Below are 72,089 nucleotides of genomic sequence, written 5' to 3' on the forward strand. Positions count from 1 at the left end.
GGTGGCTCAGTCAGTTGAGTGTCCAACTTCGGCTCAGGTCATGATCTGGTGTTCGTGGGTTCGAGCCCGGTGACGGGCTCTGTGCTGACAGCTCAGAGCCTGGAGCCTGCTTTGGATTCTGTCTCCCTCTCTTTCTCTGCCCCTCCCCTGCTCACACTCTTCTCTATCTCTCAAAAATGAAAAAATGTTTAAAAAACAATTTTTTTAAGAAAAAGAGAAATGTTAAAAAATTCTGAATAAAACCTAGATATTCTAGCTTTCCAGCACCTGTCTCATACATAGCAGCTGCCAAGATGTTGATGCCGGAGAAGAACTGAATTGCCATTTATGAACTCCCTTTCAAGGAGGGAGTGATGGTGGCCAAGAAGGATGTCCACATGCCAGAACACCCCGAGCTGGCAGACAAGAACATGTCAAACTTCACATCATGAAGGCCATGCAGTCTCTCAAATCATGAGGCTACATAAAGGAACAGTTTGCTTGCAGACATTTCTACTGCTATCTTACCAATGAGGGTATCCAGGATCTCCACGCTTACCTCCACCTGCCCCCTGAGATTATGCCTGCCACGCTGCCCCACAGAGGTCCTGAGACAGGGAGGCCATGGCCCAAAGGCCTGGAGGGAAAGTGACCTGCAAGTCTCACACAAGGGGAAGCTGACAGAGATACCAACAGATGAAACGCTGTGCCCCCTGGTGCCAACCAGGAAGTTGGCGCCTGGGCTGGGTCAGCAACTGAATTCCAGTTTACAGGCAGATTTGGTTGTGGATGTGGTCAGCCACCTCATTAAAGCTGGAGATTGTTTTGTGTCGAATAAATCTACAGCCAGAAAAAAAATTTTTTAAAAACAACACATAGATACTCTATTATAAAAGGATCCTTCTATATAACTCTCATTTTAAACTGAGACTGTGCACTCAAGAAAAGCAGCATTTGAAGAAGTAGCATGTGTTATATGACATAAATTGTTCAGAAAATCCATTATAGTCGATCATAAAATGCTCTAGTAAAAATCTTATGAAAGGGGCCAGCTGGCTGATTCAGTTGGTTAAGCATGTGGCTCTTGATTTTGGTTCAAGTGATGATCTCACCATTCCTGGGATGGAGCCCCATGCTGAGCTCTGTGCTGACAGCATGGAGTCTGCTTGGGATTCTCTCCCGCTCGCTCTCTCTCTCTCTCTCTCTCTCTCTGCCTCTTCTGCTTTCTCTGTCTCAAAATAAATACTTAAAAATTTTGTATGATAAATATTTAAATGACATCAGAGAATGTGTTATTAAGAGCTACTCCTATTTTTACACAGAATGGCAAGGCTGTTTATTCATTCCTTAGAAGCAACAACAATAACAAACATTTCTGAATAAAGAAACACGATTATTGCAAAATATGCTGAGAATCACAGCTATATAAAATAAACATTTAGGTATTAATCATACCACAATTCAGATACATTTTAAGGAAAGTGGATGAAAATCCTGATGATTTTTGTCTCAAGGGAAATTTATATATATGAACAAAACATTTTAATAAATATGGGGACTTTCACTAATGATCAAACTCACTACTTTTAAAACACATGTACATTCAAGCATGTTCTGTCAGAACTTGAGAAATTAAAATCACAGCTGAATTTCACAGAAAACTAACCACAAAGTGAAAACATCTAGAACACAGTCATGCGAACTTAATATATGCAAGACAAAATTAGAAAATCATCATTGTTAAGAAATACAGTAACAATTGACATCTGTTATGCAGCAAAAATGAACTTAAAAAAAATGGCTTAGCATAGAGTTCCTCAGAAATATGCACAGATTTCCCCAGACCACCCCCCCCCCCAAAGCCATAGAAAAGCAGGCAGATCATGCAGGCCCCCACAGACTATGGAAAGCACTTTGGCCCTCACTGTCAATATGATGGAAGACCAGGGGAGCAGAAGGAGAATCCTTAGAAGACATAGGAAGATAGTGAGTGTTGGATAGGACTGTCCTTCTGTGACAGCAGGAGATATGAACTGAAGCTTCTGGAAAATTATTTCAAGTAGTGCTTCTCAATCCACATTTTAAGATTTGGTCTCCTGCGTGACCTTTGGACCTCACCTTGGTCATCTGCTTCATTCATTCCAACCTACCTGGATGTAAGGCTCCATTCTATTCACATCCCAGGATTCCTTCTCTGCTCCATGAGGTGATCAGATAGGGCTTAGACTCATCCTATATTGCAAGACTCATTTATTTTAAAAATAGTAGTATGAGTTTTGTTGGATTCTTTAATTTTCAATCCAGTATTGTCCTCATTAGAGAAGAGAGGATGTTGTAGAATTCTAGGAAATAGTTTCCCAAAATATTATTTGATGAATGAATGGAATAATTTTTATGACAGTTATAGGTTGTATAGGTTATATGAAGAATGGCAACAATAATCCTCTTCAAAAATTTACTAGTCACTGGATAACATCACAACAATTTTTGTAAGTTAATGCAAAAAATAAAAGAAAATTTTCTAAAACTAAACATATTGGGGCACCTAGGTGGTTCAATCAGTGAAACGTCTAACTCCTAATTTCAGCCCAGGTCATGATCCCCCAGTTTGTGAGTTCGAGCCCAGAGTCTGGCTCTACAGTGACAGCACTTCGAATTCTCTCTCTCTTCCACTCTCTCTGCTCCTCCCCCACTCACATGCTCTGTTTCTCTCTCAAAATAAATGAACTTAAAAAAAAACCCAATTATATTATTTTTCCTCTTTTATGACAGTATTTTGCCAACCAACCAATAAAGGCAAACTAGGTTTCAACCAAGGTTACCTGAACTAGAGTTTATCTAACATGACACACAGCTCTATGTACAGAGACTACCTTAAAGCAATGTTCTTTAGTGGCCCAGGGGAGGCTTCTCCAAGATGGGACACTTTGGTATGAAGAGTTTTTTGAGCAAAGGCATTTGACACCCTGTAGGCCCAAGAGAAGCTTTTGCCCCTCCTTAACTGCAGAGAAGAATCAAAATTGGTTGTTGTTTTTTTTTTTTTTTTCTACACAGAATAAGTATTACCAGAGGCAATCTTATCTGAGTCGCCCACCTGTGTGAAAGGGCAAACATCTAATTACCAAACATCTGCTCTTATCACCCTGTGAAGGGCATTTCTCCACTGTGAAGTCCCAGACCTGCCTCCTTAGTTCAGGATGACATGTATACCTCCTTTTGCCTGATTATCTTTGGGATTTCCATGCCTGTGAGGGTATCTTCTACTTATGAAATTTAATTTGATCTTCTCCTGTTAATTTGTCTTATTCTAATTGGATTCTTAGTCCAGCTAGAAGGACCTTTAAGGGGAAAGAAATTCATATGCTCCCTGACACTATCTACACAAAATTGATCTAATGAAGCCAGCATCGATCTTGATGGTTCAGAAGAAACAGTGCACAGGTCATACTGCCTCTAGGCACAGATGTACCAGCCAAGGCACATGTAGCCTAGACTCAAGAGATTGGAATGCAACCCCACTAGCTTACATGTTATCAGCACTACCCTACTGACAGAACTACCAGATGCCCCTAATGAAACCTCTAACATAAAGAAGAAAGATATTTTTCTGATTGAAAGACTTTTGAGATGGAATACACCTCTGGGGTACCAGGTGAAGTATGACCAAAAGTTATTAAGTAACATCTGCTAACATGGCCTCACAGGTCTCCAATCAAGGGCATTCACTTTCTCGGTGATACTAAAACTGACCCAGTCCTTGAGCTCTCTGATCAATAGAAATCAACAATGAAACAAATTGGGAGTTTCATGCAAGGCTTCACTGGGCTGCATGCTTGAGAATGAAGAACACAACACCAAGGAAAGGAAAGTGTCCTCTGGCATACCCCCTAAATTAGAGATCAGGGAATTCATCATGGCATACCCTAGTTTGGTCATCTTTACCAGTGTTCACAGTAAGCATCCTCCCTCTGAATTCCTGCAACACAAACTACTAAAGAGGCATAGAGTTTAAGTTGGTTCCCCCCCCTCCCCCTTATCCAGGGAGTCAAAAAATGCTGGATTTCATGGTTGAGGAGAGCTGAATCTAGTCTCTGCTCTATCTCATCAGAATACTGTTGAACCCAATTTTCTCCTTAAAAACCGTAATTTGCAAGCCATTGAGGAGTTCAAGTCTTTGGAGCATTAGCTCCTCCTTCTCCTGGGTGGGTCCATACAAATAGCTTAAATTGGTTTACTGAAAAAGCTCAATGTATGATTTTATGGTTTGCTGCACATGGTAGACAAACTCTCATTTGCTTTGGTTACTATTTTGGTGAGCACAGCGGGAACCTAGTCCCATGTAGATGTTCTATACATGATTCATTGGCCCCTGGCCAGTGGGGGCATCTCAAAGATTTCAGCCAGCAGCTGCCAAGAGTGCTTATTTTGGGGAGAGTATTGACACACTGACCGCTGACCAGACCTTGTTAGTCAATGGCACTATCATTTTTTTTTCTGAGATCTATATTTTCTCTTTTCTGTTTATTGCAGATTCACCTTACCCCACAAAATTACACCATTTCTATTATTTCTGATGAGCTAAGGACAATAGAAGTGCTCAATTTCACCTTATTGTAACAAGGCAATGAAAGGCTGAATTCTAACTAGATGTTTTTTATTTTAACGTAACATGGGACTCATGGCATGATTTTAACGCTCACATGGCTTCAATGAAGACCCCTAGACATACTCAATTTGTATACGTATACATCCTCCTCCAGACAGCCATCTATTCACCTAAACAAATTAAATGGGGTATATATTTTGACTGCAACTTAGAAGCTTTTAAAGAAAACAGTGACAAGATAGTTACCGTGCAAAAAATAAAAAAGGAGCCTTCTGAAATAGTGACAAAAACTGAGCTTAAATGTACCAACCCCAGGGTGTCTGGGTGGCTCAGTCAGTTAAGTGTCTGACTTCAGTGCAGGTTATATAATTTGGCAGTTCGTATGTTCAAGCCCCATAGAGCCGTCGGACTCTATGCTGACAGCTCAGTACCTGGAGCCTGCTTCGGATTCTGTGTCTTCCTCTCTCCCTTCCCCTCCCCTGATCATGGTGTCTCTCTCTCAAAAATAAACATTAAAAAAAATTTTTTTTAATCAACGCTTGTAGAAGTATTTCCTACTTCTCAACCATCTTTTTATACTTGAAATGGGATGCCAGAAAATGAGGTATTAAAATCAAATCCTCTGTCAGAAAACAAGAATTCTTGTCCCCTCAAAGGTCATTCTGGATGGACTAAGAATCAAATTGACATGACAGAGATTAACAGGAGAAAATAAAATTTAATAGGTAGACATACAAGGAATTCACATAGATGGGGACATTCCAAAGACTGTCAGGCAAGATGAGGTACAAATATCATCCTGAACTAAGGAAAATGGTGTAGGTGCCTAGAACTCCTAAGGAAATGAATGGACTTCACAGGACAGTAAGAGCAGCTATTAGGTAATTAGATGTTTGCCCTGACTTACAGATGGGTCACTGAGATAAACTTTGCCTCTGTTAATAATTGTTCTTCTGGGAAAGACTTCCAATTTCAGATTCTTCCGTGTGGTTAAAGGAGGGAGAAGTTTTCCTCTTGAGGCTGCAGTTTCAGGTATTTTCAGCTGAAATTATCCACAGGCCAAACTGGCACATTATGGGGGTGGGGTGGGAACGTCTGTCCAAATCCCCTTCCATTCTGTCATCTGAAACTTCCTTGGGAGTTTCACGTATTAAAAGTTGACCAGGTTTCATGTCACTGATCCAGCATTTTAGTCCAGTTTATGATGAATAGCATTTAAGTCTAATATCCACAAAGATGTTTCACTGAAACATTTTTTACTATAATCACCCTCATTTTTACCAAACATAGCCAAATTTCATTGCAAAAAAAGTCTAGTTTAGGAGAAAAACACTTGGCCTGGTTATTTACATAAGTGCAGCAAGAATAGAGGTTTGACTTAAAGACTCTTTTTTTCCCCCTATTTAACAGAACTTAATATATTTCTACATTTGCAAAATAGGAGAAAATTGGAATATCACTAGACTTTTAACAGTGAAACTTTTTGCCAAAAGAAAGTGGAACAACATATTTAGGTCACATCCTCACCAACATCTGTTGTTGCCTGAGTTGTTAATGTCAGCCATTCTGACAGGTGTAAAGTGGTATCTCATTGTGGTTTTGATTTGTATTTCCTGAGGATAAGTGATGTTGAGCATTTTTTCATGTGTTGGTTGCCCATCTGGTTGTCTTCTTTGGAGGAGTGTCTGTTCATGTCTTTTGCCCATTTCTTCACTGGATTACTTGTTTTTTGGGTGTTTAGTTTGATAAGTTCTTTATAGATTTTGCGTACTAACCCTTTATCTGATGTCATTGGCAAATATCTTCTCCCATTTCATTGGTTGCCTTTTAATTCTGCTGATGGTTTCCTTTGCTGTGCCAAAGCTGTTTATTTTGATGAAGTCTCATTTTTGCTTTTGTTTCCCTTGCTTCTGGAGACATACTGAATAAGAAGTTGCTGCAGTGACTTAAAGACTCTTTAAAACCAGTTGTGCCAGGGCTTTTCACAATGAATCTCTAGATTTAATTTTAATAGCATTTCAAGCCCAGAAGCCAAGCCAAATACTTACCATCAGACTTTGGCTACAATACCTATAGTTGAAGTCCCCAAATGTCCTGAGTTTCCTGCACCTGTTAAGAAATGATCTTCTTGGGGCACCTGGGTGGCTCAGTTGGTTGAGCATCCGACTTCAGCTCAAGTCACAATCTCACAGTTCGTGAGTTCGAGCCCCTGCATTGGGCTCTGTGCTGACAACTCAGAGCCTGGAGCCTGCTTCAGATTCTGTGTCTCTCTCTCTCTCTCTCTCTGCCCCATCCCCACTCATGCTCTCTTTGTCTTAAAAATAAATAAAACATTTTAAAAAATTAAAAAAAAAAGAAATTATCTTCTTGGGGAGCCTCGGTGGCTCAGTCAGTTAAGCATCTGACTTCAGCTCAGGTCATAATCTCATGGTTCGTGAGTTTGAGCCTCGCATCAGGCTCTGTGCTGACAGCTCGGAACCTGGACCTTGCTTTGGATTCTGTGTGTCCCTCTCTCTCTGACCCACCCTACTGTGCTCTATCTCTCTGTCTCTCAAAAATGAATAAACGTTTAAAAAAGTATATTAAAAACAAAAGAAATGATCTTCTTTACTCAACTCACAAGGCTGCTGAAAACTCTGTCAGCAAGGTACTAAGCTGATAATTCCAAGGGGGCTTTATTGGCTCCATAAAGTCAATCTCAATTCCTTATAGCTGTCTCTTCATATCTGAGTCTATGGAGCTCTTTCTCAGTGCTGACATTCTACACTGATTCTTGATTTCAGCTCAGGTTAGTATCCCAGTGTCATGGGAACTAGCCCTGAATCAGGCTGTTTGCTGAGCAGACTTGAGAGTCTCTCTCTCTCTACCTCTGTTCCTTTCTCATGCTCACGCTCTCCTTCTCTCTCTCTATCAAAAGGAAAAGAAAATTAAAAAAAAAAAAAAAAAAGAAGTTCACTCACATTCTTTAAAATTGTAAGGTTTGCCCCAGTATGAATTCTGTGATTAGGAGTAAACATTGAACAGTGATTAAGGGTTTTCCCACATTCTTCACATTGATAAAGATTCTTTCAAGTATGAAATTTGTGATGTTGAGTGTGACTGCCTGTTAAAGGCCTTGCCACATTTTTTAGATTTCTAAAATTTCTGTCTAGCATGAATTCTGTGATGTCGAGTAAGCATTGACTGCTGGTTGAAGGCTTTACCACATTCTTTACATTCATAAGGTTTTTCTCCAGAATGAATTCTATGATGTCTAATGAGGCTTGTGAGCTGGTTAAAGGCCTTGCTACATTCTTTACATTTGTGAAGTTTTTCTTCAGTATGAATTCTGTGATGATGGTGAAGCCTTGAGGCCCAGTTAAAGGCTTTCCCACATTCTTTGCATATGTGAAGTTTCTCTCCAGTATGGATTCTCCTATGTCCATATAGTGATGAGCCGTACTTAAAGGTTTTACCACATTCTTCACATTTATAAGGTTTCACTCTAGTATGCATTCGCTGATGTTGAGATAGTCTTGAGTGCCAGTCAAAGGTTTTGCCACATTTCTTACAAATGTACCTTTTCTCTCTAGTACCTATTATCTTATGTATATTTAGTCCTGATGATTAAACATGCTCCCAGGTTTATCGCTTCTGTATGATTTTTTTCCCATGTGAATTCTCTGATGATCATCAATATTGGAGAACTGGTTAAAAGCTCTCCCACATATATTATATTTATAAGGATTCTCTCCCATATGTGTACTCTTATGTATAATAAGTTTTGAACTTTGATAAAAGACTTCCCCACATTTGTTACGTTCATAATGGTCCTTTGGAAAATGAGTCCTCAGATGTTTATTAACATCTGAGCCTTGGTTAAATTTTTTCTCAGATTCACTGCATTCAGTAATTCTGCCTCCATTAAAAATGCTGTGGTTATGTTGTAAGGTCAACTGCTCAGCGGAGGCCCTCTCAAGTTGATGCCACTTGGCACTTTTTTCTTCATTTTTAAATCTCTGATTTTCAGGAATATTTGACTGAAAGGTCAATCCAATCCTCTTTTTAGAAGGGTTCAAATAATTATTTTCAGCATGGACTAGATAACTTCCCAGAGTTTTCAAATTTTCTTTCCGTGAATATGTATCCTTAAGTATTTTATTTGAGTCTTTGCTTACAGGAACGCACTGCTTTGCAGAAGTAGCAGACTTAAACACGGATGTTTTCCAAACTGCTTTATGTTCTTCACCATTTTGGGCAGTGAGATTCTTATTATGGGCAGTTGTCTCCATTTGGATATGTACTTCAGGAAATCTTTGTTGCCCTTCACTCTCCCCATCACTGTCCCAGTCTGTAATTAAGGGTAAATTCTCAAGGGTACTAAGTTGACATCTACCCATTGACACATTTTGGAAAGAAGCTTCTATGTGTGGCTTTGGCAGGAATCTCTGGGCACCATATGAAGATACAGCTGAAAGATATCAAATAAGAGAAAAGTAAAATCATTCCACTTACTACTCTCAGATGAATATTCTGAAAACTTCTAATATACAATCAGAGGATGTAATCAGATGGCTGAGAAGGAAATGTCACTACATCATTCCTCTATGAACACATAAACTTGCCTAAGAGATAACTCTGTAATATTGTCATGCTGTAGCACAAATCACTTTCCTATACCTCAAAAAATTAGAAGTACCATGTGAGCCCAAAATTAGCAGAAGGAAGAAAATTTAAACATAAAACCAAACTCAACAAAATAGGATACAGCAAAAATAGGAAAGTATCAACAATAGGAAGAATTGGTTTCAGAAAAGGTCAACAATGGAGTGCCTGGGTGGCTCAGCCAGTTAAGCATTCGACTTCGGCTCAGGTCATGATCTCGTGGTCTGTGGGTTCAAGCCCTGTGTCAGGCTCTGTGCTGCCTGCTTCAGATTCTGTGTGTCTCTCTCTCTTTATCTCTGATCCTCCCTTGCTCACACTATGTCTCTCTCTGTCCTCAACAATAAATAAACATTAAAAAAAATAAAAACAAAACAAAACAGTATCTGTTAAACAAGCATCACCCGGTTATCAAAGTCACAGAAAGAGACTACAAGTAAACAAGAAGACAAACTACTACCTGTGAGGAATATTCATGCAATATCCACAATAAAACAAAGCAAACTGAATCAAAAGCACATTTTATCATTTTACAGCATAATCAACTGGGAATTCTTCCTGGAATTCAAGGGTGTTTCAACCTATGGCAAGCTATCAGTTTAAGACTGCACATTAACAGATTAAAGATAAAAAATAACACGATTATATTAATTGATGCATAACAGGAATGAGAGCTTTTGGACACCATTTCATGATTGCAAACACTCATTAAAATACAAAGAAACCACCACAAATCTAAAAGACGGTACATGAGCATGAAAAGCTGAAATCTAACATATTCAATAGTAAAAGAATGAAAACTTCTCCTGTATGATCAGAAACAAGGTATGGAAGCACCTTCACCAACTTCCATTCAACACAGTACTGGATAGTCTAGCCAGAACAATTAAAGTATACCTGGCATACAAAGTTACATTGGTTCAGGTGTACAACATAGTGATTTGACAACTCTATAGGTTCTACTGTGCTCACCACAAGTGTAGCTACCACCTGTCACCATATAATGCTATTATAATAGCACTGAATGCATTCCCAAAGCTGTATCTTTTACCCTAAGATGTATTCATTCCACAACTGGAAGCCTGTCCTTCCCATTCCCCTTTACCCATTTTACCCATGCTCCCTTCCCAGTTCACTCCAATAACCAGCACTTTGTTCTTTGTATTTATGGGTCTGTTTCTGCTTTTGTCGTGTTTTTTTTCTTCCACTTACAACAATGTGGATAGATGTAGAAGGTATTATGGTAAGTGAAATAAGACAAAGAAAGACATATAACCATATGCTCTCATTTATAGGTGCGATCTAGAAAACAAAACAAATGAACAAATAAAACCAGAAACGTACTCATAAATATCTATTTTGTTTTGAAAAAAGTCCATGGATAATCTCAAGAATTATAAAAATTCCAAAATTCCACACATTTACAATGTAACAATTTGGCCTGTAACAATTTTCCAATGTTGGCAGAAAACAAGAGACTCCTAAATCAAACTCAAAAAATTTATGCCTTATGACACAGCTAACACCATAAACTTCTTCACACTAATTTCACTTGTCAGCCCCAACTCCCAGACCCAACTCCCAATTCATACAGGTAAATCCTGCCCACGTAGATGGTTTGTGTAACATCTGTGAGACCTTGACCATAGGAAACCTCAATATCTTTAAAAAAATGTTTTTAATGTTTACTTATAATATTTACTTATTTTTCAGAGAGACTGAGAGACAGAGCACAAGTAGGGGAGGGGCAGAGAGAGAGGGTGACACAGAATCTGAAGCAGGCTCCAGGCTCTGAGCTGTCAAGACAGAGCCTGACGTGGGGGCCCGTACTCCCAAACCATGAGATCATGACTTGAGCCCAAGTCAGATGCCCAATGACTAAGCCACCTAGGCATCCCAGGAAACCCCAATATCCTAAAGCAACACCTAGCACATCTGCCCAAACTTTTGCCATAGAAGACAACATCTGTTTTCATGTGCAATAAATAAATATGTCCTCTACCCCATGGACAAGATAATATCACTACATTCCAATGCTTTCTATACACAAACATTAGTGGAAAGACGTTTAAGAAAAAAAAAAAAAACTTACAATGCTCTATCTATAACACATGGAGAAACTGAAATAATTAAAAAATTGTCTCCCAACAATATCCACCACTCTGACCGTGGTTTGACTCCTGCCTAATTTTCTCATGTGTACACCACCTCATCAAACACTCATTAATCTGATATAGGATCTGGGATAAAATCTATTCAACTTATGTCATGAAACATTTTCCAATGCTATGATTGGCAGGATACAATGCAGAAGAATCCAGTGACTTGTAACGCTCACTTCTCCAATGTCTCTGTGAGTCATTGCATTCAACCAGGTAAAGAAATCCCAATACTCATGAGAGTCTACCTTAAGTTTCAGTAGCGGGCTTTCTAAGGGAGATGGGTGAAGAAACAACTAAACTATGCAAAATCATATGATTTACATGAATCTGATAAGGTGAGGGGATTTTGTACTCCTTACCCAGGCAAGGCAGGTCCTGGATACCATGAAATCATGGTTTATTATAAGAAAAGGGCTGAGAGTTGAGAAACACATAGGAATTAGGGAAGAGGTGTTTACCAACCATCAACAGGGAATATTTAAAGGAGCAACATAGATATAAAAGATGAAGGAGATTGTGTAAAATGAAACAGAGGTGGTCACAAGGACAAAAATACTTTGGGCTGCCCTGAACTCAGTTGAAGAGCTGGAACAAACATTGATGGAAGAAACACTGATGGAAGAAAGCACTGTTTGTGCCTCTACTGGATGAAAATCAAGGAAATGTTGGTCTAGATCATAAGCTGACAGCATAATTTCAAGGAATAATAACAATGCTGTATGTAGGAATATATCATTTTGTTCTGATATCCACAACAGTGGGTTGTTTTCCACAACAGTGGGGAAACTCAAAATGGGTTTCCCTTCATGATGTTTTTGCTGCTCATTTGGCAATGACATATAGAGGAAAAATTTTAAAAACTCAGTGTACCTGGAAGCTTTTACTTTAAGCTCCAATCAATGTCCATAGGGCTAATCTTAACAGTCTAGAAGACACCCAATACAAACATTATAACACAACGGACACACCGCTGGCAGGAAAAGATGGAGAGAAATCACAGTACAAATGTGCTCCAAGATGGTGGTGATGTTAATCCATGTCAAGAAATGACTTGTGCGGGGCGCCTATGTGTGGCTCAGTCAGTTAAGTGTCCGATTTCAGCTCAGGTCATGATCTCAACACTCATGAGTTCGAGCCCCCCATCAGGCTCTATATTGACAGTTCAGATCCTGGAGCCTGTTTCAGATTCTATGTCTCCCTCTCTCGCTCTGCCCCTCCCCTGCTTGCACTTTTTCTCTCTCTCTCTCAAAAATAAATAAACTTAAAATAATTTAAAAACATAAAAAAGAAATAAAAGAAATGACTTGTGCAAGCAGAAGGAAAAAAGCACAATACAGCATTTTCAGAATATGTTTCAATTTGTTAGCCATGTTGTGAAAAAAAGAAAAAGAATAAAAAACATCATTCACTACACAAACCACATAACTCATTGATTTTTAATACATTTCTCACCAAAATTGTAAAGATAATTAATGATGCTTTTAGAAAAACACAAAGGATTCTATCTATGTGGTCTTGGTATAAGAGAAGATTTCTAAAAACAATAAAAAACACTAACCATAATGGGTAAAGTGACAAATTAGATACATTAAAATTAAGAACTTCTTTGTACTACAAGCTCAAGAGCTAGAAATAGGCATGAGAGAGGAGACAATGGAGTCATTCTTAGCATATATACGGAACTACAAAGCCTGAAGAAAAAGATATCACAACAGAACAAAATGGTCATAATAACTAACTAGACATTTTGAAAAGGCGATTACCCAAATTAATGCCTAACTCCATAGTAACACGAAGTAACAACAACAGCAAAGCAAATAAAACCATGACTTGGTCATTATCACATACCAACCAGAAGCCTAATGTGAAGATGACCTAAACTACCAAGTTTTGCAAAGTATGTAGATAAGCCAGAAATCCCATATACTGCTGGTGGGTGTGAAAATTAGTACAAAGATTTTGGCAAAGTATTGGGTACTATCTATAAAAGCTGAACACATCTGTATTTACCAGCAATATGCTCCCACATATATAGCCAGCAGATATGTGTGCATGTTCCACTAGAAGGCAAATTAAAGATTTTATATGCCAGTACTATTCATGACAGTTCTACACGGAGAATTCTTCACCTGCCCAGTAATAGTAGAATGATGAGATCAATGGATATTCACACAATGGAATTGGATCCATCCAGTCTAATGAATGATGCACAACAACGTGCAGTAAATACAGATAAATTCACAAGCAATAGATGGAAAGAAAAAAAGCCAAACAGAAGAGTTCTTCATGCCTGATTACATTTACAAAAAAGTGCAAAAACGAGGACAGCAATCTATTATCTACATGTTAAAAGAGTGCTGGGCTTTGGGCAAAGCTACTGGGGACATCAAGGGGGAATTTTGGAGGACAAATGATATTCTGTTTCTTGATCTCAGGGGCTTATAGAGATGCGATCAGTTTGTGAAATTCCATTGAGCTGTGTGTTCACTTATGATCTGCACTGTGACTTTAAAAAACTGATCAAAAAAATAGATATAAGTAAACAGATAAGTATCATAATGTACACATATTGACAAGTTGAAATTAAAAGTAGGAAGTAACTTCAAACTGTGACTAGACTTTGAAAGCATGCTTTAATTTCTAGCTAAACCATATGGTACTGAGTACACAGTGTTCACAGAAAAAGAATGAAATTTAGAATTATTTTCTTTTTTTTTTCTTTTTTTTTTAACGTTTATTTATTTTTGAGACAGAGAGAGACAGAGCATGAATGGGGGAGGGTCACAGAGAGAGGGAGACACAGAATCTGAAACAGGCTCCAGGCTCTGAGCTGTCAGCACAGAGCCCAACGTGGGGCTCGAACCCATGGACCGTGAGATCATGACCTGAGCCGAAGTCAGACACTTAACCGACCAAGCCACCCAGGTGCCCCTAGAATGATTTTCTTAAAATGCACACAGGAAAGCACATAAAACATAATAAAAAAAAAAATAGAGTGTAAGGGAAAATATAAAAAACTTGGTAAACCCAAACCCCAACATCTCCCTTAGAATATTAACATAAATAAACCAAATGTTCCTCCTAACATTTGCTTGACTATATTCAATTGGATTATTCCTAGAGCTGTAACTAAAACATGAGGATGAAAAGTTAAAAATAAATAAATAAAACCCATATTCATACACATATATAAGCATATGCAGATGTACATACATGTATATAGAATTATAAGATATTAGATTAAAAAATAAAATATTACAAATAAGTCTGGAAAATCATCCACCATCTTGCTTTTTCTGAAGCTGGACAACTGAGATCTTATTGATCAGATGCTGAGTTGTTCCTTTTTCAGAAATAGATACCATCCCAAAATTTTGTGATATCCTTGTTTTTAACAGTTGTGGCTTGCTGAATCAAAGCAGCTGGGTTTGGTACAAGTTCAATGACATTTCCTTCAAGAATTAACTTATTTTTAGGGGCTTGAGATACAGAACAAGCAACACCTGGCCTCATCCAAACCCTACAGATGTATTTTCCACCCGTGAAATTTTGAATTTTAGCAAGAGAACCATTCTCCTGAATAACCATGTTGGTGGGGAAGTGAGCATACGCAGACCTCATCTTGTTACAAAAGCCCAGTTAATGCCCTTCCTTGATAATGCACCGTACATGATGACAGATGGTGTGAACAGTAGCCACTTCTTTTCTATTTCCCCACCATTTGTCGACTCAGAGCCTCCTCTTTTTCCTTTCGAGGAGACTGAGTTCTACACTGATGTGATTGAAGTCCCTTCACAGGGTTCCTCTGGGGCCCTTCTCAATAACAGTGCATTCCTCCAGAGTGATGTGGGGTTTTTTTGTTTTTTGCTTTTTAAAATTTTTTTTTAACGTTTATTTATTTTTGAGACAGAGAGAGACAGAGCATGAACAGGGGAGGGGCAGAGAGAGAGGGAGACACAGAATCCGAAACAGGCTGCAGGCTCTGAGCTGTCAGCACAGAGCCCAACGTGGGGCTCGAACTCACGGACCGTGAGATCATGACCTGAGCTGAAGTGGGACGCTTAACCGACCAAGCCACGCAGGCGCCCCTCAGAGTGATGTTTGATGTCAACATTTTCTGTCATGTCTACAGTCGGCTGAGAATGGTCTTCATTCTCTCACTAATGCAGCAAGTGGGTACTATCTATAAAAGGGAAACATCCGTTTTTAGCTTATGAGATGGGGCACCTGGGTGGCTTGGTCGGTTAAGCTACTGACTTTGGCTCAGGCGTGATCTCACCATTCATGACTTCAAACCCTGCATCGGGCCCTCTATCATCAGCATGTGAAACCTGCTTCAGATCCTCTGCCCCAAACCCCTCTCTGCCTCTGCCTGACTTCACTCTCTCTCAAAAATAAACAAACATCAAAAAAATCTAGATCATGAGACATGAAAATATTGATTACAGAGGGGTGACATCATTAAGATGGTGAAATATATGGTTCCCACTTCAGTCTGTCTTGTAATAAGCTCAACTAGCAACTATTCACATAAGACACCATTGGGCAAATCTCAGTTCTCAGGAATGAGACTGAAGCACCCCTGGACCAGAGACCCCAGACCAGAGACCAAGGACAGCATTAGAGGGGTGCCTGGCTGGCTCAGTCGGTTGAACGTCCAACTTCAGCTCAAATCGTGATCTCGCAGTTTGTGAGTTTGAGCCCTGCATCGGGCTCTGTGCTCACAGCTCAGAGCCTGGAGACTGCTTTGGATTCTGTGTCTCCCCCTCTCTCTGCTCCTCCCCTGCTCATGCTCTGTCTCTTAATAATAAGTAAATGTTAAAAAAAATTTTTTTAATATTAAAAAAAAAAAGGACAGCATTAGAAGGGTAAGAAGAGCCATTTCACTTTGACCACAAGCACCTCCCCCAGGACAGCACAGTGCCCCACCATGAGAGACCACCTCAAACAATGATTCCTCCATCAAAAAGAGAGAGAGACCAAGGTGGGAATCCAACATTCTGCAAATGGCCGGCCTCTTCCTGGGTGGCCCAGTTAGGTCTCCTATCAAGTGGATCCTTGGGGGAATCTATACTGCTGGACCATAGGGTATCATATAAGGATGGAGAAGGTGGGTAAGCCTTACAACAACCAGTGTTCAGATCTTGGAAGACTGTCAGAACAGACTGTGTTCCACCTTGTGGTGACACCCAATCAGAGATGTCAGTGACTCTGCCCACCTGCAGAGCTGAGATGGACCTACTTGGTCAAGGAGCTTTGTTAGCAGCTATGCCTGACTTGTGTCTCCAGCCAACAGGTTGAACTAGAGCATGGAAGCCATTCTATGGCCTGTCTCAGCAGGCATGCAAGTTGGAAGTCACCTCCCACTGCTGAGCATAGTGTCCAAACCTGCCCCACCATAAGTCTTCGCAGAGAACAGACTCTATGAAATGAGACTTCAAAGTGAAAATTCCAGCCCAAACCACACACATATAACCTGAGTGGCTTTCTGGTTGACTACTAAGAACCAGACATAGAGGTCAGACATCCAAATTACAAGTGCAGGGAAGGTCTGGCACACACATGAGTTCACTTTCACATCTGGAAAACCAAAATTAGACACCTATGTGCCTGATTGCATTGTGCAATATGCTAATATTTTTACTGAGTAACACAACCATAAACATACCCCAGGACATTGGTTCTCAGAGTGGGTTCCATAGACAGGCACCTGACAATGTGTATGAAAGGGAACTGGGGGAGCTGTACCCCAGAACTACCAAAGTAGTAATGTGGGGACAGGCACAGCAATCTGATTTACAAGTTCACTTGGGGATTCTGACACTAATTTGAGAGCCTCTGTGGTAACTAAGTTACAGGTCATCACAGGTAAATCACTGTTAGAATTGCTCTATGCTTGTGGTCATGCTAGTGTTGTCACACAAACACACACACACACACACACACACACACACACACACACACACAAGATCCACAAGACACATTCTCGTTATTCAAAAATAACAAAAGCCTGTCTTATTTTCCTCCTCTCCCTTCGGTCAATACCCTCCTTGAGCTTCCTGGAATGACCCCAAACACACTTCTGTTCATGCTCCTGAATGAAAGCAATCCAAGTTAGAGTGAATTGGAACTTATTTAAATATTTTATCAGGTGAGTTATGAAATGCATACCAGACATTAACACATGGTATATATTATCATGGGATTGAATATAGCATTCTCACTATAGATCTGTATTTGATGATTTAAACATGAGACCATAAGTAATTGCAGGCTTAAGAAGTGCTTCATCAGCACTCCATTTGTATGCAGAATAAAATCCCTATGAAGTAAGGTTAAGGAAATTGTAAATTTTAGGGACTTAAAAAAAATTTAAGTCATTATTTATTCTTGAGAGAGAGAGAGAGAGAGAGAGAGCATGAGCAGGGGAGGGGCAGAGTGAGAGAGGGACACAGAATCTGAAGCAGGTTCCAGGCTCTGAGCTGTCAGCACAGAGCACAACACGGGGCTCGAACTCACGAGCCATGATATCATGACCTGAGCCGACGCTTAACTGACTGAGCCACTCAGGCGCCCCTACAGACTTTTTGTAATAGCTAGTTTCAATGCGAAATGTGATTGCCTTTCTGTCAGATGCTGTGATACAGTTCAGAGAAAAAGAGCCCTTCACAAACATCTTATATGTCTACCTGTGTTACACTTATATATTTCTACTTAGACTGGCCCATATGTCAAAGTTCTTGTCAATGACTTGGAGGGAGAAGAGCCTTGGGGAGGATGGCCTTCCTTGAATGAAAACAAGACTTCAAAACAAATTCCCTAGCTCAATCAGATTTACACCGCCTCCTTTGCTGCATAGAACATACTATGATGCCTGGTGGTGGTGTAGGTATCTTGGGGCCATGGGAGAGCAAATATGAGCACAACACCTGGGGGTAGACAATACAAGAGAGAAGAAATGGAAAACCCAGAGCACACCAAAGGGTGTCTGTGCCATTTTATCAGATATGAGCATCTACCTACTCACTGTATACATAACACAAAATCCACCTCTTTTCTATATATACACATCAGCCTTTTCATGGTATAGTTGACCATAAAATCGGAGGTACTGAAAAATGAATGATTAATCTTCATTTGAATCTATGTTAAATGTGAGTATAACATGCTACCAAACTTTATTCTATCAGTTTCTACAACTGATAAAAATCCTCTTTCCGCTTGGGTCAGAATGGGTGAAAGGATAGCATGGGCTGTGAAACAATGTAGGGACATCTAGACTAAAAAGTGGGTGGCTGTTTGAAACAGAAATGTTCACGGCCCATGAACAGTGAACTGCTCCCTAACTAAAAGGTGCCTTATACACAGTCCAGAGCATGGGACTAGATTCATCACAAGCTGAAAGGGGAAAGGTGGAAGTGAAAGGGGTCCCTGCCAGCTGCAGATCAGCATCCTTGTAAAGTGATCCATTTATACTACATCAGACCTATACTGGGGTTTTATACCTGGGAGGCCAGTGCTTTGAGGAACTATCCACATGCCTTGCTGATTCTGATTATTCGTGTCCAGAAGACTTCTTCATCTTCAGTATGTACTCTGTCATGTGATATCTTAAGACAATGGCCATAATGTTTAAATATCCAATCTCCCCTTTCCATCCACTGCCACCGACCTGGGCCTGGGAAAGTACAGTTATCCCTGCCATCCAATAACAACAGTCCTCAGAACCACCAGGGAATTCATTAAATCATGAAGAAAGGATCTGACTCCCTCAATCCCAGGAAACCACATTTTCCAAGTTCCCATCTCTGTCACATTTTTCCATTACAAGTAGCTTCCTAAGACCTTGCAGTGACCAAGAGGGGCTCCCTACCAGATCTTTCTCTGCATCTCAAGAGTTCTCCGTATTTGCTTCTAGTAGGATTTATCTTCCTCTTAAAGGATACCATCATCATGTTTTATCCTTCCCCACACATCTTAGTACCAAGTGCCTGAAACAATCCTGTGACCCATTGATGGTGTTTTCCTGTTCTTCCAATGAAGTGGTGACAACATAGTATTTAAGTCCCAAGTATGGCCATACATGATCCAGTGACCAACCATTTCCCATTGAATTAAAAAATTCCAAACTACTCCTAAGAGCCTAGAAGGGCCTACATGGCTTATGTGGGAGGAGACAGCAGTGAAAATGGGGTCTCCATAACACAGGAAAGAAGGATAGCAGTGATGCCTACATCACTGGAATGGAGATGAGGACATCGAAGAACTGGAGATGATTTGGAAAGAAAACAAGTAAAGTTTATCCTTCTAAATTTAGACTCAGTAGTTCAGCCTTAGACAGGTGTCCTCTACCTAAATGAAGAACTCATGCCAATGCTTCAGCCTGGACATTTTATCTTTTACCCTGGGCTGCATCATCACTCTTAGTATTTGTTTTCTTCCTAAGTCAAGAACACCTACTAAGCACCCAGCACTGTCCCAAGTTTGGTTCCTTTAAATTAGTGTTAAAATAACACATGACTCATGAAATCTCCAAGTTTTCACCTAATCAAATTGTTCCAGTAAAGTGAATAACGTGGATGATGTCACTTCCAAGAAGGAAAAAGAACAGTAACTAAAAAAAATCTTACTTAGTATTCTTGTCCAGTTGAGAAGTAAAAGGGAGCAATTAAACCACACAGAATTAAATTACTGTGGAATTACTCCCATATTCAAATTAATTTTGGAACACCATGTCATTTCACGCAACGTATTCTTAAAATCCCTGAGCAAGTCATAAAAGCAACAATTCATGAACGTTGGAACAAGGGAAACAGAGTAGATCCTACATGAGTAATAAGTAGGTAGACAAGACAGGATTTGCATGGGGAGATTCTCAAACCAAGATACAAGTGATTTAGGAGAAATCAATTCAATACAATGTAGAGAAAATTATTCCCACTATGAATATATGACATTTTGCTTGTTAGGAAATCATCAATTTTGAAATCTGGAAATTACTTCATTTGATCTAATATTCCCTTTCATTCTGAAGATATAGATATACATGCATTTCTTCTTAATTTGTTCTCTTACTACAAGATATACCTTTAGCTTAATATAGCATATTATTTTCTGTGCATATCAAAACCAAAAAAACTGTGTTCAGTATGCTCAGAAAAGCAACATAAGCAAAGAAAAATATAGTGTAAAGTTTTAAAAACAGTGATTGAGAATTCTGTAGATATGGCTTATAACTATATTTGCAGTGACTTTGTTCAATTAGCAGTTAAGTAGAACCAGTACTTGGTAGTCATATGGATGGTGACCCATGGTTCAATAAAAGAAAACAAAGAAATTTAAATACATGAAGTTTGTTACCCTTAGATCCTGGAGAATGTACACAATATCCCTTGAGGGACAACATGGAGAGGTCAAGGCTGAGTGCAGGTAGACAGAATGGCAGGAACTGGGGCAGATGCCTTTTTTGGGGTGCATGGTTGGAGTGCTTTGGAGTTCCTGTGCTAAGTCTAGAATGCACAATTCAAATCAAAATGAGTGGAAAATGGTAAACTCTGAGAGAGTCTTCTGTAGGGGGTACACAAGGTAAATATATAGGGAGGGAGTGGACACTCATTCACAGAGGCTACTGGGGAAGTCATAGGAGGATCTTACCTTTGCTTGTGACTGTAGGGACTGTTATCTATAGTGTATTTGCTACTGGGCAGAGCTAGAGTCACTTCAAAAGCCCCTGCAGGCAGTCTAGTTGTACAAGATGGATTCCAAGGCAGCAGTATGAATTGATTAGCTACAGTCTCAATAATACTTCTATATCCTTATTAAAAATATCATAATGTTCCAGCAGTCACAATAAGGAAGAAAATATATGATACATGAACATAGGGAAAATAATCTCAAGTAATGGTCAGTGTACCCACCACTCATGCAGTTGAAAATCATGTGTAATTTTGACTCCCCAATACTTAATTTTAATAGCTTTAAAAAAATAAACAAAAAATAATAATAGCAGCTTTCTGTTGACAAGAAACGTTATGAAAACCAGTCAATTATTACACCTTTATATGTTATATATGTTACATATGGTATCCCTACAATAATGGAAGCTCAAGAAAATCAGAAGCAAGAGAAAATGCATTTACAGTACTGTACTATGAATAAATCTGACTGTAAGTGGACCCACACAGTTCAAACCCATGTTGATCAAGGGTCAAGTGTACTTTGTGTTACCATCTGTTAACCTGCAACAGTCCAGGGTTTGTGTAGGTTAAAACTTCATTTATTACACATCAGTGTTAACACATTAAAATCCATTCAGTGTTATTAATGAAAATATATTAAGTTCAAATGCACTCTAAACAAACCATTGCAAAATTACTGCATGATTCTTGGTTAAAATGCCCATGACAAGCATTCAAGAACCATTCTTGTTCCTGTGATATAAGGATCTGTGAGTTATACTTCCTACACTTTCAAATAATTATTCATTATTGAGTAAATGTGGATTATAATAATTTCATACCCTTTTATGGAAGAGTTAGCTATAATTTCCCCAGATATCTGAGAAAATTTTTTAAATTTCAACCACATAACTAATATTCTTGACTTGTATCAATTGCTATTATGAAAATACATCCAGATTTTAATGAACTGCCATTCTCCTTAAACAGCAACTAACACAACTATTTAAAACTCAAAATGTTTCTCTATCTTACTTTATTTCAAATAATAATGCCCTGAACCCTTACTTCATCATGAGTTGTATCCCTCTTAGACATCAAACACAAACAGCATCTCCAAGTAGATTTTCTTCATACATTGTACACTACAGTCTCAATCTTCCATGGAAAAGTAGGTATGAATGAATTCCCCATCATAAAAGAGCCACTCATGTCTGTGAGACAACAATCAAATCATTTTGCACGCACACAAATAAAGGCATTGCATGACATGATTTAAGGGTGAAATTAATAGTATTTGTCATGCAAAAAAAAATCTCAAACATGGTCAATAGAAAAAAAAAAAAAAGAGACACACTGAAATTATTCCCCTCCAGACATCCATCTTTCCTTTAGACTTTGAGGCACATTAGCAAATACAGTTGATCATTGAGTAAGATGGGTTTGAGCAGTGTGGGTCCAAGTAGATTTATTTTTTGACAAACACGTTGCAGTACTATAAATGTTTCCTCTCTGTTATGATTTCCTTAATCTTTTGTTTTTTCAAGCTTACTTAATTATAACAATACCATTTATAATACAGACAACAAAGAATGAGATGATTGACTGTTAATATTCTAGGTAAGACTTCTAGTCAACGATAGGCTATTTCTGTGGAAAACCAGGTATGGTTTTAATTTGGGGGACTCAAAAGTTACAGTAAGATTCTCAGGTGTGGTGGGGTCATACCCCCAATGCCTACATTCTCCAAGGTAAAAATGTAATTCATATTAGAGTTTTATATTCAGATTTTTCTCTATAATAAACGCTCTGATTTAGAATAGTGTCTGAAAAATGATATTGACCTATTGCTTTCTGCTGTGAAACCTCTCATTTTATTTAGATTTTGTTTTCCATTACATACTCTGCCAATTGTTTACAACTTTCATGTTTTTACCTGTTATAAAGACTCTTTTTTCCCTGAAGCATGTATTAAAAACAAAGGTCTTTCATCAACCATTACATTTATAGGGCTTCCAACCATTATGATTTCTCTGATGTTGAGTTAAGTGTTTGAAGCCAGATAAAGACATGACCATCATTCTTGTCATATGTAAGTTATCTCCCCAAGAGATACTGCCTCACGTTGGATATTTTTGGTTATGAATTAAATGCTTTACCATATTCTTTACATTTGTAGGGTTTCTTTCAGTATGCACACTACGATGTTCAGAAAGTTTATAGTTCTGCTTAAGGGCATTGTCACATTTTTGTAAACATTTTTCAGCCTTCTCTCCATAACATATTACCTAATTTTGATGTTTTGAGTGGTAAATGTTTTGCCACATTGTTTACATTTGTAAGATTTATTTCCATTATTAAATCTCTATTGTTGAGTGAGTTTTGAAGACTAGTTAAAAGGTTTGCCAGAGTTACTACATTTGTAAGTCTTCTGCCCAGTAAAGATACAATAATGTACAACAAGATTTGAGCTTTTATAAAAGACTTTCCCACATTTATTACTTTTATACTGGTTCATTGGAAACTGAGTTTTCTGATGTTTACTAGGATTTGACCCTTAACTGACATTTTTTCCCAGATTCATTGCATTAGTAAGTTTTATCTCCACTACAAATACCTCAGTAATTACAGAAGACTGAGTCCTCACTAAAGACCTTCCTAAAATCACAATACATAAAAACTTGCTCCAAATTAAGTGTCATGTGATAACTATAGAACAGTGATGTTGGGATAAAGACCTTCTGAAGTTTATCAAAATTAGACGTTAGAATGAGGAGGGATTATGTGTTGGTGGGAGAATAATGAATACTCTGAAAAGATCTTCTCAAAATCACATGTAGAATTTTTATCTTTATTCTTAAATGTCTAACTTTCAGAAATATTTCAGTGAATTACTAATCCAATCTTGTATTTGAAACGGTTTCAATGATTACTTTCGGCATGGTTTAGGTGACTTTCCAGAATTTCCAAATGTCCTTCTAGAGAATATGAAGGATTACGAAATGGATTTTGGGGGCACCTGGGTGGCTCAGTTGGCTGAGTGTCCAATTTCACCTCAGGTCATGATCTCACAGTTTGTGAGTTCGAGCCCCACATTGGGCTTTGGGCTGACAACTCAGAGCCTAGAGCCTGCTTCAGATTGTGTCTCCCTCTCTCCCTGCCCCTCCCCTGCTCACGCTGTCTCTTTCTCAAAAATAAATAAACATCTTTTTAAAAATGGATTTTGGTCCTTGGGTTCAAAGACACTTTCTGCAAATATCACTGACTTAAGGTAGTGTTTTCCCCCAAATGTTTTACACTCTTGATCTCCTCTAGCAGTAAGGATTTCTTCATGGATAATTGTCCCAGTTCGGTTATATCCATCATAATATCTGTTCTGCCCATCACTACCTCCCACCACCTTCCCAGTGATTCATTAAGTATAAATACTCAAGGCCACAGCTTCCATATTTTCCCATATCATTCCATGGAATGAATCTCCTTTGCTTGTCTGCCAACAGGCCTAGGGTGTTATGGAAAGATGCAATCAAAAGATACAAAGTAAGTTATCCCATTTGTTACACTAACATGCATGTACATTAAAATGCTAATGTGCAAAATTAATTGTTTTTTATTTTTTTAAATTTACATCCAAATTAGTTAGCATATAGTGCAACAATGATTTCAGGAGTAGATTCCTTAATGCCCCTTACCCATTTAGCCCATCCCCCCTCCCAAACCCCCTCCAGGAACCCTCTGTTTGTTCTTCATATTTATGAGTCTTTTGTGTTTTGTCTCCTTCCCTGTTTTTATATTATTTTTGCCTCCCTTCCCTTGGGTTCATCTGTTCTGTCATCTTAAAGTCGTCATATGAGTGAAGTCTTATGATATTTGTCTTTCTCTGACTGACTAATCTCACTTTGCACAATACCCTCCAGTTCCATCCATGTAGTTGCAAATGGCAAGATTTCATTCTTTTTGATTGCCGAGTAATACTCCATTGTGTATATATACCACATCTTCTTTATCCGTTCATCCATCGAGGGACATTTGGGCTCTTTCCATACTTTGGCTATTGTTGATAGTGCTGCTATAAACATGGGGGTGCATGTGTCCCTTCAAAACAGCACACCTGTATCCCTTGGATAAATGCCTAGTAGTGCAATTGCTGGGTCATAGGGTAGTTCTATTTTAGTTTTTTGAGGAACCTCCATAATGTTTTCCAGAGTGGCTGCACCAGCTTGCATTCCAACAAAATTAATTTTTTTTAAGGTTTACTTATTTTTCAGAGACAGAGAGAGAGAGAGAGAGAGCAAGCAGGGGAGGAGCAGAGAGAGAGGGGGAGACATAGAGTCCAAAGCAGGCTCCAGCTGTCAGCACAGAGCCTGACAGGGCTCAAACCCACAAACCATGAAATCATGACCTGAGCTGAAGTTGGAAGTTTAACTGGCTGAGCCATCCAGGCACCCCGCTAACGTGCAAAATTAATACTCATAACAGGACATCAGCAGAATGGAGGAATAGGAAGCAACCTGGACTTTACTCCCCCGTGGAGACAAAAATGGACCACATTACCTTTTAGAAGCTAGTTAGGAGAACATAGCACACCCAGGCAAGTACAAATGAAGAGCCACATCAAAGAGACAAGAAAAGTTTGTGACACTTACACACAACAGCTGTTCACCCTCTGTGACATGCCATGGCAAGACTGAAAAAACGGTTACCCCTCATCAGGAGAGAAACAAGTAAATGACCTGTATATTCAGTGATCTTGCTTCTTTGCAGCTGCCTGGGGGGCTTGTTTCTGTCACACAGGACATGGAAGCAGAGGGAATGACAGCACCCTCTGGATGCACTGTGGTGGCTGCTCAAACAAAAGGTGACTGTTTGTTTAAACAATGAAAAGACTACAGAGTGAGGACACACAGAGAGAGGAAGGTATCATGGGCTCTAAAGAAGTAATTACACTTTTGTAAACTGGAAAATTACAAAATTTCAGACTTTGCAAATGCCCAGGAGATGTATGACAGGCCCCAGAATTACTATTATTTTTGTTCTCCTGTACAAAGCAAGTCCATAATCCTGGGCCCAGAGGCTTTTTATTTTTGTTTTTGTTTTTAATTCCCAAATGTCAGTAGAAGATCACAAGCCATACAAAGAAATAGAAAACTGTGTTCTAATCAGAGGAACAAAATAAATCTCTAAAACTGGCCCTAAATTAAGAAAGAACTTGGGGTGCCTGAGTGGCTCAGTTGGTTAAGTGTCCAACTTCAGCTCAGGTCATGATCTCACGGTTTGTGAGTTCGAGTCCCGTGTAGGGCTCTGTGCTGACAGCTCAGAGCCTGGAGCCTGCTTCGGATTCTGTGTGTCCCTCTCTCTGCCCCTCCCCTGCTCATGCTCTGTCTCTCAATAATAAATAAACGTTAAAAAAAATTACAAAAAAAAAAAAGAACCATAAGTTTCCTGACAAAGAATTCAAATAACCATCATAAAGATACTCATGGAAGGAGAGAAAACAGGTAACTAAATGATGTCAGGACAACTATGCAGGACCAAAATGTAAACCCAAAGAGACAGCAAGTATATCAACCAGAAATTGGGAGCTGAAGAGTACCATCACTGAATTTAAAAATACACTAAGGGGTGAGCAATAGACTTGATCAAGCAGAAGAAAGAATCAGACAATCTAAAGACCCTTTTTGTTATCTACTGAGAAACAAGAAAAATGTGGAAAAGGAATGAGGATAAGTGACCCATGGGACACCAACAAGTGAACCAGTATGTACATTACAGGGACCCCATAAGGAGAGGAGAGTGAAAGGGGACAGAGAATTTCCATGAAGAAGTAAAGGCTGGTACTTCCCATGCATGTGGAAAAAAGAGACAAATTCAATGAGCTCAATAAATTCAAAGTAAGATAAATGTCAACATGAACACAATGACACATTATAATTAAACTATCAAAAATCACAAGTGATAAGAGAATTTTGAAAAGCATGACAAAAGCAACTCTTCTTGTACAAGAGAGTTCCTGTAAGATTATTAGTGGGGTTCTCAGCAGACCTGATAGGAAGAAGCGCATGGGACAATGTATTCAAGTACTGAATGATCAAAAAATATCCACCGAGAATCCCTATTTGGCAAAACTGTTTTCCATGAAAGTAGAAATGAAGACTTTGCCAAGTAAAAACCTCTGTATGTTTACCAGTAGACCTGTCCTATAAATGTTCAAGGAAGTCTTAGTTAAAATAGGATTCTAAACAGTAATTAAAATGACACAACACAAAGCTCTCTGCTAAATATAAATATTTACACAATTATAGAAATCTGTAAGGCTGTAATGAAGCAGCACAACTCACTTTTATTTCTGCTACAGAATTTTTTTAAATAAAAGTATAACAATCATAAATCTAGGTAATAAAATACACAACATAAAAGACAGAACTTGTGATATCAGGAACTTAAGGTGGGTGCAGGGGTGGAGTTGATAAGTAGAAGAGTTTTGTATGCAATTGGCAATATCACTTTATAATGATTTGTTATCTTTAGAATGTTTTAGTAATCTCTAAGGTAAAGTGATGAAAATACATTCAGAGGATGCAAAAGTTAATGAGAATGGTATCAAAACATGAGATGGGTAGAACAAAATTAAGGATAAAATATAATACCTAATCTTGGGAAAGAGCATAAAGATGATTCATATTTGGGTAACACACACATTGTCCAAAAACGTCCTAAGGTGAGAAATGCCATTCTGGGACAAACTACATAGGTAAAAGAGAAAGCACAATTCTGCCCCTCTCCTGCTTACACATATGCGTGCGCTCTTTTTCTCTCTCTCTCTCTCAAAATAAATAAATAAACATTTAAAAAATAAAAATAAAAAAATAGATAAATTATAGAAAGTCACATTTAAAAGGAAACCTTCTATGGAACAATAATTTTAAGGGGGAGGAGTTAAGATGGCTGAGGAGTTGGGAGACCTTAAGCTTGTCTCTTTCCTTGAACACAGCCAGATAGTTATCAAATCATTCTAAACACCGACGAAATCAATCGGAGATCTGAGAGAACAAAAACTGCAAGACTACAAGTAAAAAGTGACCACCTTTCAGCAAGTAGGAAGTTCAGAGAGTTTACCCAGGGACATACTGCTCTGGGTATGGCCCAGGGAGGGAGCCTAATATGGAGGCCACTGCAAAGTAGTATAAGCTGTGGAGCACAAAATCTGAACTTGTAGCAGTCTGCTACTGTAGGGGGAGTGCCTGACTTAAAGGTGTTCATGTGGTGAAGAGGGGCAGAATGCCAGGAGTGACAGGGTGATCTGAGGATTTCTGGGGTCTCAGGAAAGATGGGTTGTGCCAACACGCTGGGATATTTCCAGGCATGAGATGGGACTCACTCTGGCTGAGGGTGGCAAGCAGGGGTGCCGGCTTTCTGCTGTTTTGACATAAACTCTGAACAGCTGCATAGTCACATGACTTTTTTTAAGATGGGCTGGCAAAAGCATGGCCAGATGCTACCCCAGAGGAACGGCGTGGGTCCACACTGTGGGAATCCATAAAATTGGGGGTTTTGAAATTCAGTTGCTGCCTGCAATAAAAAAGCTTGGACATAGTCAGGGTGACTGCGAGGTTCTGACAGAAACTGGGGACACAAGAGGGATGATTAGTTGCTCTTTAATCAGGTTTCCCCTTAAGAGTGGGGGTCATGAACTTTAAGCTCTGGGGCTACAGAATGGGAAAACCCCATATTCATTCTGTCATTCAGAACTGAAAGCCTACAGGGAGCAAAACAGCCCCACCTAGTAGAGGCCACTGCCACTTACACCAAAACCCACTCCCTTGCAATCTGGAGGTGCATTTTCACTGGAACAATTTAACCTGAGAATCAGCACAGCAGGCCCCTCCCCCAGAAGACCAGCACAAACAACTCACTTGCACCAACTCTACACTAACAGACTTTACCTCTAGGGGAAATAGGATCTAACTTCTCTTTTATTTTTATTCTTTATTGTTTATTATTATTTTCTTCATTTATTTTCTTATTTTTTCAATTCCCTTTGTTACTTTTTAGTATTATTTTTTAAGGTTTTTTTACATTTTTAATTGTTTGTTTGTTTGTTTGTTTGTTTAGATCAAGCTTGGGAGGGGCAGAGAGAGAGGAAGACAGAAATTCCAAGCAGGCTCCAGGCTGTTGGCACAGAGCCTGATGCAGGACTCAAACTCACAAACTGTGAGACCATGACTTGAGTTCAAATCAAGAGATGGATGCTTAACTGACTGAGCCACCCAGGTGCCCTTATTTTTAATTTTTATATATACATATTATTTTTATTTTGATCTAATTAGTTGTTTTCATTTCATTTTATTATATTTTATTTTATTCTTGGATCTAGATTCTTTTAACAAGCAGAAAAAACACACAAGATCTAGTTTGTTTTTTCATTTTGTTTTGTTTTGTTTGTTTTCTTTCTTTTCTTTCTCTCCTCTTTTCCTTTCTGGACAAAATGATGAGATGGAGAAACTCATCCCAAAAGAAAGAACAGGCAATAGAACTCACGGCCAGGAATTTAATCAACACAAATACAATCAAAATGTCTGAACTAGAATTTAAAACCACGATTATAAGAATACTAGCTGGGGATGGAAAAAAAAGCATAGAAGACACCAGAAAATCCCTTTCTGCAGAGATAAAAGAACTAAAATTTAGGCCAAAATTAAAAATGCTATAACTAAGATGCAATCTCGGATGGATGCCATGACATGACAGTGAGGATGGATGAAGCAGAGTAGTAAATCAGTGATATAGAAGATAAAATTACATGGGAATGCAAGCTGGTGCAGCCATTCTGGAAAACAGTATGGAGGTTCTTCAAAAAATTAAAAATATAACTACCCTATGACCCAGCAATAGCACTACTAGGTATTTATCCAAGGGATACAGGCATGCTGTTTTGAAGGGACACATGTACTCCCATGTTTATAGCAGCACTATCAACAATAGCCAAAGTATGGAAAGAGACCAAATGACCATCGATGGATGAATGGATAAAAACGACGTGGTATATATATATGTATGGAGTATTACTCAGCAATCAAAAAGAATGAAATCTTGCCATTTGCAACTGCGTGGATGGAACTGGAGGGTATTATGCTAAGTGAAATTAGTCAGTCAGAGAAAGACAAATATCATATGACTTCACTCATATGAGGACTTTAAGAGACAAAACAGATGAACATAAGGGAAGGGAAATAAAAATATATAAAAATAGGGAGGGGGACAAAACATAAGAGACTCTTAAATATGGAAACAAACAGAGGGTTACTGGAGGGGTTGTGGGAGGAGGGATGGGCTAAATGCGTAAGGGGCATTAAGGAATCTACTCCTGAAATCATTGTTGCACTATATGCTAAGTGATGTGGATGTAAATTTAAAAAAATAAAATTAATAAAATTAAATAAATAAATAAATAAATAAATAAATGATAAAATTATGGAAAATAATGAAGCAGAAAAAAGAAGGAAACACAGGCAAAAGATCACAATACAAGACTTAGAGAAATCAGCAACTTATTAAAGAATTACATTCGTATCATAGAAGTCCCAGAAGTAAAGAGAAAGAAAAGGGGGCAGAAGGATTTGTGAGCAAAGTATAGTTGAAAACTGCCCTAATCTGTGGAAGGACACAGACATCAAAATCCAAGAAGCACAGAGAACTTCCATTAAATTCAATAAAAGCAGACCATCACCAAGACATACCATAGTCTTGCCATAGGCCACAATTAACAACTTAGGAAACAACATATGTTGGCAAGGATGCAAAGAAAGGGGAACCCTCTTGCACTGTTAGTGGGAATGCAAACTGGTGCAGCCACTCTGGAAAACAGTATGGAGGTTCCTCAAAAAAGCTTAATATAGAACTTCTCTATGACCCAGCAATTGCACTATTAGGTATTAACTAAAAGGATACAAAAATACAGATTTGAAATGGTGCAGGCACCACAATGTTTATAGCAGCATTATCAACAACAGCCAAACTATGAAGAGAGCCCAAACGTCCATCAAGTAATGAATGTATAAGGAAGATACAGTGTGTATGTGTTTATATAGAATGGAATATTACTCAGCCATCAAAAAGAATGTACTCTTGCATTTACAATGGTGTGGATGAAGCTAGAATGTATTATACTAAGTGAAGTCCATTACAGAAAGACTAATACTATATGATTTCACTCATATGTGGAATTTAGAAACAAAACAGATGAACATATGGGAAGGGGGTGGAAGAGAAGAGAATTTTATTGGCAAAGTGCATAAAGCTGATTCATATTTGAGTTACACTCACATTATCCAAGAATGTAATGAGTTGAAATTTATCCTATAACAAAATACACATGTGGAAACGAAACCACAACTAACTAATACTGTGGAAAGTCACATATAAATGGAAGCTGATTATTATGGAATTGCAAAAACAGAATAAGACAAAATTTAACCCAAAAAATTCTACATAAAAAAGATGTATTATTTAAAAGGAAACCTACTGGGGCGCCTGGGTGGCTCAGTTGGTTAAGCGGCCGACTTCGGCCCAGGTCATGATCTCGTGGTCCGTGAGTTCGAGCCCTGCGTAGGGCTCTATGCTGACAGCTCAGAGCCTGGAGCCTGTTTCAGATTCCGTGTCTCCCTCTCTCTGACCCTCCCCCATTCATGCTTTGTCTCTCTCTGTCTCAAAAATAAATAAACGCTAAAAAAAAATTTAAAAGGAAACCTACTATGTATACAACTATAATTTTTAACAGTGACCGTGTACCCATGAAAAACAAGCATTTTGAATTATAGACATGTCTTCATTGATAGTAAAATTATAAAGAATATTCATTAAAATCCACCATGAAAAGCTATGATAAAAATTTTTATAAATAAGCACTTGTAAGACATGAAAAATATATTGTTATTAATATATTCCTCCTCATACAGAGTTTAAGGCTATAATCCCACATTTAGAACCAAGCAGAAAAACAAAAACTTTTCATTTCTAAACAGACAAATACCATCAAATTTGTAAAATACGTTGACAATCACTTTATAAAAATTAAATATTTGGGATTAAATTCAGATACATTCTGAGGAAAGTAGAAAAAATCGTACTGATTAATTTTTCCTGAAGTAAAATTACATGTATGAACAAATCTTTTTTATTTAATGAGAATTTTACTAATTATCTATTTTACTTCTTATAAAGCACATGCCAATGTCATAGCAGAATTTTTGATTTAATAAATCAGAAATGAATCTCATATGTATATAATTAGAAAGTAAAAAATATATGACAAAGTCATAGGAACTTCTTATAAGACAAAATTATGAAATGATGCAATTATTAAGAAACAAGTTAACAATTGAGAATTTATTTTACACTGTGAGTTCTAAGTTTTAATGTTCTAGTTCCCCTATGGCATTAATTTATATAAGATTCTAAGAAACAAAAAGATACATTAAATGATTTCATCATTGAGGAATGAAACACATGGAGTGGAAATTTCTAGTTTTAGCTAATACAAAAAAAAAAATGAACTTTTGAAGTGAAATAAAGGACTAGATCCTCTCATTTTAGGGAGGTGTTTTGTTATCTGATGAAATTACCTAGCACCATTCTGTGTAAAACCTTTGTAACATTGGAAATCATAAATCAGTAAACACATGATATTGGTCTCCAGTGTTCCAGGATTTCTGTACCAAACCACAATATGCCCACACTACCCTGATACACTTCTCATAGGAGGCAAAGCAGAATTTAGAAAGGCTTTAGCATAAAGTTCCTCATAAATATGGAGATTTCCCCGGGGCCCTCAAAGCAATGGAGCAGCTCTCAGAATATGGAGGCCCTCATGCTGCAAGGAAAGTCTCCTGGCCCTCGCAGTGGACAGGATGGGCCATCACTGGAGCTAAAGTCAAATCCTTACAGAACATAGAGCATGATAATGTTGGATACCAGATGTTTTATCATGAGAGGGAGAGACCTAAAACTAGGCTTCTCAGACTTTTATTCAAGGAGAGCTACTGGAACCACATTTTAAGGTCTATCTTCCTCCTTCACATTTGGACCCCACCTCTGTCATCTGCTTCATTCATTCAACCTACCTGGGTGTCAGGCTACCTTCTCCTTTCTCTTCACTCCCCATAGCTCCTTCTTTTGCTCCAAAAAGGTGTCTAGGTCTGGCTTAGACACAAGACCTGTTTAGTAGAAAAAAGAAATGAGTATTGTTAGAGATTCTAACTTTCAATCCAGTATTGCACTCAGCAGATAAGAGAGGACATTGTAAAATTCTAAGAAATGATTTCCCAAAGGCTGTTACCCAATAGCCCCTTTAGAACACATAGGAGGGATTTCCAATGTTCAGATCTTGACCTCCACTTCCAAGTACTAGACACAATGATAAAGAGTGGAGGGGCACCTGGTTGGCTCAGTCAGTTAAGCGGCCGACTTCGGCTCAGGTCATGATCTCGCGGTCCGTGAGTTCGAGCCCCGCGTCAGGCTCTGTGCTGACAGCTCAGAGCCTGGAGCCTGTTTCAGATTCTGTGTCTCCCTCTCTCTGACCCTCCCCCCTTCATGCTCTGTCTCTCTCTGTCTCAAAAATAAATAAATGTAAAAAAATTTTTATTAAAAAAAAGAGTGGAAATTGGAGTTTGAGATGTGGGCAGGACCATTTTATGTCACTTAATGTTTAGAATTGCCACTAATCTACAGAAATGGTGTTACTCTAAGGAAGAGGAAGCTAAAACTGAAAAGGAAACATCATGAAGATATTTCTTTACATCTACAAACTCCTACTTCTTTCCCTTACTGCAGGGATCTGAATCCCAGTCATGCAAAGAAGAAGCTTCCAAGAGACTCTTCAAAGGAAGGAACAAAACCCGGAGTGTGGTTTGGGAAGTCTGGAGGGAGTTATCCTCACCCAAAAAGAGGAGGTGTCCATGGGTCTCTAACATCACATCCCTGTACAGTTCCCCCTGACTGTGATTTATGAATCTCCATTCCTCCTGAGAGAATTCTACAGCCACATCTCTGAAGGTCAGCACTCCCTGCAACAAATACCACAGTTACCAAGTGGACACAGGCAGAGTTCATAATGGTACCTATGATGAAAGAGGGAGTTAATGTCACCAGCTAGACTCCAAGACCTGACCTTTACTGCTTACCTGCTTGTACCCGCTGACCTTAGCCCCTCATTTTACTTAACCTCTTCTTTCCATCTTATCTTTCACTTCAGGCCATAGTCTCATGGTCATAGTCTCCCATGAGGGAGATAGAAACTAACAAAAGGTAATGACTGCCCTGAGGAAGAGCTTGGGCAGGCCCAGGTTGAGCTTACTCCCCACTTATATCTAAGCAGATCAACTATGGAGTAACTCATGGAGTGAGGACTTGCCTTGACCTCATTGTAATACCAAAATCTCCACGTAAGAAGGAGCACAAACCTTATTTACATAATATACGAAGCATGATAGAACTGGTTTCTTTTTTTTTTTTTAAGTTTATTTATTTATTTTGAGAGAGACAGAGAAAGTGGGAGAGGAGGGGAAAGAGAAGTAGACAGAGAATCCTATGCAGGCTCTGTGCTGTCCATGCAGAGCCTGATGCAGGGCTCAAACCCACAAAACTGTGAGATCATGACTTGAGCTGAAACCAAGAGTCGGACACTTACCTGACTGAGCCAACCAGGTGCCCCTCGAACTTCTTTCTTTTTAAAAAAATTTTTAATATTTATTTTTGAGAGAGAAACAGAGCACAAATGGAGGAGGGACAGAGAGAGAAGGAGACAGAATTTGAAGCAGCTCCAGGCTCTGAGCTGTCAGCATAGAGCCCAACATGGGGCTTGAACTCACAGACTGGACTGCGAGAGCATGACCTGAGCAGAAGTTGGTCACTCATCTGACTGAGCCTACCAGGTGCCCCTAGAATTGCTTTCTCAAGGCTCATGTGTGACCTTATGCCCAACTCTACATAGATGATAAAGCTCCCCTTTCCAAATATCCATCCTAACCTTAAATAAAAGGAAATCATTCCCCCTTACTCTATGAGTCTGTTTTAGAAGTTATTCCCTGTGGGGGTGCCTGGGTGGCTCCGTTGGTTAAACATCCAACTCTTGATTTCCCTTGGGTCATGATCTCACAGTTCATGAGTTCGAGCCCCACATGGGGCTCAGCACTGATAGCAAGGAGCCTGCTTAGGATTTTCTCTCCTTCCCTCTCTCTCTGCCCCTGTCCCACTGGTACTATCTCTCTCTCTCAAAATAAACAAACTTAAAAAAAAAAAAACAACCTTACCCCTCTGTCTCTTACACACCAGGGAACAGTGTCCTGAAAAGAGGACTTGGTATGCTGATGTTATTCCTACCATCTGGAATCTCTGCGCCTTTCACAGAACTTCCAACAGCACTATGTTGGGACAGAGCATCCAAGGGTTCACAACATCTGTGGTCCATAGGAGCCACTGTGAGGAGGGCCCAGGGAAGAATTTGCCATTTTCAGTGGAAAACAAGTGACAGTTACTAATTATGATGACTATGTATTTTGGATCTGGATTTGCTGCCCCCTTTTTTATGGTAAGACACCAACTGCTTAGCAAATAAGGATGTTTTCATTAATCCATTACACAGATGTGGAAAGGAGATTTTAAGAGGTGCAGTCTCTTTGAAAAATGGATCAAACTCTTGAATACAACATACTCAATATGTTTGTAAATAAACTTATGGCATTACTTCTTAATGCCTCTTTTCTGAAAAAAAATAATAAATAACTTAAAAAAAAAAGTTATTCCCTGTCATCTCCTTTTTTGGCTGCACATGAAGTTTCCTTTGTGTGTGATATGCCCCGATTCGAGAGACCCCCCCCCCCCCCGAAAACAAACCACCAGAGTCCAGAGTCAAAGCCAAGCGGCAAGGGTCATTTATTGCAGGTTCGAACCCGGTCCTCCGCGCACTCATTGCCAGTGACGCTAAGAGGCCCCGAGCCAGGCTCTTACAGCTTCTTTTATAGACAGGCACAAACAAGTTAGGGATTTTTTGCGGTTACAGAGCTGTTATTGGTTGACATTTAAATTTGAACGCTCAGCAGAACTTGTTTGGTTCCCGCCTTTATTTCAAACCACTCAGCAGAACTTTATTGGTTCCTGCCTTTAGGTCAGACTACAACCGGGCACGCCCTGGCTGGTTTCCAGGAATGGCGGGGGGGGGGGGGGGGGGGGGGGGGGGGGGGGGAGGGGGGGGGGGGGGGGGGGGGGGAGGGGGGATCTTTTCTTTGCAGTTGTGAGTACACCTGGTAATTTTTCTTAGTCTCTCATGTGACAACCCCATATGGTGTAGTTTCTACCTGTGACTCACCAGGAAGTAAACTCATGCTAGTTCAGTTATAGTAAAAAAAAAGTGGTTCTGACTTAAGTGAGTTTCACGCTTTCTGCAGTGAGATAATTTTTAACACAGTCCTATATGCTCTAATGTATTCTCTAACTTAAAAAATTTTTTTTCTTAATGTTTATTCATTTTTGACAGACACAGAGAGAGAGCGCGCGCATACACACACACACACACACACACACACACACACACACGAGTGGAGGAGGGGCAGAGAGAGAGGGAGACAGAATCCGAAGCAGGCAGGCTCCAGGCTCTAAGCTCTGGGAAAGGACGGGGCTCAAACTCACAAGCTGTGAGATCATGACCTGAGCTGAAGTCGGACGCTCAACCAACTGAGCCACCCAGGCGCCCCATGTATGCTCTAACTTTAAGGTAAGAACTGTTACAGGCATACACCTTTTCTGAGTACTATGTGATGAGGTTTTGGGGGGCCAGGGGGAATAGTGGGGCTCCCAGGGTCCGGAGCCATGGCCAAGAAAGAATCTTGAAGATGTCTTTGGTGCAAAAAGGTGACTTTACTAAAAGCACAGGGACAGGACCCGTGGGCAGGAAGAGCTGCCCGGGGACTGTGAGGAGAGACTGGTTATATATACACTATCGAGCTGGGGGGAGGTAATGTCCAGGGGAAGTTTTCAGTGAGACTTTCATATCCTAAAGAAGACCCACAGGATACTGGAAGCCTTAGCTATTGTCAGGCTAATGTTGTTTGCCCTCTAGCAAACCATTAGCATTAAGACTAGGAAGTTCCTGGAGAAATGTTTTATTCTGCCAGCCTCAAGTATCTGTCAATGGGCTGCAGGTTATAGGGAAATTTAGTTCTATCCGCCATTTCCTTCTGCCTTTGTTTCCCCCATCACTATGGAGAGGTGATGTTGGTGCTCCAGAAAACAGTCTACAGGTTTCTGGAGATTAGGCTGTTGATAAGATTGCCTTTTTCTCGGTGATTTACTAAGATATTTGTAAACAGATGGAGACTCAGGTCCTTCAAGACTATGATCTCTATCAGTTAACCCTTTGTTTTTTTTCCCTTTCCTTTGTTCTTGGGCAGCCAGGAGTGCCCTGAGGAATATCACACCTGGGAGTCAGGCAGTATTTGTGGCCTGTCAGCTTGCCTCATGCTCCCTCATCACTATGGTTATATCATACAGTATAATTTGTGTCTATTTCTTTGATAGAAAGTTTTGTGGTGAGTTACAAATATACTTATCAAATTCTAATCTGAATGAGACTTTCCCAAAAGCACATTGGAGATGTTGTTAAAATGCAAATTTTATTCAGGAGTTCCGCCCTGGGATCTGAGTCTGAATTTTTTTTTGTTGTTTATTTATTTATTTTGAGAGACAGAGAGAATGAGAGAGAGAGAGAAGCAGGGAAGTGGTAGAGAGGGAGAGAGAGAATCCCAAGCAGGCTCTGAAAGGGCGGGCCTACGTTGGCTGACTCCATCTTGTTCTGTGTCCTTCACCTTGACCACACCTCCTCCCCTTGAGTAACCCCCCCCTCACCTGCCTAACAGGACTCGGACCCTTCCCCAGGACCCTTCCCCAGCCAATCAGCTGAGGCCATAGCCATTACCTCACCAACTGCCCCTAGGCCCCAATAAAACCTTTGTCCTTTTGAAACTCGCTCTCTCTCCCAGGTATCTCACCGCTGTGTCGGTGCAGGTAGGGGATTGAGCTCAAGCTAGCTCAAATAAAGGCTCTTTTGCTTTTACATCGGACTCGGCTCCCTGGCGGTATTTGGGGATCACGAATTCTGGGCATAACAGCTCTGCACTGTCAGCACAGAGCCCAATGTGGGGCTTGATCTCATAAATAGTGAGAACATACCCCGAAGCTGAAGTCAGATGCTCAACCAACTGAGCTACCCTGGCACCCACTGAGCCTCCGTTTCTTTCTTTCTTTTTTTTTTAATTTTTTTTTTTAACGTTTATTTATTTTTGAGACAGAGAGAGACAAAGCATGGATGGGGGAGGGTCAGAGAGAGGGAGACACAGAATCTGAAACAGGCTCCAGGCTCTGAGCTGTCAGCACAGAGCCCACGTGGGGCTCGAACTCACAGACCATGAGATCCTGACCTGAGCCAAAGTTGGCCGCCCAACCGACTGAGCCACCCAGGTGCCCCTGAGCCTGCATTTCTTCCAAGGTATTAGCCTATGGGCCAAGGGATACATTTTTGAATAGTAAAGAGTTGAACTCCCAGGCAAGAATTCTTGGAGGACTTGGAACTGAATGGGTTTTGATGAGGAAAACAAAGGCAAGAGAAGTGTAGCCAAAATTAAATTTACAACTTGTAGCCCACTGATAGATACCTGAGACAGGCAGAGTATGACATTCCTCAAGGAACTCATGGTTGCCTTAATGTCGGTGTTTTGCTACAGAGTACAGGGAATCTTATCTTGCCAATAGCCAGACCTCCAAGGTCCAGTAAACTCCACTTGAGCATAAAAAAAATTCCTTCAAAACTTATGTTATCTCTCCTCCCCTAACTAAAAAGTATAGAACCAGTCACTCTTCACAATCCCAGTGCAAGCTCTTTCTGCCCACGGGTCCTGTACCTGTGCTATAATTAAAACACATTTTTGCACCAAAAACATCTCAAGAATTTTTTCTTGGCCTTTTGCTCTGGAACCCAAACTTCAAATCACATTAGGTTTTATAGCAATTACAGGTTCTACTAGAAGAGCAAGAAAGGCAACAACAAGCCTTCTGAGCATTTCCTATTTACTACATAGTATGTAACAGTTTTTCATAAGTTAATAGAAACATAGATAATCTAAGACAGCAAACACATTATTCTATTTGTATGCAAATATTTTTTAAAAAATGTTAACGTTTATTCATCTTTGAGAGACAGGGAGAGACAAAGTGTGAACGGGGGAGGGGCAGAGAGAGAGGGAGACACAGAATCCAAAGCAGGCTCCAGGCTCCAAGCTGTCAGCACAGAGCCTGACACAGGGCTTGAACCCCCGACCGTGAGATCATGACCTGAGCCGAAGTCAGTCGCCCAACTGACTGAGACACCCAGATGCCCCTGTATGCAAATATTTTGTCAAACATCCAGTACATGGAGTGGATCAGTCTTTTTTGTTTTTTAATGTTTATTTATTTTGAGAGAGAGAGAGTATGCAGAGAATCCCAAGCATGCTCTGTGCTGTCAGCCCAGAGCCTGAGGTGGGGGCTGGATCTCATGAACCCTGAGATCATGATCTGAGCTGAAACCAAGAGTCAGACATTTCACCAACCACCCAGATGCCACTCAATCATTTCTTTTGAAGGCCATGGATTTTTGCTCTGTCGTCTTCAATTTTGACTTCTCAAATTTCTCAATCCCAGCCATATTGGGTTTGTCAGACATGGTTGCAGAGGAAGCAGAGTAAGACTCATGAGCAGGTCAAGTCTAGTCTGTGCAGTGACGACCACCAAGTATCTAAAGATTTTATGTTTAAGTAATCTCTACACCCAAGGTAGGGCTCGAAATCACAACCCTGATTTCGCTCCACCAACAGAACCAGCCAGGTGGCCCTCTACAGGTACTTTCTTATGTTAAAGAAGACTTACAGGATCCTGGAGGTTTGGTTACTGTCCAGCTAAGGTTGCTTTATGTCTTGAGAAAAGCATTAACATTAAAGCAGTTGTGAATTCCTTGAGGAGTATCTTACTCTGCCAGTCTCAACTATTTATCAGGGGGCTGCAAGTCAGAAGGAAATTTAATTTTATCTACCTTTCTTTTGTCTTTGTTTTCCTCATCAGAAACTACAAGCAAAGGTAACTCGAAAGAAGTTTCCAGTTTAAAGGTGATAATTTCTGCACGTCGCAGTAAATCCATCTAAGATCCTTAGGAATGATTGACAGGAAAAAATATGAACTTTAAAGGGGAAATATCGGGGCGCCTGGGTGGGTCAGTGGGTCGAGCGTCCGCCTGGCTGGTCCAGTGGGTTGAGTGTCTGCCTTCGGCTCAGGTCGTGATCTCGCAGTCAGGGAGTTCGAGCCCTGCGTCAGGCTCACAGCCTGGAGCCTGCTTCGGATTCTGTGTCTCCCTCTCTCTCTGCCCCTCCCCATTCATACTCTGTTCTGTCTCTCAAAAATGAATAAATGTTAGAAATATTTTTTTTAAAAATTAAAAAAAATTAAAACAAAGGGGAAATATCTACCAGAGAGCCCCAAGCCAAGTAAAAGAAGTTAACATCATCTATAATGAAAGAAATTGATATCAGTGCCTAAGTCAGACTAAAGGACCTATTATCACTGGTGTGTTCTTGTGGACAGCAAAAAATAAATCAGAATATAAATCAAATTACGAGCATATGGTTGATTTATACAAAGTTCAATCACCTACAATCTCTATGTCCTGTAATATTTAATGTATTTTAAATAAAGTATCCTTTTCACATTCTAAACAGCAGGACTCCCTTTTTATATATATAACTCCCTTCTGAGTTATCCTGGGTCTCATATCCATCCTATTTATTTGTGCATTTTCTTAATCCTGGTCCACACAGAGCTAATAAGGCATCTAGATGGGACCTAAATGTGAAATGGTTTTCTTGACTGATATCCCAGGACCAGACCCCATCAGCAATAGGAATCTTGGATTCAAGGCCTTCCCCTGTGAATCTGTCACAAAGGGAATATTTTCAATACTTGTAGGACTTTAACTCAAAGCGACAATTGTTGATGTGCTATTGGAGGCCAGGCTGGAGAAGGGAGAGAAAGCTCTGGGATATACAGGAGATGTGTTGTAAAGACCTAACCTTAAGTATCATTTTTAAAAAGGTGTAGGGGCGCCTGGGTGGCTCAGTCGGTTAAGCATCCGACTCTTGGTTTCGGCTCAGGTCGTGATCCCACGGTTCGTGAGTTCAAGCCCTGTGTTGGGCTCTGCACTGACAACACTGAGCCTGCTAGGGATTCTCTCTCCTCTCTGTCCACCCCCACTCATGCTCACACACGCTCTCTCTCTCTCTCTCTCTCTCAAAAGAAATAAACTTGAAAAATATAGTACTTTAAAAAATAAATAAAATGGCTTAAAAATGAGGTGAACACATAAGGCAGAAATATCAGAGCTAGAGGAATCAACATTTGCAATTTCTAAAAGCACGGAATTTCAGGAGAAAATGGTGACACAGCCTCTGACGTGGGACATGCGGCTTACCAGAGAACTGGCCATTGCTTCCGGGGGCCTCCTGTCCCACAGATGCTCACAAACTCAACTTAAAGCGTAGGAAGACTGTGCTGCCTGGACCCGATCCTCCCAGACTCGTGTAGAGGAGACTCTGTTACCTCTCCTTGAGCCAAAACTTGCCCTCAACTCTCCTAAATTCATGGGAATCCTTCCTGCTTAACCCTGGCCTCGCTTAGAATCACCTGGAGCAGTTGTAATTAAAACAACACTGTTGTTTCCACCCACACCAACTGACGGGGAGGGCACCAACAACGATGGTGTTTGAAACTCCACACGTGAACCTATTGGGAAGCATTTGGGGAAGTGACCAGACGGAAAACTAACCATGGCTATGGTTGTTGTCCAAATTTTTTTAAAAAAAATTCTTATTAACATTTATTTATTTTTTGAGAGTCAGAGAGAGACTGAGCACGAGCAGGGGAGGTGCAGAGGGAGGGAGACACAGAATCGAAAGCAGCCTCCAGGCTCTGAGCTGTCAGCACGGGGCCGACGAGGGCTCAAACCCAAACCCACGAACCTAGAGATCATGACCCAAGGTGAAGTCAGTAGCCCAACGGACTGAGCCACCCAGGGGCCCCGATTGTTGTCCAAATTTAAATTCATGCCTTCTCCACTGATCAGAGTTTTCTGGAGATTTATACATTCCCCCCTCTTTCTTCTACGCAGAGGGAGCCTTCCAAATGGAGATTTCCTTTATAAATGTAAATGTCTCTTTCAAAGGAAACTTCTGTGTTTCAGAGATTTCCCTTTGTCTGCTGTTTCTTTAAAATAACAAGCCTAGGGGCACCTGAATGGTTCAGTCAGTTAAGTGTCCGTCTTCGGTTCAGGTCATGATCTCTCAGTAGGTGAGTTCGAACCCCGTGTCGGGCTCTGTGCTGACCGCTCAGAGTCTGGAGACTGTTTCAGATTCTGTGTCTCCCCCTCTCTCTGCCTCTCCCATGCTCATGCTCTCTCTCTGTCTCTCAATAATAAATAAATGTTAAAAAACAATTTAAAAATAAATAAAATAACCAGCCTAAACTAACCCATGTTTTGGGGTGGCAAAATGCTTTCCTTCAGTAGGTAAATGCCTATTTTCATAAGTAACTGCCAAACAGTTCTCGAAAGTAAATGTAACTTTTACACTCCTATCTGCAATACATGAGAATTCTAATTCCTCTACATTTTCATGGAAAGTGGTATTATCTTTTTGTCTTAATTTTAGCCATTCTAGAAATATTAAGTGGTTTCTCACTATAAAATATGAAGCGGCCTTGCTATATTTGTCCTGATGACTGAGAAGACTGTGTAGGAGAAGAAACATTTTGTTTTTGCATCTAGATTCCTTGGCTGATCTAGTAATCAAACTGACATAAGACAGACTTGATAAAATTTGGAAGTGAGGTTCATGAGCAAATTGCTAAGAAAAAAATCTTGAGACGTTTTTGGTGCAAAAACGTGATTTTGTTAAAGCAAGGTACAGGAGCTGTGGGCAGAAAGAGCTGCACTGGGCTTGTGAGAAGTGACTGATTATATAACTTCTAAGTTTGTGGAGGAAGGGGGGTTAGAGATGATGTAAATTTCTAAGGAATTTTGAAGCAAGGCTTTCCAGACCTTGAAGGGCTAGCTGTTGTTAAGAGAAGGTTACCTTTAAGTCTTTGATATGATATAAACATGAAGGCAGCCCTGAGTTCCTTGGGGAAGAGTCATGCTCAGCTGTCTCAGGTGTCCATCGGTAAGTAGGCTGCAAGCTGGAAGGAGATTTAAGCTACATTTCTCTTTGCCTTTGTTTCCCACACCTGATTAACAGGACAAAAATTTAATTTCTTAATTACAGGAATCCTAAAGATATGAGGCTTAAAAACAGGCAATTCATGCTTATATGCCATGCTGACTTAACAAGAAGGGGGTAGGGATTTACAGTTTCAAAAAGGGGGTAAGTAGGGGCTCCTGGGTGGCTCGGTTGGTTGAGCATCCGACTTCGGCTCAGGTCACGATCTCGCGGTCCGTGAGTTCGAGCCCCGCGTCGGGCTCTGGGCTGATGGCTCAGAGCCTGGAGCCTGCTTCCGATTCTGTGTCTCCCTCTCTCTCTGCCCCTCCCCCGTTCATGCTCTGTCTCTCTCTGTCTCAAAAATAAATAAACGTTAAAAACAAAATTAAAAAAAAAAAAAACATAGGGGAGGGTGGGTGATGGGTATTGAGGAGGACACCTTTTGGTATGAGCACTGGGTGTTGTATGGAAACCAATTTGACAATAAATTTCATATATTGAAAAAAAAATTTGTCTCTGGAGGGCACCTGGGCAGCTCAGTCGCTTAAGCATCTAACTTCGGCTCAGGTCATGATCTCACAGTTCATGAGTTCGAGCCCCGTGTCAGGCTCTGTGCTGACAGCTCAGAGCCTGGAGCCTGCTTTGGTTTCTGTGTCTCCCTCTCTCTCTGCCTCTCCCCTGCTCTCTCTCTCTCTCAAAAATAAACAAACATTAAAAAATTTTTTTTTTGTTTAAATTGTCTCTGGTGTAAACTCTCTTCCTGATAGAGTGATAGAGGCCCCCCATCTAATTTCTTTTTGGTACATATATCAGCCTCAGAAAAGAAGAGAATCCTTCTATGTGCAGCAACAGAATAAAACTGGAGGACATTTTGTTAGGTTAAATAAGCCACATAGAGAAAAATAGATACTGTTTGAAACTACATATATGCAGGATCTTAAAAGAGTTAGAATCATAAAAGTGAAGATTAGCAATGTTTGTTGCCAGGAGCTGAGGGTGGGGAAAATGTTGAGATTTTGGTCAAGTGGTAAAAAGGTTCACTTATGCAGGATGTGTAAGCATGCAATATCAAAGGTACATCATGGTGACTATAGTTAATAATAGTGTATTGCACGCTTGAAATTTGCTAGGAGAGGGCATCTGAAGCATTCCCACCATACACACACACACACACACACACACACACACACACACACTTTTTTAAATTTACATCCAAATTAGTTAGCATATAGTGCAACAATGATTTCAGGAGTAGATTCCTTACTGCCTCTTACCCATTTAGCCTCCCACAACCCCTCCCGTAACCCTCAGTTTGTTCTCCATATTTAGGAGTCTCTTCTGTTTTGTCCCCCTCCCTGTTTTTATATTATTTTTGCTTCCCTTCCCTTGTGTTCATCTGTTCTGTGTCTTAAAGTCCTCATATGAGTGAAGTCATATGATATTTGTCTTTCTCTAATTTTGCTTAGCGTAATACCCTCCAGTTCCATCCACGTAGTTGCAAATGGCAAGATTTCATTCTTTTTGATTGCCGAGTAATGCTCCATTGTATATATAGACCACATCTTCTTTATCCGTTCATCCATCGATGGACATTTGGGCTCTTTCCATACTTTGGCTATTGTTGATAGGGCTGCTATAAACATGGGGGTGCATGTGTCCCTTCAAAACAGCATACCTGGGGCACCTGGGTGGCTCGGTCAGTTAAGCGTCTGACTTCAGCTCAGGTCACGATCTCACGGTCCATGAGTTCAAGCCCCGCGTCGGGCTCTGTGCTGACAGCTCAGAGCCTGGAGCCTGTTTCAGATTCTGTGTCTCCCTCTCTCTGACCCTCCCCCGTTAATGTTCTGTCTCTCTCTGTCTCAAAAGTAAATAAACGTTAAAAAAAAAATTAAAGAAAAGAAAAAAAGAAACAGCACACCTGTATCCCGTGGATAAATGCCTAGTAGTGCAATTGCTGGGTCATAGGGTAGGTCTATTTTAGTTTTTTGAGGACTCTCCATACTGTTTTCCAGAGTGGCTGCACCAGCTTGCATTCCCAACACACACACACACACACCTTAACTACAGGAGGTAAGGGACATGATCATTAGCTTGACTTGTTGGAGAAATGAATAAAGTACGCCAAAGATGGCAGATGCGGCTAAAACAAACTCTGGTCTCTAGCTTATTAGAGATCCCTCCGGGTTCTTCTTCCTTTGTTTGCTGCACGTGCAACCCCCCCCTCCCCCCCCCCCCCCCCCCCACAAATGCAGTGGCTTACAAGTATAAATTACTCTTCCTGCTCGCATCTGGGGCTCAGATCTTTGGAGAAACAATCTCCTCTGAGCCTGTCGGTGTTAAATAAATCTCTGATCCACCAAGATCTCCGAGTGCCGCTTGATTTTTCCGCCAGCGTCCCAGCCTGGTTCCGAAACAGATTGTGGCGATCTTTTTTTTTTTTTTTTTTTTTTTTTTAAGAGTTTATTTTTAAGTAATCTCTACACCCAAACGTGGGGCTCGGACTCATGACCCCAAGATCGGGATTCGCATGCTCTTCTAACGGAGCCAGCCAGGTGCCCAACTGTGTTAATCATTTTGTAGCTAGTGCAGAGTGGGGAAGGACATCTGGTTCCGGAGATCCCAAACAGACCAGGGATTGCTTTGTTTTGTTTTGTTTTTAAATGTTTTATTTATTTTTATTTTTTTAGAGGCAAAGAGAGAGAGGGGGAGACACAGAATCCAAAGCAGGCTCCAAGCTTTGAGCTGTCAGCACAGAGCCCCACGCGGGGCTAGAACACACAAACTGTGATCAGGACCTGAGCCAAAGTCGGATGCTTAACCGACTGAGCCTCCCAGGCACCCCCAGACCAGGTTTGGCCACTAGCTGCTGACAAAATCCAAGGCAGAAGAGCAGTGGTGGAACAGGAAAGGGATTTCCTTCAGTGGGACCAAAGGGGATATGCAGGTGAGCCGAACTCTAATTTCCAAACATCTGCTCTCCTTATCCTGTAAAGTGTATGGCTTCACTCTGAAATCCTACACCCCTATCGATATGGGGAACAAAGGCGAAAGAAAAAAAAAAATCAATCTCCTTGCAACTTGCAGCCCATTGACAAACCTTGAGACAGATTGAGTGATCTTCTTCTAGGAACTCAAGTGCCTCCATGTTAATAGTTTGCAAAGGGCAAAAGCCAATCTTTTCCTTCCTTCCTTCCTTCTTTCTTTCTGAAGGACAGAGAAAGCAAGCAGGGGAGGGGCAGAGAGAGAGGGAGAGAGAGAATCCTAACCAGGATCCACCCTGTCAGGCCAGAGCCTGACATGGGGCTCGAATCCACAAACTGTGATATCATGACCTGAGCTGAAACCAAGAATCTGCCACTTAACCAACTGAGCTACCCAGGAACCTCAGCAATCTTTTGCTTTAGCTTGACATTATCCCAAGCACCACACCCCCTCCCAAGATGCTGTAAGTCTCCTTTAACATATAAAAATACCTTTGGAAACTTCCTTTAACTCTACTTCCCCAAGATAACAGGTTGACAATCAGGCTCCAAGCATATGGCCCACTGATATACATCTGAAGGGTCTCATGACTGAGTTTTTAGTAAACAGTAATAAATGACCTTTTCTGAACAACAGGTAGTCCCTCAAGGTCCTGGAAACCTTGTTTCCAAAATTCCTTAGAGACTTACACTATCCCTAACCCCCTCCCCACCTGAAGGTATATAACCAGTCACTCTTCACCGTCCTAGTGCAGCTCTTTCTGCCCACGGGTCCTGCCCCTATGTCTAAATAAAACCACCTCTGCACCAAAGTCGTCTCAAGAATTCTTTGTTCACTTCTGAACCCCAACATTGCCACATCACCTACCCCCTTGTCTTTACCTCAGAATGACATATATCCCTCATTTTACCTGTGTTTATTTTTTTTTAATTTTTTTTTCAATGTTTTTTATTTATTTTTGGGACAGAGAGAGACAGAGCATGAATGGGGGAGGGTCAGAGAGAGAGGGAGACACAGAATCGGAAGCAGGCTCCAGGCTCTGAGCCATCAGCCCAGAGCCTGACGCGGGGCTCGAACTCACGGACCTTGAGATCGTGACCTGGCTGAAGTCGGACGCTTAACCGACTGCGCCACCCAGGCGCCCCTTACCTGTGTTTAAAATTTCCATGCCTATGTGGTATTCATCATAGGTACAGATTTAAATTTTATTTTCTCATGTTAATCTGGTCTTGTGTCAATTCGATTCTTTTTTTTTTTTTTTTTTTCGAGAGAGAGAGAGCACAAGCAGAAGAGAGAGGAGCAGAAAGAAAGGGAGAGAGAGAATCTATCAGTGCAGAGCCTGACACAGGGCTCAATCCCACAAACCATGAGATCATGGCCTGAGCTGAAATCAAGGGTCAGATGACCAACCAACTGAGCTACCCAAACGCCCCAGGATCCTTAGTCTAGAAGGACCCTTGAGGGGACAGGTCTACTCTTGCTCCCCAACAATGATAATTAGATGTTTGTCCTGCCAACAGATGGGTCACTGAGATAAAATGTACTTCTGGTAAACCAGAGTTTGGAAAGGGCCCCCAGTTTAGATTCCTCTGTGTCATTAAGGGAGAAGCAAAATTAATCTCTTGAGCCTACAGGGTCTCAATTCTCTTCAGTTGAAAACAATCCACATGCCAAAGTGGCACATTCTGGCAGGGGCGGGGGAAAGGGGGTGCTGTCCCAAACCCTTTCAAAGCACAGAATTTAATGAGAAAGAAATCAAGGCACCAAACCATACAATCTTTGCTCCTGTATATCTGTTTTTAGATTTCAGCAAAACATTAGCACTACCATTGAGACATGGGAGGAGCAGTAAACCAAACCTCTGACCTCCTCTAATCAGTTCAGTGAGGCCACAGCCCAGGGTGGGGCCAGAGCTGGAAAAGCTTCTGGAGAGAGTGATATGGGTGGAGCGGGGGAGGCAGATTGCTCTAGGCTTCTGAGCTCCCTGCCTGTGGGGTATTTATTCCCAATTCTGTCTTCCTACATTTGCCTAGTAAAAACTTTGTATGATTATATTTCACTTAAGCCAATTACCTACTTTACAACATAATAATAAGCAATTTAACATAAACTCTTAAGAGTTTTCTGGGACAATCCCACCAGAAACTAAAGTTGGCCCTTGAAAAACATGGGTTTGAATTTGCACCAGACTACTGAGACATGGATGTTTTTCAACAAATACAGTACAGTACTGTATTTTCCTTTTGATTTCCTGAACACTGTCTCTAGCTTTCTTTATTGTTAAGACTCTAGTATATAATGTGCATATAACACACAAGATACATGTTAATCGATTGTTTATGTCATTGGTAAGGCTTCCAGTCAACAGTAGCCTGGTAAGAGTCAAGCGTTTGGGTGTTCACATCTGCAGCACATATACTAAAAATGGAATAGTACAGATTAGCATGGCCCCTAGAATGACATGCAAATCCATGAAGCGTTCCATATTAAAAAAAAAAAAAAAAAAGAGCTAAGTTTTTAGGGACTCAAAAGTGACACACAGATTTTCATCACCGTGGGGTCAGTGCCCCCAACCTCCGTGATGTTTAAGGGTCAAGTAGATCTTATTCTTAACAAGGTAAACAAATACTACGACTACAAAACTCTTTTCTTTGTGGATGGCCTTCAGGGGCCACAAGAGTACTCATAAAACCACAGAGAAATGAACCCATAGTCCCGTGAACCACCCCTTCCTTGCACTGACCCCACAGTCTGGAATTCAACCGTGTAACCATTTGCTCTAGACTGGAAGTCTCTAGATGGTAGGGGCCATTGCTCTTCATCTGTTTTTCTCATGACCACATTAAGTAGACACAATCACTTTCTCTAGCAGTTTGCAAGCCTCCTCAGTGTTCATCCCAGAACAAGGAACCTGGACTAACTCACACCTGGGTGCCATGGAGATTCCTTCTATGGGGGAAGAAGAGGACCCTGAATGACTCACCCCACCTCCACTGAGATAGAAGCAAATTCAAATACTGTTGTCATCCTGACCCCAGTCTGCACACAATATTCCCCACATCCTAAACAGTCCCCGGTGCTGGAGAGAGTGTCCCCAGTGAGACTGACCTGCTGCCTCCAGAGTGATGAAGAGGAGAGACTAGGGGTGGGTCTGTGGCATCAGGTAGATCTTGGATCTGCTAGGTTGAGAGCACCCATGGCCCCAGGTGTGATACAGCCTGTCCCTGAGCAGGACACTCTTATGTAAGATGTCTCTACACCAGTAACACAGTTTACACTTAGGTTTAATCGTGGTCATGGCTCTGGATATTTTGAGTCCTGACCTCCCATGCCTAGGGACCTTCTCCCCTCTTGACATGGCATCAAGGCAGGGCTTACGTCCCTGAAAAGGGCTGCTTTTGCTGCCCATATTTGTTGGCACTGAACTGGACAGCAGGAGCACCTCACACAGCTGCAGCAGATCACTGAATGAAATCTGGACAACACTGGGGGCCCATTCCGGTGAGGACTTTGACTTCATGTCTCTGTCCATCTGCCAAGCTCAAGAAAACATGTCCCCTGGATTACCTGCATGTGCTCAAAAATCTTGCCTTCTCTCATGAATCCCAAGTAGAGAAGAGACTCTGTGTGCAGATTCTAGGTGGAATTGTACCTCTATCTTTGTGGTTGCTACAGAGATAGGAGGGAGTCCCGAGGGGAGATGATGCTCTAACCCATCTTAAAGATCCCCATGCACTGGATGCAGAACTTGTTGCTGCAGGGGTGACTGGGTGGCTCCGTTGGTTGAGCATACAACTCTTGACTTTGGCTCAGGTCATGATCCCATGTTTCGTGAGTTCCAGCCCCACATGGGGCTCTGCAGCAGGGAGCCTCTTTGGGATTCTGTCTCCCTTTCTGTCCCTCCCCTGCTTGCTCTCTCTCTCTCTCAAAATAAACAAATATAAACTTAAAAAAAAAAAAAGAATTTGAATCTGCAGTGTTAGGTCTCTGTAGGGAAAGGGAAGCAGCAGGTATTCTCTTCACATGTACGGACATTTGGGCAACAGATGGAGGCAGTTCAGAACCTCAGGTCAACTTGGTGCATGCACTTATCTCCCTGGGATTCCCAAGCCCCACTGTCTCCATCAGTTTTAGGTGTGAACATTAAAACAAGCTGGAACTGCTGATGGTCACCCTGTGATGTTGTCTTCATTGGAATCTGGTCTAACTTTGCTCTAGTGGAGACAGTAGGACTCATGTAAGCAAAGACATCTTCCTGCGTGCGGATTTTGGGGCATCTGAGCTCTGTGCTGCACATCTATGGGTTAGAGCTGGAAGCCCCAGAAGGAATTGGGAAGAGGTACTCTGTGAAATGCTCCTCCAGAGGGGGTCTAATGGGCACCTGAAGTGGTTAGGTGGGGATTGGTAGTTCTGGTCAGTGGTGAGGGGAACAGAATTAAAAACAAAATGTCCTCCCAAACCAGAAAACCTCCAGCCAAAAGCAGAAGAGAAAGAGAACACTTTTATTACAGAATAAGCATTAAACTGGAATGTGATGCCAATTACAGGCAATCCACTAAGTGATTAAAGACCAAAAGAAATCTAACGTTTTTGGATAGCCAAGCAGATACATATACTTATCATATTTGTGTGATAAGGTAAATAACAGGCCTCAAGTAAGAGGATTGGACAGCATTTGCTATTTGGGGTGACTGTCTGTGTGCTGACTGGCCTATTCCAAGTTACAGTAAACCCACATCTTTAGGACAGGAAGAATTTTTTTGCACCATAGAACTTTTTCCTGCTGGACTTAGGCTCCTACCCTTCATGCAGAAACGGAGCAGTTGGCATGCTATCCCTTGATGTTCACATGTCAAAGAGCTAGATCCCATGCATTTGAGAAAGATATTCGCCAACCTGAAAGTTGAAGAAAGCTTTCTTCAGCTTAAAAAGATTTACATATATTTCAAAGATATGGAGAAACAAATGACAAGATTGGTAAAGTGAATATTCCAAGAAAAGGGAGGTGATGGAAAATCTCTTATTTTTCTGTTTCCTTCCAGGATTACCAAGATTTCTGCTATTATTTCTTTTTTTTTTTCAATATATGAAATTTATTGTCAAATTGGTTTCCATACAACACCCAGTGCTCATCCCAAAAGGTGCCTTCCTCAATACCCATCACCCACCCTACCACCCCCCCATCAACCCTCAGTTTGTTCTCAGTTTTTAAGAGTCTCTTATGCTTTGGCTCTCTCCCACTCTAATCTCTCTTTTTTTTTTTTCCTTCCCCTCCCCCATAGGTTTCTGTTACGTTTCTCAGGATCCACATAAGAGTGAAACCATATGGTATCCGTCTTTCTCTGTATGGCTTATTTCACTTAGCATCACACTCTCCAGTTCCATCCACGTTGCTACAAAAGGCCATATTTCATTTTTTCTCATTGCCACGTAGTATTCCATTGTGTATATAAACCACAATTTCTTTATCCATTCATCAGTTGATGGACATTGGGTGGAATTTCTAAGAGCACAGGCTCTGTGGCCCCTCTTCTTGAGAGGGGAGGTGTATGTGTGTGTGTGTGTGCGTGTGTGTGTGTGTGTGTGTGTGTGTGTGTGTCTATTGCTGGGGAGCGGTGTGTCATTGCTTAGTACACATGTGTGGGTAGACAGAAGTCCATGGTGACTGCACAGTGGGTGAAGGGGACTCAGGGCCAGAATTCTGTCCTCCAGAAACTCCCCAGTCCACAGCTTCCTCCCCAGTCCATGGCGTCACAGGATGATCTGTGGTCTGAAGGCCTGGAGCGGGTGAGTGGAGTCTCCCTCCAGCCCAGGTCCCTGCAGCCAGGTCTGAGTCAAGACAATGCACTCAAGTGTCCTGCCGCAACCAGGTTCACTCTCCGGAGACACTTGGTCCAAATGGCAGAGCTTTAGAACAACGACACACCTCTCCTTTGGGCATCTCTCACGGGGCGGCATCAGGAATTATTCTAGCTGAGCATGAAGGTGTCTTCACAGCTGTGTTTGAAATGAGCAAAAGGACCACAACAGAGGACAGCTGGGAACAGAAGGAAGCCTTTGACGGCAGTGCCATCCACATGTCTGTGAGTTGTGTTGTGTTGTCTCGTACACAAGGTAAGTCATGATCGGTGTTAAGTAATAAAGCAGATTATAACTGCACTAACCGACCAGGTTGTGCTCATCGTCCCTTGGGTTGTATGTGCATGCCTGTGTCTTCCTGGACTTTGTGCTGCCACAGGCCTTTGATCTCTGTCCTTTAGGTACTTGTATTTCCTCACATCTTTAAATAGCTAATAAAAAACTCACTGGGGAGGGTGCCTGGGTGGCTCAGTCAGTTGAGCATCTGACTTCAGCTCAGGTCATGATGTTGTAGTTTGTGGGTTCGAGCCCTGCATCGGGTTCCACACTGTCAGCACAGAGTCCACTTCAGACCCTCTGTCCCCCTCTCTTCTGCCCCTCCCCTGCTCATGCTTGTGTGCGTGCTCTCTCTCCTTCTCTCTCAAAAATAAACATTAAAAAAAAACCAAAACCCTCTTTGGGGAAATACATGATTCTAGGTCTGGGACAGACCTGAGAGTCTGTAAGCATCTTATACTGGTATAAAAATGGAAACTTCCCAACCCCCCCCCCCAAAAAAAATTGGAACATATCAAAGCCACATGAAAGAAAACCTTTAAGGACTCCTGATGCCCAAAGCTGGAATAATTTGAGCGATAAAATAAATAGCATCATACTGGATTATAATACCTACTGTAAGTTAACATACATGAGTTCATGCTGACATGAATAAATAATTGAATAAACAAATAAATGAGGAAGGGACAAATCTTCCTGGCAGAAAAATGCTAAAGAGAATATACATATATTCTCACACACACACAGATATATACATATACGTACACATATATATGCCTCCTTTCAGGAAAAAGGCATTAATTTAACTCCCCTTGGTTTTGTTTTGGGATGAACTTAGTGACTTCTAAATAAGTATGGAAATGGGAACACAGTAATTTCATGAAGATACCTGGCAAGCATCAGCTGAACCAAGGGATCACGGTTAACAGCACCAGTGATACATCAAGATTATTTCCTGAATCTCCGATATGATATGACAGGAGATTGGGATATTCTTCTAAAAATCTATGAACATATTCTAATCATTAAAAAATAATCAGACAAACTCAACTTTAGTGACATGCAAAAATAACACCTGACCAGACTTCCCCTAACTCACTAAAACCATGAAAAACTAGGAAGGGTTAAAATACTGACACAGCACAAGGGACACTGAGGTGATATGATGACTAAAGAAAATGTGGTATTCTGTTTTTTTTTTTTTGTTTTGTTTTGTTTTTTTTAATTTTTTTTTCAACGTTTATTTATTTTTGGGACAGAGAGAGGCAGAGCATGAACGGGGGAGGGACAGAGAGAGAGGGAGACACAGAATCGGAAACAGGCTCCAGGCTCTGAGCCATCAGCCCAGAGCCTGACGCGGGGTCGAACTCACGGACCGTGAGATCGTGACCTGGCTGAAGTCGGACGCTTAACCGACTGCGCCACCCAGGCGCCCCGAAAATGTGGTATTCTGAAATGGATCCTGGAACATGAAAATATATTGTTACAACTGGTGAAATGCAAATAAAGCGTGAAGTAAATTAACAGTGCTGCGCCAATGCTGGTCCTCAGTTTTGTCAATGGTGTCATAGGGGTGCCTGGCTGGCTCAGTCAGTAGAGCATGGGACTCTTGATCTCAGGGTCATGAGTTTGGGCCCCACATTGGGGATAGGGATTATATAAACAAACAAATAGAAAGAAGTATCTTGGTAATGTACAACATTAATATGTGGATACACTCAGTGAGAAGGTATATAGGAAGTTTCTGTATTATCTTTGCTACTTATATGCACATATAAATTTATTCCAAAATAAAAATTTACATTAGAAATTGTAACTGCTTGTAATTTAATTATAGAGAATTACATTACATTATTGGCATGTTTAAGTTAATATCCTTTTGTTGTTGCTGTTATTCTGAAGTTATCCAGTGTGCTTCCTTGGTGATTTCAAAAGCAATATAACTCTTCATTAAACAAAAACAGTTTCGTATCTTTTGCCCCCAAACTGTTACTATAGGTGACCCTTGAACAACATGGGTATTTGGGCTGTCAACCCGCTGTGCAGTTGAAAATGCATGTATAACTTTTTTTTTTTTTTTTTTTTTTTGAGAGAGAGGGAGAGAGAAAGAGAATGCATGAATGGGGGAGGGGCAGAGGGAGAAAGAGAATCTTAAGCAGGCTCCATGGCCAGCATGGAGCCCCATGCGAGGCTTGGTCTCGTGACTGAGAGATCACGACCGGAGCCAAAATCGAGTCAGACCCTCAACCGACTGGGCTACCCAGTGCCCCATAACTTTTGATTCTCCCAAAACTCAACTAATGTTGACCAGAAGCCTTACCAAAACCATAAGTCTATTAACACCTATTTTGTATGTTATATGTATTATGTACTGTTTTACATCTTCATACATATTATATAATCTATTCTTACGATAAACTTAGAAGAAAATGTTATTAAGAAAACCATAAGAAAAATACATTTGCAGTACTGTACTATAAAAAATCTACACATAAGTAGACCTATGCAGTTCAAAAACCATGGTTCAAGGGTCAACTGAATACAATATTATAAATTGATTTATAAGTTTGTGCTAATTTATCATTTTCATGTAAATATGATATAGATATATATTACCTGTCAATGACCATTCAAGGGTCTTAATAAAATGCTGAATAATTTTCTATTGGGTTTATATACTAAAGGTCCACATTTGGATAGCAACATAAATAATTCTATCACATTTGTTTCTCAATGAGACCAACTATAAAAATTATGTATAATCTAGGTTTCATTCTAATTTATGGTATATGAAATTCAAGTAAGTGATAAAATATTTTATGGTAGAAAGTAATCATCACTAGAGTTATATATAACTTATATATATATATATATATATATTTAAAAATATTATATATATATTTTAGAAAAAATTAACTGAAAATAATAAGTGATTTGGGAATAAGATATAAGACAATAATGCAACATGGAAATTCAAGGCATTACATTTTGTTCATTCAATAAATTGAAATGAGAAATACAGGATGAACCTTAAAATAACATTAGATTTTTTTTTTTTGAGAGGAAGTATGCAGAGGGAGAGGGAGCAAGAATCCTAAGCAAACATATTTGAGCCCGAAAAATGCTGAAACCCTTAATTTTTCTCCTATCTGAACCTCTCAAGTGGGATGTTAACTTTTCCAAATGTCTTCTCTAACTTCACAAGAGAAAACTGTCTCCCTATGAACAACAGATTACAGATATTTTCAAGAGAGACTTAGTTATACTTCAGCAATTTCCACTCAATCACATTGGGTGCACAGAGGTAGATGATTCAGTGAGCTCCTTCCAACTCCCTATTACATGCACAGAACTGCTGTGAAGCAACTATACTAATCATGCAAATTTCTCTGTGATTTCTGTAGAGCAGATTGAATAGCAAATTAATTTACGAGTCATAGTCTTAAGGATCATAAAAGTTAGACTTTATTACTGCTTGGAACAAATTCCAACAATCATCATCAGAGTTTTTATGAAAATATATGCATGCAAATACACACTTTCACACGTATAAACACGCACACATGTTGTTATGCATACATATACGGATACACACACATACACATACGTACACGACACACAGAATCCAGTATGTTAGAAATGTTCTCTTTAGAAAGTAAACAAAAGATGAAGTTTAAAAATCTAAACATATTAGAAAAAAGCATTATATATTTATAAATAAATTATAATGAAGATATGAAATGTAATAAAACTGTACAAAACACTTACATATTGAATACCTTAAATAATATTCATTGATACCATAAAAGAAACTGATTTTATTAATCAAAATGAGACAGTACATTCTAATGAGGTTGTTTGTTTTTTTGTTTAAGTAAACTCTATGCCCAAAATGGGGTTTGACCCATGTAGAATAAATTCTAAACTGAATAATATTGATGGAAGAAACAACAGGGATAATCTATCAAAGAGCCCCCCCCCGCCAACAAACACACACAAACGTACCCTGATGACATGGCTTAACAGTGAGGAGGCTATGTTCATAGGTAAACCAATAGTATTTAAGCCATTCAAAAGTAAAGAAGGACACCTGAGTGACTCAGGAGGCTGAACATCAGACTCTTGATTTCGGCTCAAGTCATGATCTCAGAAGGTGGGATCCGATCCTGTGTCAGACTCCACACTGGGCATGAAGCCTGATTGGGATTCTCTCTCTCCCTCTCAAAATAATAAACATTTAAATATATACATATTAAAAAAAAAAAGAAAACATATATAAGATGAACATGAGTATCTTGTACTGACAGAAAGTAAGAAAGTTAAAAAGTATATACATATCCGAGTATGCCAAATGGCCAAAGCTGGAACAATCTGAATAAGACAATAAATGTCAGTTTCAAATTATAATGCAAAATATTAGAAACTATATGTGAGGGGCACCTGAGTGGCTCAGTCGGTTGAGCGTCCGGCTGCAGCTCAGGTCATGATCTCACGGTTGTGAGTTCGAGCTCCACATCAGGCTCTGTGCTGGAGCCTGGAGCCTGCTTGGGATTCTGTGTCTCTTTCTCTGTCTGCCCCTCCCCTGCTTACACTCTGTCTCTCTCAAAAATGAAGAAACATTAAAAAAAAAAAGTGAAAGTATACTGATATAAATAATAGTACAATCAATAACTTCCAAATGCTACTACTCTAGCTGCTCCAAGTTTGATGAAAGACTCCTCCTTAAAATTGCTTCATAAAATCGGAAATGTAGGAGATGACCCTAAATCCGTTTCTTGTTAACAGAGCCAACTGGCATCAAGACTTAGAACAAACTACCTTCTAAAAAAAATTTTTTTTTTAATGTTTATTTATTTTTGAGAGAGACAGAGTATGAGTGGGGAAGGGGCTGAGAGAGAGGGAGACACAGAATCTGAAGCAGGCTCCAGGCTCTGAGCTGCTAGCACAGAGCCCGATATGGGGCTCGAAGCCACGAATGGTGAGATCATGACCTGAGCTGAAGTCAGAGGCTTAACTGACTGAGCCACGCAGGCACCCCAGAACAATCTACCTTCTAAAGACTCCCCACATACATTTAACTTGATGAAACAAAACGTCTGTTTGCTTCCTACCTGCACACTTTCTAAGTATCAGCTGACATGTCTTCTTGCTTGTTTTCCTTTGTCTTCTGCAATTCATTGCTCTAATGTTTACCTGAAAGTATTTTACATGCTCATCTTTCTCCAGAAGTATTTTCATATTTCAGTTGTTACTGAAACAGATGCTCTTCCTGTCTTTTTCACAACTCAATCTACAAGGAGACTGGCTTGTAATTGTGTGTAGGATTCTACTGGGAATGAGTATATCAATGACCAAACATGGTAAAAAACATACAATTTATATGTTTCTGGTGAGATGGGGTAGTTGTGTATTTCTTCCAGTACATGTACAGAAGAGTCTAGATACACAGGGGTTACAACTTAAGAGAATAAAGGGGCTGACAGTTGGGAAACAGATATTGATTAAGGCAGAGGTGTTCACCAGCCACCAAGTGGTCTTGCCAAAATAAGAAAAACAAATGTAAATGATGGAAGAGAGGGTATAAAAAGATACAAAGGTGCTTACCAGGACAAGGATGGTTTGAGTGGCTCTGGTCTCAGGGGAGAATCTAGATGACAGGTTGTTCCTATGAATGTGTTGGACCCTCTGCTTGTGTGTGTAAAGGATGAAAACCATGGAGCCGCTGGCCCAGGACATGAGCCCCAAACACAAAACATCAGGGATGGATGTGACAGTTGCACATAGGAAGTCTGTACCTTTGTCATGAAGTGTAGCTGAACAGTACTTAAAGTCTATAGTTGTGATGTTTTCATTACTCCATTTTTTAATCACATACATAGGTACTATGATATTTACCAACATGTGCAGAATCCAGCACAAAATGGTGGAGGGGCCAATGTACTTCAGGGCTTTTGCTTTCATCTCTGCCCACCTGGAACTCCTGGGACTGATGGTGATGGCCTGGAAGATACTCAAGAGGCAGGTAGTGCCAATGGACACACCCCTGGCCACTCTGTGCATATAGAAAACAACTTTGCATCCAAAGTCATTGAGAAAATATCTCAACCCAAAAGCTGCCATGGTCTCCGGGATTCCTCTCGAGAGAATACCAAAGAGTTGGCTACAGTCAAGTGCCTGAAAATCACATCTGTGGATCTTGACCTACCTTCACTGAAGCAAAGGGACGTATAATGATGTAAGAGTGAGAAATTCCTCAGGATTCCAATGGTAATCTGGACCAGGAAGATTACTGCAATTTTCAAATCCACAGACGTCATTCAGTTATTTTCCAGGGCTCAATATTCACTTTCGCAAATAAGAGGATTCTGTGTGGAGACACCGGGAATGGGCTACAATTTTCAAGAAAATTAAATCCCAAAATCTCTACTTACTCTTACTTTTCCCTGATAACTTATTTCTAATATATATTCTTCTTTTGTTAAGAGATTTTTCCAAGTTTGATGTATTTCCTTATACAGCACTTGCAATGTATGGGTCTCTGTTATTAATGCTTTATTTATAACATTTAATATTTACAACTCTCCAAGTTAGTACCTAACATTATCTTCCTTTTATAGATGAGGAGAATTTATAGTGTTTTTGTTGTTGTTGTTAACTCCCAACGTGGGGCTCAAACTCACTACCCAGAGATCAAGAGTTGGTCATAAGCTCTACTGACTGAGCCAGCCAGGTGCCCCCAGATAAGGAGAATTTAGCTGAAAAGAGGTTAAGTGACTCAACTAAATGTTAGTAGTAGAGCCATGGTTTGAACCTGAGTAGCCGGGTTGCAGTGACATTGGCCGTTGGCATCGTACTACTTTCTCAGATCTTGTATTCTTTAAATAATCCAAATATACTTACACATTGTCATATTTGAAACTTGCTGTATTTTACGTTTAATTGTGCTAATTAATTATTTTTTTAGTATTTAGGCTATTGACTAGCACCACTAGCAAGACCATCGAAGGTCTTACAATGCAGATGCACTAAATAATTCTCCAGTATCAAATTGACTGTAGAATATAGGTCAGTGGCGCCTGGGTGGTTCAGTCACTTAAGGGTCCAACTTTGGCTCAGGTCATGATCCTGAAGTTCCTGAGTTCGAGCCCCGCATCGGGCTCTGTGCTGACAGCTCGGAGCCTGAAGCCTGCTTCAGATTCTGTGTCTCCCTCTCTCTCTGCAACTCTTCCACTTGTGCTCTGTTCCCTCCCCCACCCCCCAAATAAATAAACATTAAAAAACAATTTAGCTAAAAAAAAAAAAAATTAGAATATGGGTTAATATGGGGATAGCAAAGTAATGAATCATATCATTTATTTTTTCCAGTGAGATCTACCATATAAATTATTGCATACTATGGTTTTTTTTTTTCTCCTAAGCAGTTGAATTTGAAATTTAAGTAAGTACTGAAATATGTTTAGGATAAAAACTCAATTAGTCTTTATTTCATGTAAAAATATAAAACATATAAAAATATAAAACAAGTCCTATGCAAGATGGAATTTGAGACATGAAATCTTATGCGCTGAAAAAATTCAAATAGGAGAACACAGGGGTGAGTCTGAAAATGACACATTAGAGTATTACAAGCTAGAGAAAATATCAGAAGGCACATTTGTGATTGAAAAATGCCAAGTCCTTTGTTTACTCTGCCATCTAAACCCTCAAGTTAACTTTTCCTTGAAGGCTGCTTCACTAACTTCATGGAGGAAAACTGTCCCACCTTGATCAATAGACTATGGGTATTTTCAAAAGAGAGATAAGGGGCGCCTGGGTGGCTCAGTCGGTTAAGCGTCCGACTTCGGCTCAGGTCATGATCTCGCGGTCCGTGAGTTTGAGCCCCGCGTCGGGCTCTGTGCTGATAGCTCAGAGCCTGGAGCCTGTTTCAGATTCTGTGTCTCCCTCTCTCTGACCCTCCCCCGTTCATGCTCTGTCTCTCTCTGTCTCAAAAATAAATAAACGTTAAAAAAAAAAAAAGAGAGAGATAATTAACACCTCCATTAAACACACCAAACCTAAGTAACAGAAAAATCACACGCCAGCAAGTGTCACTTGACCACACTGTTCGTACAGGGAGGAATGGTTCAATGAGCTCCATCAAACTCATCACATCTACACAAGTCTTACTGAAATAACAATGCTAATCCTGGAAATCACTCCATGATTTCTATAGAACAGATTAACTTCTGAGTTATAGTCTTAAGGATCATAAAAGCCAGAATCCACTAATGCTCAGAATGAAGCCCAACTATCATCATCAGTGAAGATCACAGTAAGATAAACATTAGGAACAACTGGAGATTGATATAGGGTCTCAGACCTCTGGTTCCTCTCCCCAAGTTCAGCCTGTGCCTCAGAAAATATTATTTCTTCCTGTATGGGACTGTTTCTGTGTCACTTTCTACCCTCAGAAGAATCCCTTCCCCAGACAGGAGCATTTCCCCGGACTGTGATATACCTCATCTCCAAACATAATCTGTGTCTCAGGCTGAAACAGAAAAATACTCACGTATCTCTTTCCTGCTGCTGGGACAGTGAGCTCAGTGTGACAGTCATGACACCCTTTGCTCATGTGGGAGGGAGGCAGCCAGACCCTATGATAAGAGTCTGTGATTCTGTGATCTCAACTCTCCACAGAACTACAATCATCACTTTGCGGGCAGTTGCAATGACACTGTACAATGTGGCAGCTGAAATTAAATTAATGAAGTTAATCTTAAAAAAAAAAAAAATCCTTCCAGTTCCCAATTCCCAGAAACAATTAGAGTTTCTAGTTAGCCTCTCCAAAGAGACAGACTGAATGTTTTGGAGGAGTGTTTTCCTTTTCCATAATAGCTGGGGATAGACAGAGTCTCACTTGGTAGAAATAGAAAAATGTTCAGATCTGGCCCAGGAGAGAAGAGCAGTGAAGCACAAGTATTTAATCAGACCCTGCACTTCCTGGAGAATTGTCACCGTCCTTGAAATATAATTGTCTGTTTATGCTCAGGCTCCTAAGCTGAAAAATAAGGCACGTTCTGAGCAGGGACAAGTAAGGATACAAAAGACCCAGGGAGGATTTTTCAAGAAGAGCGAAAGGAAGGCTGTGATGCAACAAACATGTATCACAAATCATTAGATATGCTTTGTACAACTCGGTGCAGTTAACTGGAAAGTCCAGTCGACGTGGACATTTCTAGGAATGTGTACTTCATGGTACTGCCCCAGAAGAAGTACAAATTCTGAAGTGAACCCTGTGCACGGGCCAGTGGGGGGGGGAGGGGGGAGGGGCGGAAACAGCAATATTTGTACAGGAAGTCTTTCACAAAGACAGCACCAGATGATAGTTTATCAGTGATACTCTATTATTCTTCACTATCAGATAGATCCATGTTACTTGGGCCATTCACAAATGTTATGTTTACTATACTTCAAAAGAATAATGCTTGCAAATAATTTCCCAATATCTTACAAAGATTGCCACCAATATTTAACAAATCTCACATACATAAGGGATCCCAAATTATTAAATATATTTGCAAATACTGTCACCAATAAAAGATTACAGCATAGGGGCACCTGGCTGCTAAGTCTGTAAAGCATGTAATTCTTGAGTTGTGAGTTCAAGCCCCAACGTGGAGGGACAGTTTACTTAAAAAAAAAAAAAAAGAAGGAAAGAAAGGAAGAAAGAAAAAGAAATTAAGGAGGAAGACAGATGATCATGTTGGTAACTGCAAACCAAGATATTTGGCAGAATTTTATAGGTGACAATGACAAAAAAAAGTAATATTAGGATGTCCTTAAGTTGATAAATATCACTGATTTCTTCTATTAAGTTTATTTATTCTGAGAGACAGCAAGCGAGCATGCATGAATGATGGAGGGGCAGACAGACAGGGAGAGAGAGAGAATGCCAAGCAGACTGCACACTGTCAGCACAGAGCCTGACGCGAGGCTCAAACTCACCAACCGTGAGATCGTGACCTGAGCCGAGATCAAGGGTCAGATGCCTAAGCCACCCAGGCACTCATAGTATTACTGTACCTACTGCTTGTAGAAGACACAAATATATACCTGGGAAGCCCAAATAATTAATTTTTTATTTAAAAAAAGATAATCAGGGCAGCTGGGTGGCTCAGTTGGTTAAGCGTCCAACTTTGGCTCAGGTCATGATCTCACAGTTCCTGAGTTTGAGCATCGCATTGGGCTCTGTGCTCACAGCTCAGAGCCTGCAGCCTGCTTTGGATTCTGTGTCTCCCTCTCTCTATGCCTCATCCCCATTCATGCTCTGTCTCTGTCTTAAAAGTAAATAAAACATTAAAAAAAAATTAAAAAAAATCAATCCATCAATGAAAAAATATTAGGATAGAACATTAACATACATAACATATGGGTCTTCATATATGCAGACTGCATACGGAGGGGGATTGCGATTAATACAAGTATGAGATGATAGGAATAAATCTAACAAGAAATGTGAAAAGCCTATATGTGGAAAATTATCAAGCATTGATAACACACACACATTTGGAGAAATGGAAAAATGAACAAGATCAAGGCAGGTGGGGCTCAAAGGACAGAATACCAAACAGGAAGAGATCTGCACGTTGAAAGAACCCCAGAAATCTGCAGAGCGCTCCCAAATACTCGGCCGAGTCCTGACTGCACAAACATGTGAGGAAACAAGCTGATACCACAGAAAAAAGCCACATGATAGGGTTGGAGGGAACAGTGTTTGGTGCTCACAGAGGGCCAGACATAGTACCCGTTCCAAACAGCTACACTGGGAAAACTCACAATTCACAGGGATCGAGTGGATTAAACAAGAAGGCCTTGTCTCAGGTGTGGAGAGATAATCACTCCCACACTGAGTTCAGGCTCCACCTGAGAGAAACTGCCTCTCCTGCCGGACCCGCGATGGTCACGTCCTGTCCCTGGTATCCCCAAGAGAGAGAGAAAAGGTTGTGGCACACTGGACACTCTGAATCCTTCCTTTACTTGGATGTTCAACTTAAGGGGTTTTCAGGGTTGTTTTTGCCCTCATTTTTGCCTCATGATCTCAAACTTGGATCAAACCATGATGAAGCTGTGAGTTGACTGTAATGAGCGAACTGATGAGTGAGGGAATTCATGAGGGTTTTATAAATGGGCCAAAGACAGCCCTTGTGGCTCCCTTTTTCCTTACTTCACCACAGGAAGGGCTAGGAATATTGGCCACTGGAACCAAACTCAAATTATTATACAGTCAGCTGCTTTACGTTTAGCCCAAACAAACATATCTCTACCCATTTAAAGCTACCTATTTGCTGAAAACCCTACCCAACGTGTGCCAAACACAGGTAAGCAGACCCTGTAGCTACAACAGACTCCAGATGGCTGCAGCACGTGGGAGCTAAGTCAGCATCCTCAGTCACATGGGACTCTCTGTAATCTCCCCTTCTCCTGGGTGGGGTGGGACCGTTACCCATTTCCCTCTGGGAATTGGCCTCGTGACACTGTCTGTGGAAGGTCTCTTGCTAGCAGGGACCCTTTGCCTTTCATGCAACCCTGTTCAAGTACCACCCAATGAAGCTTGTTGTGTGTTCTGCCTTTCTTCATCGATCCCCAAATCCTGACTTACCACAATTACATGGCCTCCGATCTGTCTCAGTGATTTCCACCAGCCTGTCTGTCCTCCATTCTGTCCCTCCTTCCACCTTTATCTCCTTTAATGAACTTTGTCTGCCACTCTTGTGACTCTTAGCCATTCCCAAGACATTTGTGTGTCACCCCACATCTACCCGACACTGCTAGACTTCTCTGTTGGGCCCCATCTCCAGCCCGTGCCCTTCTGACCTCCATCCCTCCATGCCACCTATACCCCTGAGAACCGCAGAACTCTAGGATGGCTCCTGACAGCACAAGGCCATGTCCCCCTCCTGTTAAAATGCCTGCATGAGAAAGCCCCAATGCTGCCAGGAGAAGTTTGTGTTTATTCTAGCCCACACCTGATGACAGGCCCCTGACTTCCCTTTCTTAGAGGAATTAGTAAAAAAGGGCTTACAACCGTGCGTATGTATCTTTTACAATTCAGGAGTATCTTCCTCAAGGACTGGGAACCACTCCTGTAGAGTGTGATCATCAGGAAGGACAGGGTCTCTCTCAGTCTGTGGGACGACAGAATCTAATTTCAGTGACTGTCTGCAGACACACAGCAGGCCTAATCCCATTTACGATGACCAACCTTTGGTAATGCTCACTTCTCCGACTCCACTGAGCCCCTCCTTTTCCCTCCAAAACACCCAGTCACCTTGGCACAGACTGTAACGGAGCCCAGCTCTCCTACCGTCAGCAGTTACTGAAGAGAAGCTGTGTTCACCACTTCTCTCTCCCCTCCAGGGATGGCGGTCAAACCTTCCTGCCTTCCACCGCCCCGTTCATCCTCATCTGAATTCCCAGCCATCGTGTTTCCTCAGCTTCCCCATGACCACCACGGCTGCTCTTTGCCCCCACTTGTGATCACCATCCTCCCCGGCTCCCTTCACGGCCTTGCTCCCATTCTGCCTCCAGTGCCCACCACCCCTCCAAACCCCAGCCCTCTACCTACACCCCATCTCTGCCCGTGATCCTCCTCCAGCTCTCCTTTCTGTAACTCCTCAGACATCAAGTCTCGTGTGCCTTTTACCCTTTGCTGCTCTTTACTGTTGCCTGCTATCTCGCTGCCCGCATATCCCTTTGTTCCATGGTGCCAAACACCCCCAATGCCACGGCATCCCATAGTTCCTGCACTCTCAACTTCCTTGCACATTGTATCACCACCAATACCCTCTAATCCCTCTGCAACATTAACAAAATCCTGCCTTTGACCCTCTGTCTTCTTTCCCGTTTCACATTCCCGCATCTCCAGGCTCTCTGTACCCCCACGTTCTCCCAATTCCATGCTCTCCCTGGGCTTTCATTCCTACCCTGCTCTATCACACAACTGTGCACTGTCACCGCCTCCAGCACTCGATTTTCTTACATGCTTTAAACTGAGGGAGTGATGCTCAGATCACTTGTTGTATTTTGGACACTGTAGTAGCATCCCCATGAGATGGTACAGAGTTGAAAATATAAAGGGTGGATTGAGGGGAACCTGGGTGGTTCAGTCAGGTAAGCATCCAACTTCAGCTCAGGTCATGATCTCACAGTCCATGGGTTCAAGCCCCGCGTCAAGCTCTGTGCTGACAGTATGAAGCCTGCTTGGGACTCTGTCTCCCCTACTCTCAAAAATAAACAAACATTGGAAAAAAAAAAAAAAGGTGGATTGACACAAGTGGTCTAGAAATACAACTATTTCATTTATACATGAACACAATGTCAAGACACACATGCATAGGTTTACCATCTGAGTTTGATTTCTTGAATGAAAATGAGACCTTGTGAGTTTTGTGAAAGTGCATAACACTGTGTATTATGTGAGTGCGTACTTCTGTAGAGTAAGTCGGTCTATAGAGGAGTGTGTTCGTGGTGGGATGTATGTGCATAAATATGTGAGTATATGTGGCTGTGTATTTGGCTGAGTGTGAATGCACGTGTGTGCTTGCATCTGTATGTAAGTGTGTCACTGTGTGTGTGCTGGGGTGTGTGGGTAGGTGTATTGGGGGCTGTCCATACAGTATATCTGAGTTCAACATTAAGAGACACTGCATAATAAACCTGGATCAAAAGTGGGTTTGTATGACACAAAATTTTTACTCAAATTCATGTTTTATATTTCTTTTTTTTAATATAAAGTTCATTTATTTTGAGAAAGAGAGAAAGAGAGAGAGAGAGAGAGAGAGAGAGAGAGACAGAGACATACATGAGTGGGGGATGGGCAGAGAGAGAGAGAGAATCCCAAGCAGACTCTGAGCTGACAAAGCATAGCCCAACTTGGGGCTCAATCTCATAAACTGTGAGATTATGACTGGAGCCAAAATCATGAGTTGGTCACTTAACCAACTAAGGCACCCAGGCGCCCCTATATTTCTTGATTACAAAGGTAATCAGGGTTCGCTACTAAAAATTCAGCAAAAAACAAGTACAGAGAACTGTGGCAACCACTCAGTGCTCCTGAACTCTGTAAGTAGCATTGGTTGATCCAGAATTTAGAGGAATGACCTTTTATTATTATTATTTTTAATGCTTTTTATTTTTATATTCATTCATTCACTTTAGAGAGAGAAGAGAGCACATGGGGGGGGCAGAGAGGGGGAGAAGGACACAGAGAGAGATAGAGAGAGAGAGAGAGAGAGAAAGAGAGTAAGAGAATCTTAGGCAGGCTCCATGCTCACCATGGAGCCCAATGGGGGGCTCAATCCCACGACTGTGAGATCATGACCTGAGCTGAAATGAAGAGTTGGACGCTTAACCAACTGACCCACCCAAGCGCCCTAAGGAATGACCTTTTAAAGCATCAGATCCTGGTGCTATTACTAGTCCAGACCTCACGAACTTCTCTCTTTCTATTGTTATTGTTCTCCCATCCAAGTACTAACCAGACCTGACCCTGCTTAGCTGCCGAGATCAGACGAAATCGGGCGCATTCAGGGTGGTATGGCCACAGACTTTGTTTATTGTTCTTTTTAGACCTCCTATTACTCCTGCGAGTTGAGTATCAGTAAAGCATATTTTCCCACAAAACTTCCATATCGTCCGGAGTTCCAAACTGTCAGTGAATGCTTGACATCGTGTTCTTCCTGTTACTAAAACTCTTTGAAAACCATTGGACTTTGTTCCAACTTCTTTGCTTACAACTTAAATTATGTTGTGGCTTTGGAGGTGTGAAGATTAAGAAAGGACTCACTTTTGGCTGGAAAAACTTCTCAGGGAAGCAGAGCATCTGGTGAGACACACACGCTTCACTGCCAGGCCCTCACAGGTCAGCCCTTAGCATTCTGTGCTCCCATGTGCGAGACCCTTTCTGCTCCCCGACATGTGGAAAAGAGCCTTTCCCAGACAGTTCAATGTCTCTTTGGAGCTGCTACCCGGAAACTTTTAATGTGTTTGAGTAATTAGCGACTGGGAAAAAGTTCTCCAGAAATGTTCTCAGTTCCCCAAGCGCATAATATCAATGTTGTTACTGATGAAATGATAATTGCAGTTCTCAGGGGAGGTGGAGGTCACAGATTCACAATCCTTTATCTCAGGATCTGCTTCCCTCCCTCCTATACACTTACTCACTAGCCATTATGATCTTCACAGGAGCTCACTGTCCAGACCGATGGTGTGTGGTGAGTATTTTGTTTCAGGCTGAGAGTTATAGTCTGTAAGGGAAGTAAGCATATCAGAAGTCCGAGTTAGTGATCATATTGGAAATTGGGATTCTTTCAGGTTTGAATGGGATCCCGTGCAAAAACCCCACAGGAAGGAGAAATTGTCCCTTAAGTGTGAATTGAATGAGCAAACAGAAACGGGGTCCTAAAGTCTGCAGCACTCAACAGCTCCATAAGTGATTTAACGTAATCGCCACTGAGAATTGTTGATGTTTAATTCAAGTAACAATAAAAGCTGATTTTTAGAGTGCTTAAGAACTGTAGTTATGAAATCAATTGTTTTCAGCCTACCTTACAGGAACCACAGGCAAATTCTTCAGAGTTATTAAAGTGCCTTAGAATACTTCCATGCTTGCAATAAAGAGTAGGGTGAATCCACAGGAATCGCCAGCTCAATGAAAAACATTTTATCTGAAAGGAAACTGCTAGAATGCGAATGTTTTATCTAGCTTGCATAAGTAGAGAGCGCTTAATGAAGACAGTAATTGTGTTTCCCCTGAAAATACCCACTGTCTGTTGGTGTTCGTGAAACTGTTTTCTGCTTGAAGTTAAGGAAGCAGAATTTAAGGAAAAGGCAACTATATCTGCATGTCAGACAGAAGCTGTCAGACCCAAATCTACCTCGTGATCTTTTCTCTAATTTAAATGTATTCTAATACAAATCCAAAAATCTAAAAGTTACACTTAATGAAATGCAGAAAACCCCATCCCTTACATCTTCTGTGTGTCTGATATTTTACAATCTTTCATAAATGTGGCCTCACTGCTAATAGTCTTACTTCTAAAGTGTTAACAAGCAGACAGTTATATAGTCTGAAATTAGTGATAATTTAGTTTTTAATCCTATATGTTTTTATACTGGATTAGCGTTCTACAACCCACAGTTTAAGGCAAGACATGCAACTGTTCAGTGGTTTCCATATAGGTGCTAATGTACTTGTCTTCCTAGCATAAAGGCAAATACGTTTTTCTCTTACCTCCTAATATGGAGCAACTCCTGAATTAATCAAGTCCAACCTGGTCACAGGCAGGCCTCTGCAGCCCCCTACTGAAGTCAGCGCATCTACCCTGCCCTAACATCTCAAGTCTTCGTTCATGATGTGTGTTGTCATCTAGAATAAGAAATCTTCTCACAGAAACTGAAACTTGTTACGACCAAAATTGGAAACTAAACATACCAGCGATATAAAACAAAATGACAGGTATAAAAACAAAACTAAATCTTTATCTAAATTATTCAAAGAAAACAGCTAACCTAACAGATTTGGTGAGTTTGGCATGACTGCTAAGTGCCCTGTCTTTGCAACCAGCCCAGATGGGTTACATTCCCTATTTTCCCCTAAACAAGGTGTGAATTTAAACAAATACGGTGTGTCTATATTGTTCTGATCTTTATAATGAAAGAGTAGTGCGGGTTTATAGATTTACAAGAGTAAACTAAGCTACCATGTGTATGGACTTCATAGCAGTTTTTACACACAGTAAGTGATTTTATTTTTTTTTAAGTTTATTTGTTTATTTTGAGAGTAAGAGCAAGCAGGGGAGGGGCAGAGGTGGAGGAAGAGAGAATCCCACGCAGGCTCCGCACTATCAGCACCAAGCCCAAGGTGGGGCTCAAACCCACAAACCATGAGATCGTGACTTGAGCTGAAATCCAGGTACCCAGGTACCCCTAAGTGATTTTAAAAGTTATATATTCAGGGCGCCTGGGTGGCCCAGTTGGTAAAGTGTCTGACTTCGGCTCAGGTCGTGATCTCGGGGTCTGTGAGTTCGAGCCCCGCATCGGGCTCTGTCCTGACAGTTCAGAGCCTGGAGCCTGCTTTGGATTCTGTGTCTTCCTCTCTCTCTCTCTGCAAATGCCCCTGCTCACTCTCTCTCTCTCTCAAAAATAGGTAAACATTAAAAAAAAAAAAAAAAAAAAACTTATATATTCAACACTTGAAAGCATGTGTAGAAAAAAACACAAAACACCTATAAATACTTCTAAAGGGGAACCAATGGTAACTGGAGAATACTGAATTGCAGTGGACAAGATAAATGTAGCCTGTGCACCATAATCCCAAGCAGGGAGGATCTTATTCTGGCTCTAAAGACATTATCAGTCACTGCAAGCTGGCAGAATGGCATCCATGGATGTGGCCACTGGAACAATCTTCTTATCACAGACAGTATTTGGAACTCTTGGAAATTTCTCTCTTCTCTACCATTATCTCTTCCTTTACTCCACTGAGCACAGGCTGAGGCCCACAGATTTGATTCTCAAGCACCTGATGATAGCCAACTCCTTAGCCCTGCTTTCTAAAGGAGTCCCGCAGACAATGACAGCTTTCGGTTTCCAAGATTTCCTCAACGAAGCCGGATGCAAACTGGTTTTCTATCTTCACAGAATTGGAAGGGGCATGTCCATGGGCAGCATCTGCCTCTTGAGTGTCTTTCAGGCCATCATGATCAGCCCCCGAGACTCCACACAGGCAGAACTTAAACTGAAGGCTCCCAAGCACACCGGCTCCTTTGTTTTCTTGTGCTGGATTCTGGCAATGCTGGCAAACATCTCTTTTCCCGTAAATGTGACTGGCAAATGGAGCGACGCAAACATCACCATGAAAAAGGATTTGGGATACTGCTCTGGCGTGGGCAATAACAAACTCATGTTATCAGTACTGGCAGCGATGTTATCATTCCCTGATGTTTTATGTCTGGGGCTCATGATCTGGGCCAGCGGCTCCATGGTTTCCATCCTGCACAGGCACAAGCAGCGGGTCAGATACATTCATGGCAACAAACTCTCTGCTAGATGCTCCCCTGAGTCCACTGCCACCCAAAGAATCCTTGTCCTTGTGAGCATCTTCGTGTCATTTTACACCCTGTCCTCCACCTTCCAACTCTGCATTGCTCTTATTAATAATCCCAGTTGGTTGCTGGTGAACATCTCTGCCTTCATCAATGGATGTTTCCCAACTGTCAGCCCCTATGTTCTCATAAACCACGGCTCCAGCCTGTCCAAGCTCTGCTTTGTCTGGCCAAGGAACAAAATCTCCTGATCTCATCAGAAGCGTATCAAGTTGTTTCTGCACAGCGTGTTTACTGTCTATTCACTCCTCTTCACAGAGTTGTGTGCACAGTGGTGATGCAGCCATATTACAAGAAATGTTGGACCACACTGAACTTATGCCCGATAACAAACCATAAATGTTAATTACTGTAAATGTAATACTATGTAATTATCACATAAGTCCTTACATAATTGTTGGTCATGTTTGTAGTGGAGTAGTTCAACGTCTAGAAATAATAAAATGTGGGTCCTGACACAACCTGGATATTAAGGGGGTGTCTTTGAGTATGTAACTTTCAATAGACAGAACACATTTATCCAGAAATTAACCAAGCATGGAATGTCTGGTAAAGTTCCATGAAAAAGGAACAATAAGTGAGCTGGCCATTCAGGAAACTGAAAAAACAAAATGTTCTCTGAGAAAAACGAAACAGAACGGGGTGAAGTGGAAACAGAAATCGGGTTCAGGTATTAGGTGTATTTGGGCTCAAGTTATGAAGTTAGTACATTTCAAGCTTACAGTGATGGTGGTCATTTGGAAGACCACTGTATAGAGGGAGATAAGCATACATTTTTTCCTGTAGAAAGATCCAATTAAACTGCAGTAGGAAAAAGCACATAGATATATGGCCAATTTTTAACAAGACATCAGGCGAGTGAGAGGCAAAAAGGCAAGATGTCTAGGATGCAGTGACATGGGTTTTGGCAACTGTACAGGGTAGAGTTTTCTATGTAATGTGAAGATGACAAGTGTCATTTTGTTAAGAGTCCTGGGGGGCCCTCATCTCACTTAGGAGGAAGTAAGCAGAGCTTTTCGCTACAACTGCAGGAGCTCAGGAACAGTCATTTAGAGGTAAAGTCAGGAATCCCATTTGTTTATATCCAGTGTGTGGCAGGAGGATTTCCACTGGAGCAAATGGTTATTTCTCAAGTGCAGAAAAACTTATAATGTAGCTATCTCTGTATTTACTTTATGAAACCGTAGTAAAATATTAGATTCAGTAATTTGAAAAGACAATTAGTTTGATACAACATTGGTATGTTGAACCTTGTGGCACCAAATAGAGAACACATTTTTAGATGACAAGAGACACTTAGAAATATTTATCACAGGGGCGCCTGGGTGGCTCAGTTGGATAAGCATCCGACTTCAGCTCAGGTCATAATCTCTCAGTTCATGGGTTCGAGCCCCACGTCGGGCTCTGTCCTGACAGCTCAGAGCCTGGATCCTGCTTCCGAT

At 40.8% G+C, this 72,089-nt stretch overlaps 1 protein-coding gene and 6 pseudogenes across 1 annotated transcript; 4 read left to right on the plus strand and 3 right to left on the minus strand.

The window, feature by feature from the left end:
• The first annotated feature begins 293 nt into the window (after nt 1–293).
• LOC102955828 lies at nt 294–790 on the plus strand (annotated as a pseudogene).
• Nucleotides 791–14,663: 13,873 nt separating this feature from the next.
• LOC102955548 lies at nt 14,664–28,512 on the minus strand (annotated as a pseudogene).
• Nucleotides 28,513–28,623: 111 nt separating this feature from the next.
• LOC107180466 lies at nt 28,624–35,444 on the minus strand (annotated as a pseudogene).
• LOC102955264 lies at nt 35,402–35,717 on the plus strand (annotated as a pseudogene).
• A 13,046-nt stretch (nt 35,718–48,763) lies between these two features.
• Nucleotides 48,764–48,860, plus strand: LOC122234456 (annotated as a pseudogene).
• Nucleotides 48,861–57,548: 8,688 nt separating this feature from the next.
• LOC102954964 lies at nt 57,549–61,122 on the minus strand (annotated as a pseudogene).
• An 8,613-nt stretch (nt 61,123–69,735) lies between these two features.
• Nucleotides 69,736–70,845, plus strand: LOC102953821 (vomeronasal type-1 receptor 4-like). Its single transcript, XM_007091061.3, has one exon. It carries the CDS (start codon nt 69,918–69,920, stop codon nt 70,836–70,838), a length of 921 nt encoding a protein of 306 aa, XP_007091123.1. The 5' UTR covers nt 69,736–69,917; the 3' UTR covers nt 70,839–70,845.
• Nucleotides 70,846–72,089: the final 1,244 nt, after the last annotated feature.

The sequence above is a fragment of the Panthera tigris genome, chromosome E2, assembly GCF_018350195.1.
Source record: "Panthera tigris isolate Pti1 chromosome E2, P.tigris_Pti1_mat1.1, whole genome shotgun sequence".
NCBI lineage: Eukaryota > Metazoa > Chordata > Mammalia > Carnivora > Felidae > Panthera > Panthera tigris.

What these genes read in the sequence shown, in the direction of transcription:
- LOC102953821 (XM_007091061.3), top strand. Translation starts at nt 69,918, where the DNA reads ATGGCATCCATGGATGTGGCCACTGGAACAATCTTCTTATCACAGACA.